The sequence below is a fragment of the Zophobas morio genome, unplaced genomic scaffold, assembly GCF_036711695.1.
Source record: "Zophobas morio isolate AGI-343-1 ecotype UQ-CSIRO unplaced genomic scaffold, CSIRO_AGI_Zmor_V1 ptg000009l, whole genome shotgun sequence".
NCBI classification, from domain to species: domain Eukaryota; kingdom Metazoa; phylum Arthropoda; class Insecta; order Coleoptera; family Tenebrionidae; genus Zophobas; species Zophobas morio.
The window spans coordinates 7,429,625-7,500,296 of NW_026972114.1; the positions used below are offsets into that span (position 1 = coordinate 7,429,625).

The window sequence follows — 70,672 nt, forward strand, 5'->3', positions numbered from 1 at the left end:
GTTGGTTTTTAGTTTTTAGTATTTAGTAAATTTATTATTAAGTTAAAGTAATGTATTAGCGTATCTATATCCACTATGGACAAAATTGTCCGATAAAAATAAAGTTTAATATTATAATTATGGGATCACTTAATCAGGATTCATCCTTTGTTTATCAAATTATGAATAAGGTTTCTGGATGATTATATTTAAGTGTTACATTATAACACTTCTTTATTATTCACACAAGGTTGCTAATAGTTCATTTACGGCAGTTAAATCAACCTAACGTTATCCTACTCTGGGAAAATGATCGTGGAAAGTGTGATAGAATTCATAATATCTGAAATGAGGTACGGAAGGATTAAATTTTTTCCTTTAGGCAGTTATCATCGTTGTCATCATTACATCATCGAGGCATTTTTCTCGCAACGTGGAAAATTATATCACCGAGAAGCATATTTCTCGCAACGCTGGATGAATTTTGTGTTTATTTATCATGTGTTTGTTTAGGACAGTGCACGATATAAACTCTCAAAGTTAATGATTTTAAGTAACGAGTCACTTGGATCAAGGCATCATTTAACATAATATTAATTCTTTGTTTGAATCGTTGATAAAGTGTGGCAGAATTTAACATAATGTAAATTCTTTGTTTGATTCGTTGATAAAGTGTGGCATAATTTAACATCATGTAAATTCTTTGTTTGAATCGTTGTTAAAATGTGGCATAATTTAACACCAGGTAAATTCTTTGTTCTGGCACCTGCCATGTTGAAAGAGTATTTTCAAATTGAGCACATGTTTGAACTGTAAAATCTCGTTGAACACATTAACAACATCGTGGGATTCGTGGGTCATGTGGATCGTGTATTTTATTCCTTTGACCATTATTTGCACAGTGCTACAGAATTGATCACATTCCTGGGAGACATATTTTTGACGCTTTTTTTTAACGACGCATTCATCCGACGCTATTTTGTACCTCCAGATGCCTGCTATGCTTTTTTTGTGTATTTGTTTGGGGGATTGTAAAACGATGGCCCACAATGCAGCCACATAACTTCTCTTTTAAAAATTAACCAATAACTCGAATGGACATAAAATATTAACCTCATCTAATTTTGTTAGTTTTGCAATTTTTCACCTCATACAATATTTCTCTATTACACAATTTTAGCCTGAGTAATTTTCTTTGCTGTATAATTTAAATTCACCGTAAATTTTCATGCTCTGCAGTTTCTAATCTCACGGTAATTTTTTTTGTCAGCAGAAATTTTATTTCACATCAGAACTTTTTGTTTTGTAAATATTTTGTTGATTAATGCTTCTGTCATATAATTGTCTGATGTCCAACCTTAATCTCAGATAAGAATTCTTTGCTGTTTAAAATTTCACAAGCGTGTATGGCGAATTTAAAGGCAGTTTAATGCTCTTTTTGAAACTTTAACACTTGTTCAGTTGTAGTTTAATATCACAGTCATAGAAAGTAAACATTTAAATGGAATTGAGGTAAAAAATACAGAAATACGTGACGGAAGCGGAGTGCGCGGTTCCTTGTCAAGCTGGTGGGATTTCCAACCAAGTTTGCGAGCTGTTTCCGCGCGGCACGTTTCTTGCTAATAGAGAGGTGCTGGGTACCATGTGCATGCCGATAGAATAATATCACCGTCGTGGGGGGCGAACAGCCACAACCAGGAGCCCCAAACTCAGCTCTTGCTACAACGTCCCCTATGGGTAATTTTTGCTGTGCTCTGCAATGAAATTGATATATCTACTTCGATCGTCAGACTCTTATAGCACTCAACATCAAACATTTGTATTGATTTAGAACGTTTCATTTGATTTAATTCAAAGTTAGACAAGTTTTCTTTTTGTAGCTGAGCATTAAGAGGTCTCTTTGACCGACACAACTTGGTTGTAGCGTTTTTTTTTTGTTTTTTTTTGTCGGTGGAGGAAAAAATGATTTTGTGTTTTATTTAGGGGTACTCTTCCAACCAAACACAATGTAGGGTTCCATTTTGTTAGACGATCACAACCAAGGTCAAATGTTTGAAATTTTAAATTTTTCGTAGGATTTCAATTTTTTTTCACATGTCAATTTAAGGCGGCATGTTTGGGTTATCACAATATTTTTAATTTTTTGTTAAAAAAAAAACAAAAAAAAACTAAGATTCCTGTAAGACCTCACTTTTTTGAATTATTTATTAGTACGTTGAAAAGTTGTTATCGAGTTTTTGGTAGAAATGAAAGAAATTAAATTATGTCAATATGTTTTACTGCAATCAATCGAAGCCGACAATTATACGTAAGATTAAAAAGAAGAAAAGGATAGACGACAGGTAGAAGATGTATTATTTTGCACATTTTCAATTCAATTTATTTAGAAAAACATCTTGGTGTTTGCACCATAATTTATTGTAAGCTGAATTTTACAGTACACATTTGTCAAATGGTATCTACTACAAGACAAGCGTTTATAGGATTATGGAAAGTCACAAAGAGGAGGCGGAGAAACCTGATACCTCCCACTGTACCGACAATACTTTTGAGTGCGATAGTACATATAGTGTAGTAGAAACTGTAGGTTGCTGTTTCTGTCTTGGTCCGACACATGTACGCAGGTATACGTTTCCATCCCTGAATTGCTAAGAAGTGTGGACAGTCTTTACTTGTGTATCAGACGAAGACAAAGACAGTTTATTTGGCATAAAAATGAGATATTTATGTAATCAAATGAAAAAAAGACATCCATACTTTTTCTTTTATGGTATTTCTCTCCGCAAGAGTTACTTCAACCTGCAATATATTGAGAAAGATTTACAAACGTGCAAAATTTAGTCGAAAAATTTGAAGACCAAATTCACTTCCTTCTAATTTGTGGAAAATATTTTAATAACATTTCTACGCTATCAATAATCACTTAAATTACCTTGGATTTACAAATAATTAACATTTATACAGTGCCGTTTGTGATTTCAAAATGCGAAATTGAGCATATTATATATATACTTTAACTACAAGAACTTAAAAATATACTGGTCTATATTCATTTGATCTATGTAAAAGCACACACTAAAATTATTTTCAATTACCACAGTGTATTATCATATCATACTCGTATTATGGTATTCAGAGAAAAAAATGTTTCCCCCCCTTAATCATCTATAAATAAATAAATAAATCGAGATCAATAACAAACAACGAAATGAAAATCTGGAAATTTTATATAAAAGTAATAATTAACAGAAATGAAGAAAATTTGAAAAAATTATGTGTGAAAAACTCAATGAAAACGTACGAATATTTCCATAGAGTACGAAACACACAGCGCCTTTTGGACCTTTAGAATGGACTTTCTTAGAGTGCTAAAACTGGCGCTTAGATGTCCCTCTTAAACGAAGTTCGTCTTTATACAGGTGATCCATACTACAGTGCGGTTTTAAAGTCAAACACCCAAAACTAAGTAAGTATATCATAAATATTTTTTTTCAAGTGGCATGTGGTCCTTTGAGAGATTATTTCATTTTACGATGATATCGAAGTTTAAAAAAATTATATATGCAAATAAAGAAACAAACACATTTATTGAATATAAAACTCATCTAACTATTTATTTTTTTTACCTACATGTCTGGTATTGACATTTCAAAGTTACAAGGCGTAACTACAATTAGTATGATTTGAGTACTTATCCATGAGTTTAAATTTCAAAGCTGTACTTCCAGCACGTCCAAAATTGAGAGGGCGGGGGCTGACTTACAGCCATATTGAACTTATATATACAAATTGATACAAAAATTCAGTTATGGACTTTGAAAAAATACAAACTGATAGACTCTTCTTCAGGAAATTGCTAACAGGGAATGAAGAGACTCCTCAAGAAAAGCATGTAGGTTTACTGCAAAATAAAAAATATGTAAATTAGCGTAACTAAACAAATAAAATTAAGCTTCATCACTAAAGAATGGTAAATTCAGTATTCTGCCGTCAGTGCTGTTTTGAAACTAGTTAAAACAATCCAGGCGACGCGTATTCTAATGTTAATTATCGTTAATTTCTCATCACAGAAGATGGAAAAGTTTGGGGCTTTGAAACGAGCTGATTTGAATGCAGTGTGAGCAGCACTCATATACCACGAGAAAACGAAACATTGTTAAGTTAAACCACAGAAGAATCAAAATATAGAATGATGAACGCTACTCATGGTACTTACCACTAGTTGAGTTTCGCAAACGAATCCATCCAGGTGCTTTCACTTCTTCTGCGACGTTTTATTTGTGCTTTTTTCTCAAAGCATTTCCACTCTAAAAGTTTTTGTACAAAAACGACGAAGTCTCAAGGACAGAATGTAAAAGGAAGTAACTTTATTGTAGGTCGAAACTAATGGGAACGAGTGGTAATACGCAGCATTTTTAAATTTCATGAGTCACTGGATGCATGAAACCTTTAAGAAAGTCGCGTAAAAGTCTATGTCCTTTCGGAGGAAAACATTCCGGCGACTTAAGAAAAGACGTCAATTTTGAAAAACTTGATGAAATTTCCTAAACACAGGATACTAAAGATTTCAGTAAACCCACATAAAAGTGTCTCTTTCCCGCTACGGTCCTGCATCTCCCGCAAACCGTCTCACTTAAATCCGACTTTTACGGTTATGTATCAGCTTCTCGGTAAAAGACACGGAATAAAGTCTGTTGCATATTTGCAGATGAGCGAACCGGGTGGGTCAACTTTGTGGATAATCTTATCTCTGCGGCTGAGCCCGGGCAGCCCAGTAATTGAATTAGTGGTAGTAGAGCAGCTGCTGACTCAGTCTCTTGGAATTATTCATGGCAAAGTCCTCAGTCTACGGTGGGACGGCTAACGAATTTATGCTTCCTTGTCTTTATATTCGCAACTTGTTTGCCTGGCCAATTGTCCAGGTGTGCTACGCTTCTGAACTTTGTAAACCATGAATAAATTGCACCGCAACGGAAAATATTAGAGGACATGTTTGGACGCAGACTTTATTACGACCGGGGCATTACTTATTCAGATGGTAATTTTTCAGCAGCTTGCTTTACGGTTCCAGGGTATGCGAAAAATAAGTCGTTCTAATAGCCAGAAGTTGAGTAAATAAACATCCAAAAAATGAGTGCAGTAAACATAAATTAATCGGACAGCATTTAGCAGTCAGTAAAAAGGAAAGAGACGGAGTATATAGGTTTTTTTATTCTCAGTGTAATTTCAGAAACAAATCTCAAAATTAGTTAACACGTCGTACTAACATTAATGCATAAACGTGTTTTAAAGTTTCAAACTTTTACGACTCCGCTGAGACAAAAACTAAATTTACTTGGGCAGGTAGATTTAATGCGACTCATTTGTGGCTGAAAATAAGAAAAAATGTTCCGTGGAAAGTAAAATATTTTCAGAATTTTGTTGCTACTTAGTGTACCTACTCCACAAAATGGAGAATACAAACAACTTTAAAGCGGATTTAATTATATCGTCTACCGAAGTTGCACTGCAGTAGAACAAACCATTGTGTGCAGTTTCAATATATAATCTACGAGTAGATACATCTTTAGCTTAATATTTCAGCGCATACTGAAATAGTTTCAGCAAGAGAAAGTTTAAATAGTTTGTATCATTCAGAGGCTCTCGCTTTATATACGTCCTGACAATCTCGTCTACATTATCCACATTCAACGGTTAATGTAATTACTGCCGTTTATCCAGATTGTTTCACAAGAATTTTAAAACTAGCTGCTGCTCATATAACAGAACTGTTGAAAAAAACACTATTTAATTAAACTAAAATTATAAAGGAATTTAGAGTTTAGTTTGTACAAATTAAGTCGGGGATTTGCAATAACTCTGAGTTATTGTAGCAGAAGTAAAACATAAATTTAATTAACGTATCACACGCAAGTGATGTCAAACAAATCTCGCAAACTAAGAGCCGTATGTTGTTTTTTAACCATTGTTGAAACCCTCGCTATTGACAAGAAAAGTTGTAATAGAAGATTTATGCTTTTATACAGTAATGTAGATTCCAGTAATAAACTGTTTATGCGACAAGTTTTCAACTAAACAAGTAGAGAATATTCTACAGAAAAAATGTAAACTAATTTTGATAAAAATCAAGGCGAATTCATAAACCACAAGTACAGAAGTATATTATTTCATAAAATGTAGATAACCTTTCTCTTCAAAAAGATGAGGGGACAGTCGGTCTAGTAATTTCGGAGATTGTTTGATACTCTGGGGGTCCAGAACAGAACTTTTGAAACACAACAACGCAAATTTTACAGTTAAGTTTTATAACGCAAATGGTACCAAAAATTAAACATCAAATCGAGTTTCCACATTTTTATATATTTTCGTTGATGAAAAGCGGTTGTATTTTATCATTCAGTAATTAGATTTAAGTGTTTTGTGTCAGAGTTCCGTTTTCACTGAATTAATAAAACGTATATTTGGAAAACCTAAATAAGTACTAAAGTAAGAAAAAAAACAACGGGAAAAATATATTCTCAGTACAACTTCGACTGTTTGTGTTTGCAACTGTGTGAATGTATGAGTATCACCATCTTGGTGGAAATATAAAAAAAAACCCTTAGTACATATAACTTTGAAATAATTGTAAATTGAGCGCTGGTACAACATCAACGACATCGGCAACAATATATTACTAGTATCAGAATAAAATTTATAATGTGCAATTAATGGATTCTTCCACTTTGTAAAAGCAGCGTTTAATTAATTGCATCAGGAGGGGGACCTTAATTGGGTTACTAGATCTGTGTTTTATATCTAGCAAATAATTAAAAATTAAATTAAAGTAGGAAGATTAAAATGATTTGTGAATCATTAAGACATTAATCTTTTTATACTCCCGGCAAGTCAAAATAGTCTTTAAATTTTTCATTAAGTAACAATTTTAGTTCGACAATATTTAAATCTCGTGAGAAACGAATAGCAGCCAGATAGTATCAAGAATGTAACTACCAGATAAATATGACGAGATCTCAGACAAACCGGAAACTGTAAATATAACAAGAAGTTTATACAAAAATATTATTTACGAGACGGAACTATTTCGCTTCAGCTATCGTACACCGCAGCAACACGAAATAATTTTGTATAGATTTTGTAATAAAATTAAAAAATGGCTTGTCTCCTCATAAATCGTGGCGCGTAATAAATTCCAATTTACAGATGGTCCTACCCTTCCGCTCCATACACTTTGACCGTTGCCTCGACAAGATGAATGAGACGATTTCGTTCGATTACATTTTTTAAAAGACGTATCGCAAGAAGTTACCAGCTTGGCTTTTGAACGATGACAATGGCCATAAGATGTGGCAACATTTAGCTAATCAATGTTCAGCGTTGTGAAAAATTAGCTTATTGTTTACTTTGCTGAACACCATCGCTCAACATTAATCATCCCGCTGCCATAAAGAAAACCTATTAAAATTTCAAGAGCTAATTTTTATTTATCGGCCAATCTCGGCGTAATTAAAAAGAAAGGCATTAAGCTGTTTAATTCCGGATTTTGCAAACGGGAAATGCGCACTGGAGGTCTTAAATCATGCAATATATTATGACATCGCAACGAGCCTTTATTTTTGGATAATAAGTAATGTACTACCATAAATATATCACATAATAATTGGTGAACTGAGATTAAAGTTTTACGAATTAAGAGGACTATGTGTACTAAATTCGCTGAATTAGCATTCCATGTAAAAAAGTTCACGATGCATACTGTTTTAACCGTTGAATAAAGGCTACTTGCCCAACAAGAGGTTAACGTCATGCTTTTTACCACTAGAAAAGGTCAATTCGCCATAAAACGATAAAACGATACGTTTATATCATGTTTCATACACCTAAGTTTTGTTTGTAATCTCGTTGAGAAGTGTCTAAAATAAAATTTTGACGTTTATCCGTTGCCTTTACCAGTATTGATCCAATTTTTAATAAAGAACGAGTAAAAGATATTTTCTGTATATTTCTTCCCTTCCTTTCTTTCACAGGCAATTTACATTGTCAACGTTTTCCTGTTATTGACTGGTTATTCAAACTACGTACACTACTTATTTTATATAGTCGCATTCTTTTGATAAAATTTTCTAAACAGCTTTAAGACTGTCGCTTCAGACTGGGGCGTACTTATACAAATTTTGTTGTATCACTCAACTAGATTGCACTATAAAAGTAGGTATTATAAATCCTTTAAAGTTATGTGTATTTTCGTTGAAAGGATGTATCACTTTGAAGGTAATAAACTAAATAATAATGTCATAAACTACTTGATCAATATTGCTTTAACCCACATAGAACAAACGCCTTTTGTTTTTTTCTGGTGTAAAACCTAGTGTGTCATTGACTTGACTTCAGTATATTGATTGAGCATTGACTAACATTTATCGTCTTGGAAAGAATAAACACGATGTAGGCTTGAATATTGTGTAAGAACAATAATTCTTTTAATCAATGTTTCTCTATTGAATAAATAAATAGCGGATAAAGTATAAAAAGGACTGTGATTTCTGTCGTTATCATATAATTGTATAATTGTATAATTGTAAAATTACTTACTTTATTGAAGACATTATGAATATCAATATGGAAACCAGATGTCCAAAACATAAACAAATGGTCATATTTTGAACGTCTGCTCAATTTAATATCCACTTTACCATCAATATATAGAATGTTGTAGCAAAATTTCTAACATTAATTTTGATTGCAATTTTTTTGGTAATCGTGTTCTGTTATAAATAATTGCTATTGTAAGGCTCTGTGTCATACATTTGATCTGGTTTGTGTTATCATTCGAAAGTACTGTATGTCAGTCACAATATGAAGGAATTGCTTTTATGATAGTTGTTCAGTTACGGTCAGTACGCAGACTTTTAATTGTGACCGAGGTCATAAGTATAGTAATCAGTAATCAGTAATCGCTCATTTATCACATATCTACAATTTTTGTTATTCGCCAGGTGTTTTTGCTGTGGGTCAAAGTACTTTGACGTCTAAATTTCCCCTGTTTCTCTGGCGTTGAATCCATCCGTGGCCCTCTTGTGAGTTCTTGTTAGTCACCCTGATAGGCTGCAGAAGTGTGAAACAAAGTGCCCTTATAATTCCCTTCCTATTATATATCGATATGTCTGTATGTTTAATTTGCAACTCGGATTCAAATAAATCCACCACTGTATTAACTGTCAAACTAGTCTATCCTCATTGTGACAGCAATATGTAATAATAATAATCAAATCGATGCAGGAAGAATTTTCGGCAACAATCAGTCAAATAAAAACGAATTTATAGGCTCACCTGTCTAATTTAAAGTCAAACATGAACACCAAGCAATCGGATAACTTTGATAATATCGTTAACGAGGTGGTTTAGAAGCAAAACCGTAAGCAAAATCTCATCAGGCGATGACATTGAAAAAATATGCCTTCTATTTTATAATAAACTCTATGGTCTGTTTGACTTGTTTATTCCAAAGATCTCTTCGTTTATATTTCAATTATAAGACACTTAAGCATTATCGTTCCAGGTCAAAATATTTAATTAGGGATGCCCACAATTATATAACGAAGGTTCAAAGCTTTATCACTATCGATGCCAAAAAATTCTGGGGTTATGTTCAGGCCAAAAAAAATATATCTGGAATTCCTGGAACAATGAAGTATTCTGATATGAGTGATATAGAACTGTCTAAACCGTCGGTTATCGTAAACATTTTTGGGGACTATTTTAACAGCGTATTTATCGACTGTAGCCCCGCATCTGTATTGCAATTATCAGAAAAGTCGATACACCCAGGGTCTCACATCATGGTTACATGTATTAAAATCGAAGATGTCAGGGTAAGCTTAAGACATTTCAAAAACTTGTGGCGACACAATATTAAGTAGTGGTTAGCGAAGAAAGATAACCTCCTCCGTAGTCTAGTGGTACGGGCACTCGCCCGGCAAGCGGTAAACGTGCGGTTCGATTCCCACCGGTGATGCAACATTTTTCTTCGCTTACCCTACAAACTCATTGACCAAGGGGATCGACAGTGTCCCATCTTTTATTTTACAGGATTGTGCCGAAGTTCTTGCTCAACCCCTCTGTTTATATACAACCTTGTATTAAAACATTCTGTCTTCCCTTCTAAATGGAAAAACGCCTACATCTCTCCCATCTTAAAAACAGGTAGACACAACGAGATCACGAATAATCTCCTTTTCTTCTTCGTCAAAGCATTCGAAACCATCTTATATAAGGATATTTATAACTATACGAAACATATAACATCACAACACCAACACGGCTTCGTACAAAAAAGATCGACAGTTTCGAATTTAGCCACACTTTTGCAATTTTTGAAATGTTATAGATAATCAAAGCCAATGTGACGTTGTATACACAAACTTTACAAAAGCTTTCGATCAAATTGATTACTTTGTACTTTTAGAAAAATGAAATAGATTGGGATTTTCTAGTTCGTTAATTAAACTTTTTACTTCGTACTTACGACAGTCAGATATAGAAATTTTACGTCAACGTTCTATATTCGATTTTCGGGTGTGCCTCAGGGTTCAAACCTAGGCGCGTTACTGTTTTTGTTTTTCATCAATGATCTGGCTGATGCAAAAGACCTAATTTATGCGGGTGATTTCAAGTTATATGCTGAAGTAAATTCCATCAATGACTGTATTTTTCTACAATCGTGACTCAGTATCCTACACACATGGTGTATACAAAATCGTTTAACATTAAATTACGATAAATGCAAAATTTTAGCCTATTACCGAAAACAATAAATTTATTAGTTTTGATTATAATATTGTTACGTGGGCCTAATAAATTCATACAAAAGAAAAATAACTTTACTTTTTGACAAGAGAGTACAGTTTCAGTTTCTACTTAATCATTGTTTTCTTGTTTTTCATGGATATCTGATAACGATATAAATTATTGCATCATTGAAAGAGTACAGAATTTCAAAGACTCGGGAGTTATATTTGATAGCAAGCACACATTTGTGAACCACATTACAGATGTAATCGAAAAAGCGTATAGAACATAAGGGTTCATATATCGAAATTGCACTCTTAAAAGATTTTGTTCTCTAGTTAGGACTAGGATTGAATATGGTAATCATATATGGTATCTTATTTACAATATTCATTGTCACAATTTGGAAGCTAGTCAAAGGAAATTTTTGAAGTTTTTGTCTATCTACAAGATGTAACTTATCCTGCTCGAGGTATTGACCATTTAAATTTACTGTCTAGATTGTATGTTAGTTCATTTGCCGTTCGAAGAAATATTATAATCACTCGTTTTTTATATAATTTGCTCAGTAACAAGATCGATTGTCCGGAGATTCTATACGCATTGAATTTTTATGCGCAAACATACGCCAACAAAATTTATTTTACATGTTAAACTATACTTAATACAAATGCTTATGTTAAGTCCCCGATAGCTTTAATGTGTAGACTGTATAATACGATAGCGTACAAATGTGACATACATTTCGACTTCGTAAAGACAATATGTCGGTATGTACAGGACTTATTGTAGGGATTAATATTCTTACGTTAATGTTTAAGTTTCATTTACTTTACTTTTGTTTTTTTAGTTATCTTTTTACTTCCCGACCTGTCATGACCCCTAGTGGTCGAAGAAATAGGTCCCTTGTTTCCGTTTGTCTGTCTGTCAGATAATCTCCGAAAGTACTGGGCCGATTATTGTCAAATTTTGCATTTATATTAGGTATATTATGTATATGGTAAAAGGCTAACCAAAATTTGTCTAATCATCCCCACCACTAATGTGATAACGTCACTTCAAAATTGTACATAGGAAATGGGTTTTAAATTGTATCAAATAACATAGTCTTACACATCTAGTTTATGACTTCGAATTGAGATTTTATCCGAAACGTCCAGCTTTTGGAAAACAAATCAAAATTAGGAAACAACATTTTGACATTTCATTTGGAATCTGTAAAACCGAATGCTTCGAAATCTTGCAGATGGTTTACAGTTATGATAAGCATGCTAAGTTTTTATTCAAGTTATATTTACTTGTCCCTTCCAAAAAATTGATTACGTCACCTGAAAAGTTTGCCGAATAAATCCTTTCTAAAATGGAGAAAATATGATGAGTCTGTAGTTGCAGTTTATCATTCCATTCATATTTTTTCGATTTGCATATACAGGGTGACTAAAAAAAATCATCAATGCGTGAATATATTTTATTTATTTAATCAGGAACTACAAAACCAAATGCTTTGAAAACTTGGAGATATTTTACAGTCATCGCAGGCATGGTAAACTTTTAGTCAAAATATATTTCCTGATCCCCCCTAAAAATTGATGACGTCACCCCAAAATTTTGCTGAATAAATCCTATCTTAAATGTGCAAAGTATGATGAAACAATAGTTGTGATTTATTTTCATTCATATTTTTTTGGATTCATGTATAATGAGTGACTCAAAAGATTAATAAATGCGTAAATTTATTTTAATGATTTAATCAGGAACTACAAAACCAAATGCTTTGAAGTCCTGGAGTTGTTTTAAAGTTATCATAGGCATGGCAAATTTTTGATCAAAATATATTTGCTCATCCCCCCAAAAAAATTGATCACCCCACCCCAAAATTTTAAATTTTAATCATCAGCTTAATTTTTTATTTTGTTGATCTGTTCCATATGACAATTGCTTGTAGGGAAATATGAACTTTTCAATTAAGCTCCACCGTCCCGTGTCACAACGAATAAAAAAATAACCACAGTTGAGGTGGGGTGGGTGGGTGGGGTTAATTCTTTCACTTTTTTTCCGTGATATACATTGTCTTCTTTCAGCAATAAAACACTTAACATAGCAAATGTGGAATTCGAGGTTAGACTTGTGTTTTAAGTATCGTATTGTTGACAGAGAACTCAATATATTAAGAAAAACAGGCCAATAATTAAGCCCCACCCACCCGCCCGGACCTTCGTGTGATAAATTTTTTCATTGGTTGTCCGATTGAGGGGCGGAGCTTAATGGCAAAATCCATATTTGCCAAAAAATAGTATATTATTATACTAGTTTAATAAGACGTCTTATTGTGGCACGCATGGGTTTGGAAATAAAGGAATAAGTGCCACAATGCGTCTTATTAAACGAATATAATGTACTATTTTTTCTACTTTGCATCTGATCGGAAACAAAAAATTAATAAAAATTCAAGGTTATAATTTAGGGCCTTTTAATTCGAAAGGTTAGTTGTAGCGTTGTGGCTAACTTCACAATGTCAAAGTTTGGCATCTAACCACAGAGATTTCTTAGTAACCTAGATATGGTGATCCTATGCAAAAGCGAACATACGTTCTTGGCCAACATGTACACTATGCGTTTTGCTTTCCATCTTCTTTTACAGCATGGGAACGCAGGAGTATGATTTTGTAGGTCTTTGTTTAAACCTAGCAATTTACGATTTTGCGCAGTAAACCCTTAAATTCTGCTAGCGCAAGTCGGTTCTTAATTCATACAATCGCCGGTGCTTGTGTGTTTGTTAGTTTGTTCTAAGAGATTTCTTAGGTTATAAGATTTATATCACGGTTATAAGTTTAAATTGCATAGAATTTCTACAAATGGGTTACAGAGTGTGTGTTGTATGCAAAGAAAGATCTAATAATTATTTTGTTTCGCAAAAATATTACAAAGATTTTTAATAATCCCGACATGAACAATCATTGCATTTCTCAGGGATTACTAGATAACAACAAAATACAATTGATGAAGGCAATAGCGCAAATGTATTTAAAAGTCCGCTTGCATCACGAAGCAAAACTGGTAAATTTTGCTTCAAAACAGGCGAGAATAAGAAGTAAATTAGTAAAATACATTTTATTTAATAATGAGTAACTAAGATTACATTAAATCACCAATATTTAATAATAATGTTAATAAATTTATACCACAGCTGTACGTCTTTTTTCTTTTTCGTTTTAAGCTCTCAACATTGTGCATGCAAATAAATACAATACGATTCTCTATTTATGTTAGAAACGTTCGTGGCAACAAAAACTTTTGACTATAAGAAAATTGTATTATGTCATTTTTCAAGAGTTTCGCCGGTGTGAATGATAAAGAAAAAGTACGAAAAAAGGGAAGTCGACAGTCAAATTTATTCCAACGATCTTGTCGGTGTAATATTTTAATATTAACATTACAAATCATTTTGGAGATTGCTTAGAAACTTTTCGTTTGCCACTTGTTAAAAAACTCGAGTTTTGATTCTCTTTTATACCATTTTAAATCAGTGCGCCAAATTATCAACCAATGTTAACAGTCGCTAGAATTAGAAGAAGATAACACTAGTATGTAGTGCACATTACAACGAGTAAGAGAAAGACAGACAACTGAAAGTATGTCGACACTATTTTCATACATGTTCTTCCACACTTTGCTGCCCATAGCCATATCTAGGTTACTAAGAAATCTCTGTCTAACCACCGAACACTAACAATCTAACCTAAGTTTGCCTCAAAAAATGGAAGAAGGGGGCCCCACTTCTTGCACGCCACCTGAAATACAGTTTAACAATTGATCCCATTATTAAACTGTTTTCGGTTTAATAATGAGGCCATTGTTAACGCAAAGTAGAAAAAAATCTTTTTTTTAAGAATGTGAAATCTTCTCGGGTGTCCCAACTGTCTTTTTTTTTTAAATGTAAAACCTAAGCAGTATTTGTTGGACTGTACTTCACAAGCGAGGGAAGTTCGGTGGAAACAAATTTCGACCAAATTTTTCGAAATAGTCTATTCTCTACAAGACGATCATGCCTCAAATATATAGACTTCGCAATTGACGAATAAAGCATTCATCACAATTAAGATAGGGGTGGGTGGGTGGGGCTTAATTTTGATTTTGTTGAACTGTGGCAATTGTTTCTACGGAAATACGAACTTTTCAATTAAGCTCCACCCTCCCGTGTGACAACGAATAAAAAAAATAACCACAATTGAGATTGGGTGGGTGGGTGGGGTTAATTCTTTGATTTTCTTTTCATGATATACATTGTCTTCTTTCAGCAATAAAACACTTAAAACATATCAAATGTTGAATTCGAGGTTAGACTTATGTTTTAAGTATCGTATTGTTGAAAGAAAACTCAATATATTAAGAAAAAGAAGCCCATGATTAAGCCCCACCGGCCCACCCGGATCTCTGTGTGATGAATTTTTCGTTTGTTGTCCAATCGAGGGGCGGAGCTTAATGGCAAAATCCATATTTGCCTAAAAAAATCATCTTAAATGTCTATTGTGCAAAGTATGATGAGTCTATAATTGTGATTTATCACTGCATAAATATTTTTTAGAGTTGGTTATACAGGGTGTGTGAAAAAAATTAATAGCTGAGTCAATTTATTTTATTGATTAAATCAAGAATTGCAAAACTAAATACTTTGAAATCTTGACGTTTTGAAGTTATTGTAAGCATGGTAACCTTTTAATGAAAATGTATCTGTTTATCAACCAAAAAAAATTGATTACGGCATCTCAACATTTTGCCGAATAAATTCTTTCGCAAATGTGCAAAATATGAACAGACTTTTAATCATTGCATTCATATTTGCTTAAACAGGTGACTCAAAAAAATGAATCAGTCAACTTATATTATTGATCAAATTAAGAACGAGCCACCCCATTTTCTGGAAAATGCGATAATACACTCCTCTTTATAACAATAAAATAATGATAAGGTAAGATTTATAGTAATAACATTCAGAATATTTTGTTCAATGGAGGCTTATAAATAATTTTAGTCATCTGCTTTGGGGCTCTAAACTCATTCAAATCAAACAAATGTCTACGTGACATTCTTCCGATGTAATGTATTTCCGTTGATAATGTGCTGTAAATAAATTTTTTGCACTCATAACCGTTTTTGATGACCTTGGCGCATTCAACAGCATGCGGGACGTCGAACATCGTGCACAGATGCGTTTTGCTATGACGTCGTTGTTTATAAATAAAGCTGGGCGGTCGAAATTTATTCATCCAGCCCACCCGTCTAAAGTGCAGCCGGTGCATCCTTGCTTTACTCCCTTCTCGCTTTCCAATTGTGGATCATTTTTAATAATTTACTCGCTGAAATGAGAAAAAAAAAAACATAATAGGCGTGCAGTGGTCATGTTTCCGACAGCGAGGGAAGTACTTTCTAAACTCTTTATACCAATTTTTGATTCCTGTAATTGGGTTTGTCCGGTTGGGATCAATAAATTTATTGATTTATTTATTTATAAAACAGTATATTTGGATGCTGTTGGTTGTATTCCATGGTTTCGTTTTGACTTACTTGTCATATCTTCCATTAGTTACTATATTCGCATCATCATCAGTTTTAGTAGAAAACGTAGCGCAAGTATAAAAGTAACAGTAAGCAGTTTATTCTACAGTTTCTTCTAAATTTTCTGGTTTCTAATTATTGTAATTCCAAAAAAAAACTGGTGCCCGAGATGTGTGTCCAGTCGAGAATGTGTGTTTATTCTGGACCACATTTCTCAAGTACTTACTGGCTGTAAGCTGGAGGCACAGAGCTTATTACCGAGGATCAAGGCGACAGTATTTCACACAAAAGACAAAGGCACTTAGTTTTAAAAGAAATTCACACTAAAAAATGGTGTAAACTTTGTTGCTACGCATTTAATCAGAATATAAATGTAGGAAACAAACGGAAAATAAGTGTACACGTTACGTTATGTTTCACTTTTGAATAGTAAGCTGTAGGGATTAGGCATACATTTATTAAATAAATTTAATTGTCTCTTGTGGTATTTACAATCCAGCTAATGTAAGCATCTATTCTTGTAAACCCTTTCGGATCTGAGCTTTCACAACCATTTTGACTCATCCAGCTGGAAATAGCCACGGCTACTGTAAAATCTCCTAGCCAGTCCAGTGCTTTTGTTACTAGTACACCACCAATATCTCCCTTACCAGAAAAAAAAGATTATTGCTATATCACTAAGAAATGCATAAAATGTTTCCTACATAACATGTTCCTTGATTTGTAGTTCCCACAGTACAAATCATGGTATCTTCTAATTGGGAGCCATAATACGCTTGACACTCGATTTGGTCAAAAACTGTCATTTCAACGTAACTGAGGTCATTTTCTAAAGTGGAATCCGCTAAAAATATATTAAGAGTTGAGAACACATATCGCACACCCAGATTAAAAAAATGTACCACTTCATACTTTATCTATGATTGTTAACTAAACCAGTGCCATACATTAACATACAGTAGCAATTCTTACCGTCACTAACTTGCCCCCACCCTGAAGCAGTTACAACCTTTCCGGGATAGAGGCGACCAATATAAGCCCATCCAATAGGTTGAACATAATCTAGCGCAAATAACACTCATTAAAGTATATATATCTGAAAACGGTTGCGTTGTATTTATACCTGTAAAAGTTAAAGGTTCTTCTATTTTGATAAGAGCAATGTCATGGGCAACTCCTAGTGTTGGATCAAAACGTGGCTCGTAAAAATACGTAGAAGAGGTAATAGTTACGCGGCCGTCATCGGATCCTTGCAACTGATTAGATCCTAATTGGATAGTAAGCTGAGTCGCCCTACAAAATAAAATATTACCCATTTGCGCAAAATAACTCAATCCTCATTACGCGTATACGCATTGAGCTGCAGTTAGAATCCATTGTTCGTTAATAATGGCTCCCCCACAAAAGAATCTTCCGTCTGTTGTGTTCTTGTAGATAGCGACCTGCCAGGGAAATTGACCTGGGGAGGCCACTTGTCCGCCGATAATTCTTGCATTTTTGATTGTTTTTTTGTCGAGGGTGACTCTTGGCAGCTGAATAAATGAAGCGTTTATGGATAGCGTAAAAAGGCACAAAAGCAGAATTGCGCTCTTCATATTATGAATATAACGGAAATATTTTATTAAGAGTTCTCTTTTTGTTGCCAGGTTTATAGCTAAAGTTTTAATCGTTCGTTTTAATCTAAGGTATTATCAGAAATACGTAATTGCTGAATCGGAGATGAGTAATTTTGTGATTAGAGTGATATTCGGTGCTTGACTTTATTGGGCAAGATTTATTCGTTCAGAGGATATCTAGTCGTGATAAGAAATCTAAAAAGTAGCTATTTTTATGACCCTGTTGAGTAATCTTTACGACCACGATTGTCAAAATTTGTTTTGCGTTGTAGGTTTAACCATTTGTTCTCTAAAAGTCACATATATTACGTAATATGATACATTTGTTAAACACTAATTCTACAAAAATGGTATTTATACTTATTTACACTTAAAATAGTACCAATGAAATAATCACCAAACAAATATTTTAATGAAATCGTATATTAAACTTTTTTAACGTGTACAATCCGAACATTTTAATGAATGGTCGTGGGAAAATATGCCAATTACAGTTGTCTATGCAATTATAGCTTTAATATAAATCACGTAACAATGAATTTTCTGTAAAAATTTGTAATATAAATCTAGGGAGCCTTTGTTACGTTTGAAATCCAGGGATGGTATACATCCGTTCTTGTGTATCCCGTTGGTTCAGCAGTTTCGCATCCATTTAGACTCATAAAACTCGCAATTCCCACATGAAGGGGTTCTCCCTTAATTCCAGGTTTAATAATAGGACTACCAGTGTCACCCTTTCACAAAAAAAAATTATAATAAAATTATATCATCCAATTCTCCTACTTACAAGACAAATACCCTCATTGTAGTTACCGACAGCACAAACCATGCCGCTTTTAACTTGACTGCCATAAGTTATCTGACACTCAGTGTTAGATATTATTACCAAATTTACGAAATTTAATTCATCAGTAAGTTCAGCATTGTCTGCAAGCAAAGTAGATTGCTAATATAAAACCAAGATTATGTATTTCTTGACATACCATCACTGGTTTGCCCCCATCCTGACGCCGTAACACCAATTCCATCAAATATTTGTCCCATGTTTGCCATGTTAATTTTTTGGACGTAATCTAAAACGTCAAGTTAAAATTTTTCTTTAAATATGTAAATATGTACCCGTGTAGGTGATTGGCATGTGAAACTTAATAAGTCCGATATCGTGTTCTAGAGTCTGTGGATTGTAGTCAGGATGTACTGTGTATAACGATGTAGACACTATTAGTCTATTTTCATCGCTTGTTTTTAGACTGTTTGATCCCAACTGAATTGTGAACTGAATCGCACTAAATTTTTCCACTTTAGTTTGATGTTCTAAAGTAAATGTTAAGTCTTACTTATACACGCACTGTGCAGCTGTTAGAACCCAGTCAGGAGCTACAAGTGCTCCACCACAGAAGTACTGCCCATCAGCAGTTGTTACATAAATTGCCGCCTGCCAGGGAAATTGTCCAGCTGGAGCTACTTCTCCACCAATGATTCGGGTTCCTTAAATAAAAATCAAAGAAAACGAACATATTAGCACGAACTATTGTATAGAGTAGTACCTTGGTTTTGAGGAAATGTGTTCACGAACACACATAGTGAGGTGCAAATTAGTAGTACTGCTACTATTTTTGACATTTTGATTACTGAGTAGTTAGCTGAAACTTATGGCTTTATAGTCTATTTTTTAAAGTATAGTTTGTAATAGTGATAATAATACAGATAATAAATTATTACCTGTGAAGCATAGAGTTCACTAAGACGTGTGATAAAGTAGTACTTGGAACCTTTTTGTTCTCAGGACGCGAACATTGGTAATGATACAGTTAATTTTTTGATTGCGTCAGTTTTAATTTGGGTTATAAATATAAATCCACTAATTTTCGTTTAGTAGTGCTTTTTATTTTGATATGATGATAAGTATTTTTTTGATGCACAAACTGTGCTGAAAATGTGAAGCTACCGGGGGCTAGCGAAACTGCTACTGCCGATTTCAAAGCCTATTCACAAATGTCATAAATAAGTAGTTGGTGTAAACTTTTCTAATTTTACTCTAACCTTTTACCAAAAATTGTTGGATCCTTATAAAAAAAAAATACAAATGCAACTCTTGAAACGAATAATCCCACACAAGTTTTTGGGTATTGCAAAGTTAGTTGTGAATACTTTGAAGCAGAAACTCATCAATGGATGTATCTGTGGTAATAATCTGTTAAATTTTTTGACATGTCAGTGTGTGTACTGCGTATGTCAACAACTATTTTATGAGGGTTTCAGGTCACTGAAAGGAAACAAAATTTTCAACACGATTATTTATAATCTATCTATAAACATTTTTTGTCTAATCTTGCCTTCATTCAAGAGTCGAAGAAGAGTTTGGAAACTGGATATTCTGTGGTCAAGTTTGATGAAGATTTACTCCACAAGCTCCTGAAACAACTGAAAATAAAATCAACAAAAGAAATAAAATATCTAGTTATCAGAAGGGTGTTCATTAAATTTGTTAGATAAAAGAGTAAATATATCAATAAATAAGCGACTGTTTCCAAAGAAAGGAAGATGTAAATTTACGAGATATGTATATACCGGCTGTCTGGAAAATAGCGGATTAACTCTCCATTTGCTCTCTTGCAATCAACTGGTGCGTCTGGGAAAAACGATAAGAAAAATTCCTTTTCACATTTTGGTGGAGTTATAATGATTTTAAAATTGGTTCTTTTGCTATGTTTAACAAATAAACAACACATTCATTATCACAATAACTAGTAATAAAACTTAGTTAATATTTCCCTGGACCATGACCATGTTTAATTAACATTTCACTTAGAATGGTTGTATTGTTTTTGTAATAATTTGATACAATTCCATTTGACAACAATGTTTACCTTATATAAAGCGAAGGTACAAATCAGTAAAAATCGAGTAATCAGTTAAAAATCTTTGACGTATCAAAAATTGTCAAAGTTTAAAATCTTCGCAGTTAATTTTAGATCCCCTGTGATGTTTTGTTGCTGGATGAACTTTAAAAAATCTTTTCAGCTTTCAGTGTTTTATTTTTTACGAATATGAAAAAGTCTTGAGTGCCGCAGTGTTTGATTACCCATGGTGTATTATTTTGGGTGCCCATGGAAATTTTTTTGTAAATTGTTTAAAAGAATTTTGGACTTTGATGTTCTATTTTTGGAACATTCTGAGCTCGCCTGTTTTTGAGAAAATATTGGAACCCCGTTTTTTTTTGAAAAATTTAAAACAATCTTGAGGTTCTAGATATTCCTATTTGGAAAGAATTTGAAAGTGTTTTGGTGCGTCTAGTGTCTTTTCTCATAATAATTTAATTAAATTTTTTGGGATACGTCATTTAAGTCATATTTCATTTGCCAAAATCAGTCTTATCTTAACAGGTACTAACATTAGACTGACTCACTCGCCCTCTCTTTTCTTAGAGGATATGTCATTTGCCAAAATAAGTTTTATCTTAGCTAATACTTGCTAAGGTAAGACTGATTGTGGCAAATCACATACCCTCTAAGAAAATAGAGGGCGGGGGGAGGGGCTACTTCTTGATAACGTAACACTGATTTTGGTAAATGACATACTCTTTAAAAAAATAACGGGTGGGTGGGTGGTGCTAGTATTCGCTAAGATAAGACTGACTGTGGCAAATGATATACCTTCTAAGAAAATAGAGGGCGGGTGATGGGCGGGGTTGGTACTTGATAAGATAAAACTGAACAATATTAAGAGTATGAATGATGAAGGGGTGGGTGGGCGGGGCTGATAAAACTAGAAAAAAGCTACATTTAGCTTACTTTTACAAAAAAATGATCAAAATTTGGAAACATTACGAGCTTACATATATACACACGGCAGGAATTTTCTTTCATCTTCTCTAGTGTTTAGTTGGTTATGCTTTAATGGAATTTTCTTTTATTGGTTTTGTTTTTGTTTGTGATTTATAAATGTCTTATTAAATGTTTTTTTTTGGTTTATTTATTAGTAAAGAATAACAGCTTGTTTTATTAATAATAATACACAACGACCAAAAAATGAAGAATTGTAACTACAGACAATCCTTATACAAGTTTGGAACATATCAAAAAGTTAATTAAAGCAAATACTGCAGTCTTTGGAGCTACCAATAGGTTTAGAAAATAAATTTTCAGTGTCATCAGAAGTATATTTGGACTGTGATAGCAAAAAATAAATACAAAGATTTGTTGCAAGAAAAACGATCTGAGCAAAAACAAATTTTTAAATAAAAAAATGCGAAAATTTGTACAACAATCGATAATTTGGTTATTTTTAATCTGTTATATTCCTTTAGAATAGCAAATAAATATAAATAAAATAATTTAAAGAATTGTTATTTTTAATTATTATCTCTCCATTTAACTCCAGCGATGATAGAATTTGACAAAGTATTTTTTTTAAACAATTGTCCATGTGTTGACATGTTGGTATGAGCCCTTAGTTATTTTGATGGTGTTAGGTTGGCAACGTAAAATGTCATATGTAAGCCATTTTGACGTGAAACCGCAACTTCTTTCGAATTTAAACAAAAAGCAAAATGAGTTCCCGAAAGCAAGGAGCTGTGGTTAGATTTTACAAACAAATGCAGACAGATAAACCGACCATGCTACTAAAAGAAATTTATAGTAAAGGTGGATAGATTTTTGATGAATTTTTTCAGGATCATTAACCAAACCACAAACATTCCTCTTAAAATCCTTTTTTTAGGTTCACTTGACAGTCGTTTTCAGAATTATCTATGAATTTAATAATTTTGATTTCGTAAAAATTTCTGAGAAAAAAGGACACTATAATAGTATATTACATAACAAGAGTGGCAAAGGGCCTATTACACACGACCTCGAAGTTTGCAGCCACAAGCGCAGCGAATGGCATAATTCGGGAGAGGCTTACCACTCGAGTTGTGTACTTTACTTTTTCTACGACCTCAGTTATAAATAAAAAAACTAAAAAATGGCTTATTAATTTGTTTAATAAACACAATTTACAGTTACCTAAAAACTAGAACAAAAACAATTACAAATTATGTTATAAGAAAAAAAACTTACTTTTGAAGCCATCTGACAGTCTTTTCAAGATAGTACGCAATTTCGGGTAGTTCTCAATATTCACATTATGCTTGATGTTTATGGTTGATCTTAGAATCGAATAAAACGCCCAAAGAGATGACGGTTTGTACTTCTGTTTGAAATTATCAAAATACGCGAGAAGCATATACCATCAGTTTCTGATCCCAAACTGGAAAAGACAAAGTAAATGTCGTCAACAGCACTAGAAAATTTTACCCCTGATATGTGGGCGAATAGTGTTCGTCACTGCGAAGAACTAATTAGAGAAGATTAACAAAAATTGATGGGAAATCCACCAACTGAAGACATTCCTCGAATAACAACAGCTTTCCGCAGAATCAGATTGGGAAGATGATTGGGGGTCTGAACATTTTGAATCTGATTCTGAAACTGAATAAACTGTTACGCATTAAATAAATTTCCGTTTCTCGGTTAGCTGTATTATGTTCAATTGAATTTTTCCGTATCATTATTGTCTTTTAGTATTGTCTTTTTGTATAAAATGTGCTTACATCTGTGAATCTTTTCTGACATTGACATTGACCGACATAACCTAAACCTGATCTAGAGAGATTTTATGTTGCAATCGTTCTAAAACGAAACGTTTTAGAACGATGTGGTACTGACAATTGTTAAAAAAAATAATAATAATAAACTGTAGGAGTAGTTTTAGTGCTAAGCTAACGAAACCCCTTAGTGGGAGTTTTTCATGATTCCGTCACTTATACGATTTTACTGTCATATTTTGCGACACCTATATTTGGTAACCTCAAATTCGGCAAAACTTCCTATCTATTTTTTTCCGTTTTAATAACTCTCTACTTAATGATTTTAGAAACTAAACTTAATAAATTTATGTCATCCTTTATTATTATTTTTCAATAACAACCTTTATTTAATACGCGTTACAATGTAAATAACGGTCTAGGGCGTTATTTTTGAAATTAATAGGTCCTAGGGCGTTATTTTTCAATATTCAGAAATTATAGTAAGAGTAATGATAAAAATGGAACAATAACGTACTTTATATAAATTTATTCTTTTTGCTTTATTTCAAAAGTACACTTAGTAAAGTGACCTGAAAAATTAACACCTTTGGAATCTGTAACACTTGAAAATTGACTTGACTTTTTGATGTCAACTGACTTGTTTACGCCAGAAACTAAACGAGTATTCTTCCGTTTGGAACATTCGCTATCATCCACGTATACTTCTGGCACTGTGGCGAAGCTGGTATATTGACGAGTATGTGCTCACCCATATCACAAGCATCGCTGCGCTTCATTTTTACAAGCTCATCCCTTCTACACGTTCCAAACACACCCATCACCAAAGCGACTTTAATCATCAGAAAAGATTCATCTGAAGCGTTTTTAAGAAACGTTAAGACCTGTTTCCGTGTTAGTACCTTTGATTTTTTTGGTTGGTAGCCTTTTGAGCGTTGCTTTAAATAGGCCTCCAATTGGGAAAACTTTTTAGCACTATTCACCACTTTTTTAACCATTAATTCTTTCCTTAACATAGGAAATTTAGTCCACAACGAATTCGGAAAAAAATCCGCAGTTAGCTCTTGAAAATAAGCAAGCAGAACGGTTTCATTTACGGTCTTCACTGAATTGTCGTTTGTCCATTGAATGAAGCGGGAATATTCTTTTTCGTAAACAGATTTCGATTTCACTGGAATTCTTCCTTCCACAGCTTTTGCAGCACTTGCCAAAACACGTTCCGGCAAGTTTTCGTCGTACATTTTGTAATATTGCACCTGTCACACAATTTTTCATTTAGTAAACAACGCCGTTGCTAGTGACCAAGGTAGGTCGATTTTTTCGTTAAATTACGGGAATAAGCTTTTTTTTGGAATTTTGTGTTTATTTATAAACTTTTGCTGGTAAGGATGACATAAAATGTTGAAGGCACCACGGGGGTTATGAACATAACACCCTCGGCCGACGTACTTTCCCTCGGGCGGGACGCCCTCGGGAGTACACTGTCGACCTCGTACGTTATTTATTTCATAACCCCCTAAATACCTTAATAACTATTTCAATTTATTAATTGTTTACAGTTTGATTATAAATCACGTTACAACGAATTTCCAGTAACAGTGTTTCGATAAAAATCTATAGAGGCCCTGTTACATTCAAAATCCAGTCACGATATATATCCGTCCTTGTGAATCCCGATGGTTCTGCAGTTTCGCATCCATTTATACTCACAAAACTCGCAATTCCCAAATGAATGGCGTTACCAAACCCATCAGGTTTAATACCAGGACTACCAGTGTCACCCTTTCACAAAATAAATACGACAAGATTATTTCCTTCAATATTTTTAAACTTACAATACAAATACCCTGATTGTAGTTACCGACAGCGCAAACCATACTGTCTTTAATCTGTGAACCATAGGTGGTTTGACACTCAGTGTTGGATATTAGTACCAGTGTTACGTGATTTAGTACATTAGAAAGTTCAGCAACATCTGCAAATAACAGAAACTGCTAATAAAATCACTTTGATTAAGGACGTGTTAATGTACCATCACTGGTTTGTCCCCACCCTGACACTGTCACAAGATCTGTAGCACCTACTTGTCCGATGCTTACCATGTCAATTTTTTGGATGTAATCTAAAATTTTTAAATCAAAAATCTTAATTAAATATGTAAATATCTACCGGTAAATGTGATGGGCATGTGAAACTGAATAAGCCCAACATCGTTTTCAAGAGTAAGTGGATTGTAATCTGGATGTATTGTGTATAAAGATGTAGACAGTACTACTTCATTTGGATCCGTTACTTTGAGGTCATATGCTCCTAAGCGAATTGTGAACTGTACTGCACTAGAGTTTTTCGCTTTAGTTTGATGTTTGCCTTGAAAATTAAATCTTACTTGTAGACGCACTGCCCAGCTGTTAGAACCCACTGAGCGCCTATAAGACATCCCCCACAAAAGTACGTCCCGTCAGCAGTTGTCACATAAATTGCTGCCTGCCATGTAAATTGTCCCGCTCGAGCTACTTCTCCACTAATGATCCGTGTTTCTTAAATAAAAAGAATAATATAGAAATGAACTTGTATATATAGTATTACCTCCGTTTTTGGGAAAAGTGTGTGCGAATACAAATAGTGAGGTGTAGACAAGTAGTACCGCTAATGTTTTCGACATTTTTTTTACTGTGTTGTTATTTCACACTTATTATTATTTATAGACTGTATATTGTGTTTATATAGATAATATTTTATAATATGGATAATAATTATCACTGCAGAAGCCTAGTGTTCGTTACTGTGTATAACTTAATTGTACTTGAAACATTTTTGTGATTAAAACGCAAACATTGGTACTGTATTCGTTAATTATTAACTGAGTGTGACAGTTTCAATTTGGGTCATAAAATATAAATCCACCAATTGTAGTTTAGTAGGGCTTTATATTTCGATGTAGTGATAAGTCCGGTTGCTGGTATTTATTTACTCAGTTATAAATTTAAGATTCGAGGATTAGCTCATTAAGTCATAAATATTTTGCAAAATATTACTACTTGGTTTCTAGTTGCTTACCAACAATTAGAGATTTCAATTCTTGGTAGCTACTATAAAACTCAAAGTGTAGTGGAAGTGGTCTGAACCAAAGTAGGTTAGGAATGTCTACAATTACTGACGAAAAACTACAAAATTAGCGAATGGTAGACTTTGTTACATATTATTGTGTTTATTTTCTCGTTTACTGCATGCCTTGTTCTTGAAGGTGTCCTCTATTTAAATCCATACTTCCTTGCTAGATATTTCGCGATCGAGGTTTTTCTCGAGAACCCATCGCGACTTCCGCTTCCAGGCTTTTCTTTAGCGAACGCCGTCCGGCTGTCGTCACCGACGATGAGTCACCTATCGTCGCCATGCATACTAGAAAGCCCTCCAGAAAACCCATAGGCGTATTTCGTAACAATATGGTCCTGTCCCGTAAATCAAATTATTTCAAAAGCACCACCATGAAGATGTCATGTATTTTGCAATCTAGTCTATTTTGTTGCGATTAGTATTTTTATTTTGTATTGTAATATTTTATCGTCAACATTTTAGGTCTACCCCTCTGCCACTTTAAAGCCTTCTTGTGAAACCATCGCTTGCATTTGATAGTTTAAATGTCGGGTCACTTCTCTATAAACATAATTATTATGGTTTGACTGGTACTTCCTTAAGTTAACTGTATAATTATTCATTAATTACTGATTGTCAACAAGTTATGGGTTGTAACAACAATTAATCAGTTCTTATAAATCTTATTTCTAGTATATTTCAAGGTTGTGTCTTGGACTTCTTGGTTTTATTTTCTACATACGAGATGTACGATCACTTAATCCAAGTTATATATTATGTATGCTCATAACAATCAGCTGTATTGTACTTTTCATCAACTTGACACAGATTATATTTTGAAAACTGCTTTGATCAGGATTGAAATAGTTTTGTTAATCATGTGTGGATAAATACACTTAGACATAGATAACTTAAGTGTAAGTGTACAGTTCTTGATATATCGTCTAAAGTGGGCCATAGTATAAATCTTAATATTAAATTGACAATGGCATCTTATCTCAATCTTCTTGTGTAAAATTGTCAGCTTGTGTTTAAACGATTAAATGACGGCGGAAGATGAGTGGATCGAGTTAGCCATGGAACACAAGTCTGGAAAAAGAAAGCTGACGCTAACCTGTGAGAAAATGACGTTTTATTCACAGAATTGAAAACATCCACTTTCTAAGCGAAGGAAAGAGAGCTATTTTTTGACGACCTAGAAGAATCAAGGTAGTCATATTACTTTTACTCTTATAAGTAAGCTATGTGTGCGCATAATGAATTACGCATAAACAATACTTACTTTAAATACAAAGAACTACAAAAATATACATTTAACACTAAAGATGGACACAATTGATCGATTTCGTAATCACAATTCTTTATAAATTCATACCATTGCATTTGTAGTCCATTTTGGTTTATACTTCATTCCATACATGTTATTATAGTTTTATTATTAAACACATTACAATGAATCTTCAATAACACGTCTATAGAGACCCAGTTACATTTAAAATCCATTCACGGTATACATCCGTCCTTGTAAATCCCGAAGGTTCTAAGGTTTCGCATCCATTTAAACTCGTAAAACTCGAAATTCCGGCATGAATGGCATTTCCAAACCCATCAGGTTTAACAATGGGGCCACCAATGTCACCCTTTTGCAAAAATTATCCGCCAAAAATTATATCATTTAATATTTTTATACTTACAAGACAAATACCCTGGTTATAGTTGCCGATAGCACAAAGCATACCATCTTTAATCTGACTACCATAAGTTGTTTGACACTCAGTGTTGGATATTATTACCAAAGTTACGAAATTTAGTTGATCAGAAAGTTCAGCAACGTCTGTAAATAATATAAACTTTTAATGTAGTAACTGCTCAGGTTGAGTACTTCTTGGAGTACCATCACTAGTTTGCCCCCACCCTGACGCTCCGACTAGATCTCCTACGTTCGTTTGACCCACATTTACCAAGTCAACTTTTTCGATATAATCTAAAATTGCGAAATTATAATTTTTAGTGAAAGATATAAGCGTCTACCGGTAAAAGTGATTGGCATGTGAAGTTGAATGAGCCCAACGTCGTGTTCAAGAGTAAGTGGATTGTAATCTGGATGTATCGTGTATAAAGATGTAGATAATAAGAGTTCGTTTTCGTCATTTACTGTGAGATCAAATACACCTAAACGAATGGTGAATTGAATCGCACTAAATTTTCGACTTTAGTTTGATGTTTAAAAAGAATATTAAATCTTACTTATACACGCATTGTGCAGCTGTTAGGATCCACTGAGAGCTTATAATAGTTCCTCCACAGAAGTACGTCCCGTCAGCAGTTGTCACATAAATTGCTGCTTGCCATGTAAATTGTCCCGCTCGGGCTACTTCTCCACCAATGATCCGTGTTTCTTAGAAAAATAAATAAACAGAAATAGATAAAAATGAACTGCTGTATCTAGTAGTACCTTTGTTTTTAGGGTGTGTATTTACGAGCACACATAGTGAGGTGCAAACCAGTAATACGGCTACTGTTTTTGACATTTTTTTAATTGACTAATAATAATTGTCACGTCGGAAACACTAGTACGTATAACAAGGTAGTACTCGAAAAAGTACTTTGTCAGTACGCAAACAGTGATAATGTTTTCGTTATTTGTTTGCTTGCGTCAGTTGCAATTTGGATGATTTATAATTGTAAAAGATAAACCCACAAGTTTTAGTTTAGTACAGTTTTTTATTGTGTTACAATGGGAAGTGCTATTTAAAGTTTATTGCTTTATGCTGAATTAATGAAATGATCGTGGGACTGAGAGGCAGTGCTGACATTTCTTTTCTCAATAATAAAGTTAAAAGTCGGAGATTAGATTATGAATGTCGTAAATATTTTGTAGAAGACTTCTAATTTTGGCGCCGTTATTTACTAAAAATTAATTATTGAAATATTTTGATTGACTAGTTGTATATATTCTCAATTTAAATTTTTTCTGAGTTTGTCATTGGTTATCTAGCTTATAAATAATACTAACATTGTTATATTAATTATACAACAACAACTGAAATGTATTTATTCTCTACTTTTACAACTTTAAATACTTAATCTCAAAAAATTATTAGGAGTATTACATATATTGTTAGGATGATCGGTGATTAAAATAGGTGTGGGTAAAACTCAACAATTTATTTCTTACTAAATCGAATTTACACAATTAATTACGCAGCAATTATATACAAAATAACTCGACTCAATTGCATAATAATCGTTCCCGAAGGTGGCCTCAATTTAAAGCCATACTCTTCCCATTTGGAAGTTCCGCAGTCGAGGTCTTTCTGGATTCCCAATCGTGATTTCCGCTTCTAGGCTTTTCTTTGGCGAACGCCGCCCGCTCGCCGTCATCGACGATGAGTTATCGTCGCCGTACATACTAGAACCTATAACTTGCATATTTATTTTCTTGAATTAGTTCTACAGAACATTTAAAATGTTAATAAATGAATCAAACAATTTCATTAATTAAATCAACTGCTTTTGTTTTAACTAAGTATAAAATTTACATCAAAATAATTTTAGATTTATATTGCTTTCGTTTTCATGACATTTTCTGTCAACAAAAAATTAATTCTTGATTTAAATCCAACATTTTCGTATTATTTTAAGTTAATTGGAATCAGTAGAGCGAAAAACATAATAAAGTAACTTGAAATGTATTAAGGTTTGAACATTCTTGAAATTAATAAGACCTCGGCAAAATGCCTTGACAGATTAAGCTCTCCACGAATTTTAAGACGTTCCTACATTCCTTGCTATTTAATAACTATTCTCTTCACTGCAGGACAAATTTTAAATCTACAAAATGGTGGAAAACAAACGACTCTTTAAAACAATTTGGCGAATATCTTTCCTTGCAAATTTATAGTCAAAATGTGCAGCGCGAAGCCGAAAGGTCGTTACATTGACGCATTGATTTTAGTTAAAGCTGCTGCAGCATTGTACCAATTTCTTGAAAGACCGGAAAAGTTCTTGACTGATGAAATTTTTCCGATTTTACACACCTATTTTTTTAACGCTTTAACTATTGTCAATTTAGTGAGAGGTATAGTCACATAGTTACAAGTTGACTGTTATTACTTGGAAACTTCCGGAGTACGATAATATTGGAAAGGTTTTTTGTCGTTAGTCGTCGATAAGTTAATTTGATCAAACTTGTCTTCCTGCCAGCGCAGTAAGTAGTTACTAATTTTTTAAACTTTGCCAAGATTTATATAACGACATTATTTCTTGTAGAGTGCGGCAACTTACACAAAAAAAAGATGATTAAAAAAGTATCCAGAAAATATTCCAACTGCAATTAAAACATGGAAAAAATCTTTACAATATCCTTCTGTAACAAGATTTTGTCTAATTAAATTTGCTTTCAGAAAAACATTTTACACATTTTTCTTAATACCAGTCTTGGTATCCAGATATAACTTTATTGTTTTATATTTCCCCATTTCCATCATTCTTCCGTCGAACAAAATCGATGAACACCTGAAGCAAAAAGTAAACCCGAAACAAATTATGGTCGTTTTGCTCCACTAACCATGTAAATTAAACAGAGGACAAGAACAAGATTCGCTGTGTTATTCGCACAGCGTGAAGCTCTCTAAAAAGTGCGTTAAAGAGATTTAAATAGCTATAACTCTTCTGACTTTATTTGAATCCTTTTATACCATTTTATAGGTTCGCACGTTCTCGTAACAATAAAGTTGGAAGTATACGATACTGACCTTGTGTAAAAGCTGATTTTAGCTTGCTTTTAATATTTCTTATGTTCAGTTTTCTACTAAAATGAAACAAAATGTTATAAAAGTTATTAGGTATTGTCGAAACTAATATAAGAAAGGATCGACCAAATAACTATCGAAACTGTCGCCAGGAGGATTTTTAAGCCCGATTATTGTTCAAGTTGTGGTTTGAGTTGCCGACAATGAGGTTGTTAAGACTGTTGAAGTTTCTGACTGGGGTGCAGTAATAGAGAGCTTCGGCGGAATACTTGCTAGTTGAGGCAAGGTTGTTAGATGCAAGCGGTGTGAAGCCGTTCATTGGTTCTTGCAAGAGAACGATCGAACTTATCTTTTATCTCTTTAATAGAAAAGTCTTAAAAAGATTTTACACATTTTTATAGGAAATTGTAATATAGATCGCAAAAAAGGCAGATATTTTCTAAGTAAAAAATTTTTTAGAAACTAAGAACAACAGTAAAACTAATGAATTTCTTGGATTAATTGCAAATATTATATTCTTGTAAGACACCGAAGAAATAAGCAACGTTATACAAGTGAAGTAACATCATAAATTAATAATAATATTATAAATTGTGAAATGATGGAGAGTTTTTCTTAGTTCTAATAAGTATTATTTAAATTGAATAGATTCTCATTTGGAAATTTTAAAATAGCAATTAACAGTATTAACGATTTAATCTTAAGCATTGATTCTCTTTGAAAGTTAACAGCGAAGTAATTGTCGTGAATTCGAAGATGGAAAGCGTCTTTTATGTTGATTTTGTGTTATGTTTGATGAGGTCTTGAGCTTCGATTTTGGAACGCTTATGCTCGGACACATATCTCAAAGCGAAGTGTGTATCGAACAACATTTTGTGTTTTTGACCTTATTTAACATGTGTTTTAGGTGTTCATGCTCTGCAGTTCCTGACCTTACCTAACATTTTATCTGCACACGTTTTTACTTGTTACCAGATATTTTTTGTTTTGTAAATCTTTGCTAGTTTTTTTCATGTAAATATTTTGTTGATTAATGCTTGCATCATATAAATTTTCTGACGTCCAACCTTAATCTCAAATAAGGATTATTTGCTGTTTAAAACTCCGCGAGAGTGTATGGAGAATTAAATGTTGTTAATTGCTCCTTTTTGGGAACTTTAACACTTGTTGGGTTGTAGTTTAATATTAGAGTCATAGAGATTGAACATGTAAATAGAACTGAGGTAAATAATGCAATGCAACACGTGGCGGAAGCGCAGTGGGCGGTTTCTTGTTGAACTGGTGGTCGCGCTATTTGAAAAAGGATGCAGGCCTTGAATAGAAGTCAAGAAAGGTCCAGATGACGTGACGCTGTCGAACCACGAATTTAAGACCTTAACGACCTGCTCGTACGGCAGGTGCTTGCGATAGAAAAGAATCACCGTTGTGGGTAGGAGGACAGCCACGACCAGGAGCCCCAAATCCTGCACCTGCTACAACGCCATCTACGGGTAATTTTGTTGTGCTCGAAAATGAAATTGATATTTCGATCGCCACACTCTTATAGCGACTCGGGTGCTGCCATCCATTTTACATATGTGTAGGGTTTTAAAGTATTTGTTCGGTTTTCTATATGTGTATGTCTGTCTCTTTCTTTCATGTTTTATATGTTTCGTTTGTGTTGTATTATATGTGGGTGAAAAAACCTTAGGGGGTTTTTGGTGCTGAGAAGCACTCGACTCGCACGCAGTTTATGCTCACTTGTATGAACGACGTTCACAGCCAAGGCCAAATTTTAAATTTTTGAATTTTCAAGTGTCAATTTAAGGCGGGAAGTTTGGGTTATCACTTGTCAAAATACATTTCTAAGAACTTGTTGTGGCAAACATATGCATGATCGAATCCATAAAGTTAAGGGGTCCGAGGGGATTACCCATTTTTTGTGAAAAACAGATATACCTCACCTGCGATAGCAGATGTGCTACCTGTGTTTGTGCTGCTCAGTTTTTTGGCCAAATTCTGGTGAGATCTACCCATTGAATTATTGAATTTTGTGGCAACTGCATTACAAGGTTGTTGGTGGGTGGTTTTCAGGGTTTGTTCATAGGGTTTTTCCCCCTGAGGGACTAATATTTGGTTTTGGCTGTAGTTATTGGTGGGATTCTGAAGTTATCATTACTCAAGTTTTTGCTTAATAGCGATAAGTTTCTTTGAACGCTGGTGCGGGAGGTGTCTAACTGCGCCGTGACACATTTATCTATTCGTCCGGGGGTTTTATATTCCTTTATATTTAGGGAGTTTTGGTTTATTTTCTTGTTTTTTTTGGCCCTCAGTGGGGGTCGAACTTGGGGGTTACTGTAGGCGATGAACTTTAATTTATTGTGAGAAGTGTTACAACTTTTACTTTATTAGGAGAAAGAGTGACAGTAACAGCACTTTCGATATGCCGATTAAGTGTGGGAAATGCTCTAAGCAGATAAGTAGACAGGAGGACTTCATCTCCTGCACTAAACACTGTGGTTCATCTTATCATGTTTTATGTGCTGGTTTTGATGATGATACTTTTCAGCATATAAAAAATAATTAGAGTAAACTAAGGTCATGGGGGTGTAAATTCTGTAGTGTGAATATACTTTCAAACATTAAGTCTAAGGCATTACCATTACCTACATCGATGACTGTGGATTCTATTGAAATGGAGGCCATAGTCACTAGAATTATAAGTTCGTATGTTCAAACGGTAAATAATCAATTATCTGAGGTTCAAGAGGTAGTTTCTAAATTGTATGATGAAAATACTAAATTACGCAGTGAAATTAGTGATCTAAATAAACCTGTATCTAGGCTGTCGAAGGAATCTACAGTAACTAATGAGGAGCAAAATAATAAATTATGTTATGCTGAATCACTTCGTGAAAATTCCAAAGATATTATTATTATAAAACCAAAAAATAAAGATCAAACTGTGAGTAAAACAAAATCTGATGTTATTGGTTCTATAAATCCGGTGAATTCCTCGGTTCAAATTCGCAATTCTGCTGACTATGTGGTAAAAGAGTCTAAGGTGCTACGTCCCAGAATTCGTATTTCAGGTATTTCCAAAGATGTCGGTGAAGATAATGTGATGTTTTATGTCACAAGAATAATCTGGATATATCTCAAGCCCTTATCGAAGTGGATTATCCGACTTACAAAAGAGCTCTTAGTATCGGCCATTGTCTTGTTGGCCTTGTCCTTGTTGTGCTGGTTTACATGTTGTTAAGGACTGTAATGCTGACATCTTAAAATGTGTAAATTGCTTGCCTTTGAAAGAAAAATCTAAAACTGATAATATTGTTGTTGAACACGCGGCCTGGGATTACAACCTGTGTACTGCTTATAAACAAGCCGTTGATAAAATCAAAATAGATGTTTTCGGGCGAGTGTTCTAGCAATCAAATACTGATGCTAAGGTTCTATCTTTATATTATCAAAATGTGCGCGGTCTAAATTCCAAAACTACTGAATTTCTTCATTCCTCTTATACTACAGATTTTGATTTCATAGCTCTTTCTGAGACATGGCTCCATAAAGGTGTTAATGATTGCGAATTGTGAATTTCTTAAAACTAATACTACTAGAGGGGGTGGTGTTATTCTAGCAGTAAAAAAATTCACTCATTTCTTCTGAAATTAATTTACTTCAATCTCCTTTTAAAGCTTTTCACTTTATTGATGTCTTGGCTGTTAAAGTTTCAGATGGAACATTCAATGTTATAATTTTTGTCATCTACATACCGGCATCTCTCTCCAATGATTATTTTCGTTCTGTTTTTGATGCTTTCTCTTCTTTTCAATTAATATTCAATTCTGATGTAATTATTGTAGGTGATTTAAATGTACCTGATTTTATATACATGGCTGATTCTAATTGCGTTTCTGGCAAAGCATTACCTTTGTTAGATTTCATGAATTTTATGAATTTGAAGCAATACAATAAAGTGTTAAATGTAAACAACAGAGTACTCGATTTAGTGCTGTCAAATAAAAAATGTTGTGTCGTGAAATGCCTAGACCCATTTGTAGAAGAGGATATTCATCATCATTCTCTGTGTATTTCTGTTCCATATAATATCTATGATAATGAGTCCATGATGGGACGTTGTGATACTACTTCCTATAATTTTGGTAAAGCGGATCTTGTATCTCTGTATCACCGAATTTCATTGGTCTTTTCTTGTTGATTGTTCTAACGTCAATGTTGCTTGTGATCTTTTCTATAATGTTTTATATGATCTGATGGATACTTTTGTTCCCAAATACAAGCAAAAAAAGTATAATTTTCCTGTGTGGTTCACGCCTCAAATCATTCGTGATATTACTAAAAAAATCATATAAGGAAAATATACATTAAATATGGCAATCCTTGTGATTTAGACGCTTTTAAACAGCTAAGACGATCAATTAAATTAGAGATATCGAAGGCATATAGGCAATTTATTCCTGATACTGAAAGTAATGTTCAGCTAAATCCTAAAAAATTTTTCAGTTCGTTACACATAAACGAGGTGGCACTAACTTACCTTCTAGCATGACTTATGGTGCGACTAATGTCTCAGGTGCACAGAATATAGTAGATGCCTTTGCTGGATATTTCCAATCAACGTATACCACAAGGGTTGATCATGAGAGGGTTGATAATATGCTAACTACTGTTGGTAACAGCATTGTAATGACTGAAGTTAGTTCTGAACATGTTATCAAAGCGATAACTAAACTGAAAACCAATCATGTCAAGGGCCCTGACGGGTTTCCCGCTTTCTTTATAGCAGATTGTGGTGGAGTATTATCCGAGCCTTTATCTATTATATTCAATTTGTGTATTCGTTCTGGGGTATTTCCGAATATTTGGAAGTTGTCAAAAATTATTCCTATTTACAAAAGTAAAGATCGTAATTATGCGGAGAATTATAGACCTGTATCGCTTATTAATCATTTTGTCAAAATATTTGAGTGTTTAATTTATGATCAGCTTTATTTTCAAGTCAGTAATTATATTTCACCTTACCAACATGGTTTTATGCATGGTAGATCTACTGTTACCAACCTTCTTTGCATTACACAGTTTATTGCTGATTCGATTGATGGCGGTTGTCAGACTGACGTAATTTACTTAGATCTTTCGAAGGCGTTTGACAAGTTGGATCATACCCTATTAGTCGACAAACTTTATAGTTTTGGTTGTTGTCCTAGACTTATTAAACTATTCACTTCCTATCCACATGAGAGAAAACAATACATACATGGATACAATTCTAATGAATTTTGTGTTGGTTCTGGAGTGCCACAGGGCTCGGTTTTGGGACCTCTTTTGTTTAATCTTTTTGTCAACGATATCGATCTTCGGTTAAATATTAATTATTTAATGTATGCGGATGACATAAAATTTTTTTGTAAAATTCGGGATCATAATGACTGCTTGCTTTTACGAAACAATCTTAATTCAGTTATTAGATGATGTTTTCATAACAGGCTAGTTATAAACCAGGACAAATGTGTAGTTATGACGTATAGCTTAAAGAAAGATCTCATTGACTTTGATTATGAGGTTAATGGTACAGTACTTCGGAGCCTGCTACTGTTTCAGACTTGAGTGTTATTTTTGACTGTAAGTTGTCATTTGTAGAACATGTAAATTACGTCAGAGCGCAAGCCTGTTCGACCTTGGGATTTATTATTCGAAACTCGAAGGATTTTTGTGAGAATCGTACTTTAATTCTTTTATTTAATGCATTTGTGAGGAGTAAACTCTTATATGGTTGCACCATTTGGTTTCCGTACTATGCCGTACACATTGCGAGTTTGGAACGTGTATTACGCAAATTTCTAAAATATCTTTCTTTTCGGGAGGATGGTACATACCCTATTATAGGTTTTCCTCAGGGTGATTTGTTACAACGAGATTCAGTAATGAGTTTGGTGGACAATGTTAAAAGAGCTCACGTTTTATTTGTATATAAGATATTAAATGGCTCTACTGATTGTCCATTTATACTTTCTAAATTGTGCTTTAATACCAACTCTTTTGCATCGCGTCACTATAACATATTTTACTTGCCAATCCTAGAACTAATGTATGTAAATTTTCACCTCTTATTAATATGTGCAGATATTCCAATAACGCCCAACGTTTAGTTGATTTCTTTTGTGCATCGCTTCATGCGGTGAAGTCTCTGGATTATAGAAGAATCTAAGTTAATAAACCATAACTTGTTGTACAATTGTGTTTTTAAATATTCTATAATTGGGGCTTGCCCTGTGGAATATTTTCTAATAATAATAATAATAAGAGAGTGAACATGTGCCTTGAACAGAATTCTGAACAATTTCAACATTTACTGCGATGTTTAACTGCGACATATTTGTTTCTTTTTGTCTTAATGAATTAGTTTTATTTTCTTAAAACGTGAAGCGTTTAGGCAACCAGTTATCAGTTATACACAGGTGTGTGGTCCATGTGTGATCTTTGTCATGCGTCCTTGGGCATTTAGTACGGATCTCCGTACAATTAAATCGGAGAGGCGGCACGTTTACATGACCTACTGCGACCCTATACTCATTTATAGAAACCCGGTCAACTCGAGGTTGTCTCTTTCTTTCATGTTTTATATGTTTCGTTTGTGTTGTACTATATGCGGATGAATAAACCCTAGGGGGGTTTTTGGTGTTGAGAAGCTCTCGACTCGCACGGAGTTTATGCTCACTTGTATGAACGACGCTCACAGCCAAGGCCAAATTTTGAATTTTTGAATTTTTCGCGGGCTTTTTGAACTTTATATCACTTGTCAAAATGCATTTCTAAGAACTTGTTGTGGCAAACATATGCATGATCGACTCCATAAAGTTAAGGGAGCCGAGGGGATTACCCATTTTTTGCGAGAAACAGATATACTTCGTATTGTCTACCTCTACTGAGAACTGAGATTGGCAACTGATTAGAGCCCATTTTCTTTTGCATCGTCAGCAAAGAAATCGCCCTTTACCGTGTATCCGACGTACCTAAAAATATTATTGATTAAATCGTTATTCATTATCATTAAAAAGAGCGTCATACTAAGCTCTTCAGTAAAAAATTATGGTCATACAGTGGGCTTTTTCAGTGTTAAGAAATGGCGAGTGGACAGGTACTTCATGTCGATATGACAAAGGTCTCACGTATTTCAGATTCGATGATAATAATAATGTTGTCAGCTGGGGAACGCAACTTCGTGAAGGCGTTTTGGTGGGGTTTTAAAAGCTGTTCTTTTTCTAAACACCATAAATGTTTCCGGTTTTTAATTTTTCTAAGAGTTTGGACATTGTACAAGTACGAGAAATTGACCGGTATGAGTATACATCGAATTTTGTTTTTGGGGTTTAAGATTGGAATAATGATAGTAGTCGTTAGTTCAGATATCGTTGAAAAGATTGAAAAGGAAAGCCTTCCCGGTGGGGGGATTGGTAGGTTTTTGACAAAAATCAAAAGTATGTATGTTATTCTCGACACCCAAGGAAAAAGAGGGTAAAAGATTATGTAGGTATGTATGTTATCTGGAATCTCGACAAGACTGAAATCGACTTGAGTGATGGAAAAGAGGTTTCTGTGGGATAAAAATGTAGATAAGCAGTTTACGTTATTTGAGGTGGTTTCGAATATTTGTGCGAAGAAGATATGTAATTTCTTTATTGTCATCGGTAATGGAGCCATGAAAAATTGTTGTTTACAATATTAAGTATAATAAATTAAAGTTTAACTCCATATTTCAATAGAAAGTTAAATGTCATTAGTTACTACTGACTTCCAGCGGGATCAATCCCTTTATTAGTAATTCCACTAAATCGTTTCCAAGAACTGTTCATGACTTTTTCTCAGACCTTCCTGCCATACATCTTAGAATGTTTTTAAAAACTTCTTTGACACCACCCAAATTTTTGTATGTATTTTTTTGTTTAGAGTAATCACTTGTACATAAAGACCAAAAACCCTCAATTCCTCGAGCTTGTTGGAACGTTTGGGCCACTCATCCTTACCTTCTGTTTAAAGTGCTGGATGGAAGGTTCTTCTTCCAGCCGATGAAGTATTTGTAGAACTGGACAACTCTTTCGGCATTCTATACAAATACATTTAAAGTAAAATCTTGGTGTATCTGTAAAAACTTATATTCTGTCGTACAAATAACTTATGACAGTTGGTACATTTTTATGTCAAATAGCTGTATTCTATATTTCCTCAATAAATAACATAACATTAAAATGTGTTTTATTTAAACGTAAAAAATCTGTCAGGTGTGGGATTCGAACCCACACTCCCTTCCGAGAATCAGAGCTTAAATCTAACGTCTTCTCGGCCAACCGGACTACAATTAAATATTTTATTTATAAATCTATATTTTCTTACTAAGACATGTGCCCACCGAATGATCGCTGTGTGCACGACGCTAGTTGAACCCGACGACAAGATGATGACAAACGTTCGATAAAAGTAATGGGGTCCTGGCTCACATTTATTGAGCTAGGAGCCCCACTATATCACTACTCCAGTTTTCTAAAAATAATTATATAGGAGTATATAATAATAATCATAGGATAAGACGAACTCATGTCGATTATTTTCTATAATTGGTTTAAGCGGTTGAACATGTTCAGCTAGTTTCGTTGTTCCAATTATAGTTTAGAAGATACATTTTTCTTATTTTTTTTTAATATTTGGGTTTTAAAAATTCAAGGGCAGGTGTTGTGAACTATCCTGTTTAATTATTGGGGTTGCTGCGACAACATGTGTGTGTGTAGTTGGGTAAAAAGCGAGTCCGAAGTTTTAGCTGAGTTGCATTTGCATTTCCGCGATTGCTAAGTATCGACGTAATCAAAATTAAGGAGTTCATTCCATTACTCCGCAACTATAGCCGGTCACATGACCATAGTTGTCACTATATAACTTTTGTCTCGCACCTGAAGGGAATTAGTAGTAGACAATGAGTAGTAGACGATTAGTGGACTAGCAACCGAATACTATAGGGAATAATTGTAACCGAATCCGTACCCACGACATTCTTCATCAATAACTTGGTATACGGCACGAACTGTTTAATTGCCAAACCCTACGCGCAACACAATATTTAGTTGAGAAGTATGAGACGTTCTAAGAGGGGACTAAAAGTGTCTTTCAGTGGTGAACAAGATAAAAATTGAGACGGAGATTTGTTAGAAGGTTGAGATACAGTGTTAGCTATATTGCAGATGTGGGAGGGAATGCGAAATTATGCGTGGTGCTACACATATTAGATATAATGATGCATAATTCGACGGCGAATTGGCGAAAAGGTTCTTCTAGTGTGGGATGATTCTCAATTAATTGGTCAACGATTTGTACAACCGAAAGATATATACGTATACGATTCTTAGACATTCTAGCAAACATTATAATTTTTGCACCAACAATTTTATCGATAGCAATAATATATTCGCTTAATTTGGTTCCTTCGAGTGAATTATTCATGATAGTGTTCTTTTTTTGGAAAGTAAATATAAGCTGTTGGATAACAAGCGGCATGTTTCTTGTACTCAAGAAAGATCATTTAGACTTGCTTTTAATCCCACGTAACTTGAGGGATTATGATCCAATTATATTATTCATATCAAATATATCCGTTGCGAGTAGAGATTGCAACGGAAGAAGTTATCATCTCTACGTGATAAAGTTTTTCATTTCGCAAAAAATTGGGGCGAATTGAGAGAGTCGCCATCTCAAAAAGTTGTTTTTTCGAGACGTATCTTCGTATCACTCATGCCAAACGTCTTTAATAAAGATCTTAGTGGAGTGTAGACAATATTTATGTCTTTGAGACTTATTCATTTTAAGTTATAGCACCGGATAACAGATTTGGAAGTAGAGAAGGGTGGAAGTAAATGAAGCGAAGTGATCAAAATTGTTATGACTCTCTATATTTTGTAGCTCTATGAGGATGTGGACAGATAGGTTAAGTAAATAAAGATGGACGGGTGTGTGCAGGCATTTTCAATACCTGATTAATAAATAGATCAGAGTTAATACACAACGATATTGGCGACGAGAGAGAAAAATGAATGCCGACCAGCTCAAACTACTTTTGGACACGCTACAAACACAGCAACAAGCCTTAATAACACAAATTATTACGCAATTGCAACCCGGAAGGCAACCAGATACTTCTGTAAATTTTTCCAGTATTGCACCATTTGAAAATTTCGATCCTCGATATGAAAAATTCTCGTGCTATCTGGAACGATTCGAAAATTATTACGAAATGAAAGGCGTTACAAATGAAGCGAAAATTGCCCAACTTTTATGTGTCTCCATCGGTTCAACCCATTACAACAGCCTAACAGCATTTCTTGGCCCTGAAAAGCCCATCAAAGAACTGGCGTACAACGACTTGGTTAAAGCATTCAAACAAATGCTAACTCCAAAAAAGAGTGCGATGTGTCGCAGCATTATTTTTTAAATATTTTCCAGAAAGAACGACAAACTGTGGCCGAATACGTTGCTTCACTACAGAGAGATCTTGCTGACTGCGAATTTACGGTGAAATGCGAATGTGACAAAGTAATATCCGTAGCGGGAGTGTTCCTAAGAGCTCAGTTCATCAGGGGTCTGCGTGATGATTGGTTACGTGAGCAACTCTTACAAGCTAATGTCAATACATTTGAAGAAATCCTCACACAAGCTACAGCTCTTGAAGCATCAAAAATTGAAAGTCAACAATTAACACAGCGCCATGACACCAGCCAGCAAAGCATTGACACAAATAAAATAACTAATACCAGAAACCATTTTCGAAATCGCTCTCACTCAAAAGGTAATTACAGATCACCGACTCCAGAACGAAGAAGTGACCAGTCACGACGCCGACTTGACTACCGAGCACTTGCAATTGAAAACTTGTGCATTAGATGTGGAAGAGATAACCACAAGGCAGATAAGTGCCGAATTGACAGAAAGAAATTAAAGTGCGAATCCTGTAAAAAAGTTGGCCACATCGCAAAAGTCTGCATCACAACGTTGATCTCAGCGTTACATAATAGTCCTACAGTACACACAGTTTCTCATGAACAAGCTACCAGTTCCAGTTATGGCATTAATAAAGTTGAAGCCCTTGTTCGACAAGGTGAAATTGTGGACTTGTATGAAATGGTCGCAGATTCAGATAAGTACATTATTACAGTCAGATTAAACGGGAAAGCGCAACGTTTTGAAGTCGATTCCGGAGCTAAATTTTCATTATTAGCAGAAGATGTTTTTAATCGTTTAGATTTGAAAGTGCCTATTGAGAAGTCACAAGTTGCTTTTCGAACGTATTCCGGCAATATAATCCAATCAAAAGGGAAAGTTCACCTTACAGTCTCATACCTAGGCAAAGAAATCCAGACCGAACTCCATCTTGTACCACAAGGTCATGATGCGCTTCTTGGCCGTCAATGGATAAGAGGATTAGGTATCGACTTACAACAACTTGATACAGCAAACAACACTCCAGTTTTCCAACTTCAGGCTGTAAGTTCGCTAGATGATATTCAAACGAAGTTTGCAAGCATTTTTCGAGAAAAAATAGGATGTGTTCCAGAATTTACTGTAAATCTCCACCTCAGAAAAAATATCAAACCTGTATTTACCAGAGAACGTGATGTGCCATATGCACTCAGAGAAAGAGTAGACAGAGAACTGGATTCTCTAGAAGCAGAGGGAATAATTTCCCCAGTAGCCGCTAGCGATTGGAGTTCACCACTGGTAGTAATTCCAAAACAAGATGGTGGCATCCGATTATGCGTTGATTACAAATGCGGAGTAAACGTGAAATTGATCCAGGCCAACCACCCAATACGACGCATTGACGATGTTCTTAACAGCCTTCGCAATTCCCGTTATTTTTGTAAACTGGATCTGTATAAAGCCTATCTACACCTCAGGGTTGATGAAGAAAGTAGCAAGATCCAGACAATTTCAACCCATCGAGGTACTTATCGAATGCATCGCCTGAGTTTTGGCATCAAAACGGCTCCATCCGAATTCAACAGAATATTATCTCAGATTCTCAAAGGACTGCCAAAGACTGAATCCTATTTTGACGACATAATTATACATGGAACAACAGTAGAAGAATGTACACAAAACTTAGATGCCTGTTTGCAAAGACTTTCGAGGTACGATCTTCACGTTAACAAGAATAAGTGCATATTTTTTGAAACGAAAATTGAATATCTTGGTCATATTATCGAATTTAACAAGGTAAGCAAGTCTCCAGCAAAAGTGCGCGCCATTCAAGAAATGCCACGACCTTCCAATGTCGATGAAATCAGAAAATTTCTAGGCCTTGTTACATACTATTCACGGTTTATCCCAGATTTTTCTACGAATTCCTATCCACTTCGATGCCTGTTAAGAAAAGGAGAACCTTGGAAATGGACAGCAAGCTGCGAATCAGCGTTTCTGAAATTAAAATCCGAACTTTGCAGCAACCGAGTACTCGTCCCGTTCGATCCTAATCAACCACTGATTTTGACAACTGATGCCAGTCCAACAGGGATAGCCGCAGTACTGAGTCATAGTACTGACGGGACTGAAAGGCCAATTTCGTACGCATCGCGCTCACTAACGACCTCAGAAAGAAACTACAGTCAGCTAGACCGAGAAGCACTTGCCATTATATTTGGAATAACTCATTTCTACAACTATTTGTTTGGCAAGCATTTTCTACTAATTACTGATAACGAACCATTATCACGGATACTCCATCCCCATAAAGCCCTCCCGCAAATGACTTCGTCACGATTACTTCGATACGCTTCCTTCCTCTCAGGTTTCGATTATGCCGTACAGTGTAAAAAAGGAAGAGAAAATCAAAATGTAGATTGCTTATCCCGGATTCCAGTTCAAAAAAAGGGGACGTCAAGTGATGAACTTATTGGCGAAGAAGTAAATCAAATATTTGCTCAACTAATTTTCCAGATTTCAAGTGAAAAAGTAACTTCTCTGACAATCAAGAATGAAACCGAAAAAGATCCAGAACTCAGAAAAATTCTTCACAAGCTCAGAAACCAGGCCGAAGATTCCGAATATACACTGCTGGATGGTATACTTTTCCGAAAAGACAGAGTCTTAATTCCAAGTTCACTACGTTCTCACATACTCAACGAACTTCACGAAACACACTTGGGAATCACAAAGACGAAACAGCTTGCACGACGTTATGTGTATTGGCCTAGCATTGACCGTGACATAGAAAGATTGGTGAAAGGATGCGAAAGTTGTGCACTAAACCAGTCAAATCCTCCGAAAGCACCACTTCATCCGTGAGACCCTCCAGAAGAAAATTGGGGAAGGATTCACATCGATTACGCAGGTCCATATCAAAATCACTATTTTTTAGTTATTATCGATGCTAAATCTAAATGGGCGGAGATCGAACCATGCTTAACAGCTCCGACTTCGTCATCAACAATAAAATTACTTCAAGAAACTTTTTCAAGGCACGGATTTCCAGACGTTATGGTCTCTGATAATGCTACAATCTTCACCAGCGAAGAATTTCAACAATTTTGCAAGAAATCAGGCATCTTCTGTAAATTTATCGCTCCAGGACACCCTGCTACAAACGGATTAGCAGAGAGAAACGTGCAAATACTCAAGAAACGATTAGCGGCAATGATCAACGAACCAGGATCAATCCGCATGAAAGTGCAAGAAATTCTTTTCAGGTACAGGGCAACGCCATTAAACAACCAGAAAACACCAGCGGAATTGTACCTCCATAGGAAAATGAGAATCCGTCGCGTTCTTTTCAAGAGGGGGAAAGAGTGCAAGTACGACTTTTCATAGCAAACAAGAATGTATGGCAATTTGGGGAAGTCAAAAAGAAATTAGGGAAATACCATTACCAGATTATGCTAGATTCGGGAAGAATGATAAAAAGACACGTCAACCAGTTGAAATCAACACTTGTGCAGAAGCCAGATAAGAGGGTGAGATTTGGTCCGACAGAATCTTTCGACATCCCAAGAATTCCAAAAGCGGCCGTGCGATGTCAACCTGACCCACAACCTTGTAATCTTCAAGAACATCCGCCAAATAATCCCGAATTGAATGATCAGCCAGCAGATCCAGAACGAACTAGACAAGAACTTCAACCCGACTATGACCAAGCACAGCAAAGGAGACCTCAGAGGTTAAGACGCAAACCCAATTGGACTTGTGATTACGACATGGAATGTTTCAATTAGGCGTTGTTTATCCGTTAAGTTGTTTTAATGTATTGGAATTCGCATAGTTTGTTTTCAAAGTTAGTATTTTGTCATTATCAACGTGTATGTGTTTTTAAGTTAAGTGGGAGAGACTGTTATGACTCTCTATATTTTGTAGCTCTATGAGGATGTGGACAGATAGGTTAAGTAAATAAAGATGGACGGGTGTGTGCAGGCATTTTCAATACCTGATTAATAAATAGATCAGAGTTAATACACAACAAAAATGTAGATGCTAAAACTTTCGGTCAAAATTACTTATTACATATTTTGTTATCAAGTTATTAAAAGTGTGTCGTGTTATTATTTGATGCAACATTCTACAAATTTATTAAAATAGCTATTACATTGATAATGGTGCTTACATTACCTTCGGTTTTGTTTCTTATCACTACTGCAATAATGTTCTGCACAATTTCGATTCTATTTCTAAATTCAGCTCTTTATTTCAAATCTTGGACGTGTTTCCGTCTTGTACTCTCTTAGTTTCAACTTACAGTTTAGGCACTCGGTAGCTATGAGATATAATTTTAGCTTCCTACATGAAATTATCGGCATACACTTCAATTCAATCACGAAATTTATCTATTATATACCACCAGTCAGCAAAACACATATTATGGTCAAACTGTTCCATTATGAACGTTTTATCAGTAACTCGTTTCTTTTTAAACAAATGGAGTTCCATTGCAGTGAATTTTTTATAATATCAATTAACTTTACATTCGTGTCAGTTATATTTCAACTTTAGTTATTTAGTGCACGATAACCGTGCCTAGAAGTTGTCAACAGGTAGAGATACCAGCGCATACAAAATACACCTTCTTTAGCTGTTTTTTGTTGTGGTTAATTATTATCAGCTCTTTAAAAATCCAGGAATCACAGTTTAAAATTGTTGCTACTTTGGTTCTAACAAGTTTAACGATATATATTTGGTGCTTTTGAGTGAACAATTTGTTGGCGAACATCTGTATTTAGACCGTGTGTTCGCGAACATCTGCGTTCAAAAGTTTATGCATTTAAGCCCTTCACAGAACACGTTTCTACGAAGAACAACCATCCAAAGACAAATTATATTCTTGATAGGGCGTGTGCACTCACAGCTCACGCAATGCTGGCCCTAAACATAAAAGCAACTTTTCCACAACTTTAACATATTGCTCTCGAGGAGCATACAACAAAGAGGTCGCATTATATTCGTTCGACTTAAACTCAACATCTCGGTCTTAATTGCGATGCAGGAGCAAGTTGAAGCGAGCAAATATTTTGCCAGGCCGGGCGTGTTTGTAAGTTCGCCGGGTATTTTTTGATCGAGTGCTGGCGTATTCCCGGAGGACGCGACTTTAAACACAAAATATTTCCCCGATATTTGTCGTTTTATATTTGCAGTTCAATCTTGCCTTCTTCCCAACAATTTGCGGTGGATTCCCAAAGTGTGGGATCAGGAGTATGTTATTGCCTTCGAGATATAGAGCAGGCCATGGCGAGCCGCAGCCGCCTATGTTTGAATTGGCTCGGCTTTGGGAATACGTGAGTTCGCAACTCTCTCATGTGCACAACATATTATACAGAGGTTGACTTTAATCTTCTGCTCCTTGACTTCATAGAAATATGATTTGGGTTGAGGGGGCGTGTTCGGAGCACTTATAATAGATTTATTCGCGGCCCGGAGACCTTTTATCGCCCCACTAAACAGCCCTTTCATTGGATAAAAAAAACAATCGCCGCTTGTTCCGCAAATGCTTGGATGCCATTTTTCAAAAGGAAAATAAAAAAGCAGAAATTGATGTTTGCTACAGTTTAAAGGAAGTCGGATGATCAATCAAGGCGAAGAGACAATCAATCATTGGGTTATGCGACGGTGGACACATTTTTAAAGAATCATCCGTGTCGGATCCGGTATTTAGAAAATGTCAGTGATTAAAACTTTTCAGAGGATTGATATTGATTTTTAACACTAGTGGTAGTAGTAATTATTAAGTAATTTTTCACGAGTCAACAGAATCTAAGCAACTAGCAGTCGAGTTGAGTATTTGAAATATACAAATTATTGTAAAGAAAATTTTACTAAATGTTGAAACCGCTCACAAACGAGATCATAAATTAACTTCTCGTGACTCTTGTATTCGAGAAATAAATCCTTGTTCGTGAATTCGCAATACAGCAACATGTGAAGTTGTTTTCTTGTCTTGCAAATCTTTGATATCGTTATGACAAAGCATAGTAATCTTATGAGAGTGGAGGATCCTTACTGCATCATGTCATATAAAGGCAGGAGCAAATGGTAGAACAACTTGGAGACGACTCTACAAATAAAAAAAAATAAGAGAAAGAAACTCCGTTCGTTGAGAAATGGTAATTTCAAACTACATAGATAACAAAATGTTATACAAATGTTATAAATGCTATTAAAATTATTTGAAACCTGTCTGAAAATAAATAAAACAAACAAGGCCTTTTTGGTCAGGAAAAATAAATAGTTATTCTTTTATTTTATTATTAGTTTTTATGGTATTAAAGGCGAGATTTAAAAATGTTGTTTATCGGCCATCTGTTGCATTTTCAATCATTATTGAAAAATATTTAATATTACGATTATCTATATTATAATGATATATGATGTTTAATCACAATAAATTTGTTTTTTATCATAAGTTTTATTTTTTAATAACATAGGGTACGAAACATTTAGGCCACTAGTTATACAGATGCGTTTGGTATTTGTCGTGCGTCCTTGGGCATTTGGTAAAATAAAAAGTGATAGGCGGCACACTTCCATGACCTTCTTCTACCCTATAATCATTTATAGAAATCCTGTACTTTTTCAAAGAATTGTTTAACAATGTTGATCTTTTTCTACCATTTTCTGTAAAACCGAATGCTTTGAAATTTTATAAACGTTTTAAGGTTATCCTAAGCACCACTGGAGATTAAAATGTACCTACATCTTTTCAAAATTTTGCTGAATAATTCAAATATAATTTTTGAACCCATGTGAATCCAACGATGTATGATGAGTAATACCATAAAGACCCAAAATTTTTTAAGGTGTCGATAAAAGTAGTTATTCTGACGTCAGTAAACCATTGTCTATAGTAATCATTGACATTCTTTGAAAATGTAAAAATTTGGTTAAGATGCCATTAGATTCTAGCGAATAATAATTGGTAAAATCACTATTCGTTCTTGTTACATAGTTAAAATTGTTCCAACTAAATTTTCTCTTTTATTAAGAACATCATAAGAACTGTACGCTGTAACAATAAATTGAAACAGTATAATATTATAAAATACACGCTAAACTCTTTAATTTTTGACGTTCGTTGTTTTATTTCGAATTTTCCTCTAACTCTATTACAAAATACATCGTTTATTTTAATGTTAATGATACGTGACTCTTTTACAATGAGACTTCGTTAGCTGCAAGCTGTATCAACTGAACCGTTTCGTTGTATTCAACGGCTTATCAAAGTTAGTTTTTATGCAGTCAGTTTAGTCGGAGTCTATTAGCGCAGAATTTTATCGCGTGGGCCCTATGCCAAAAAGCTCTTAGTAGAAAAACGCAAGGGCGCGAGCAACCACTCGGGGTGAATTTTAACTTTTTGTTTTACGACAATAACGCTTAATATGAGTCGCACCCAAGTAAAAGCACAATGTTGAGCCGCAAATAAAAGCGACTAGAAAAATCTTGAAATTTTGCCAAATCAGCGCTGAAAAAGGACTAAAACTAACTGAGTCGGCGTGTACAAACGCAATAGTTTAAATGAAAATGATTGTTAAAATCTATCAAATGTGCTGAATAAAGAAATCAAAGTGGGATTTTATACCACGGCAATGGGCAATGCATGCAAGAAAACACTTAGATTTATTTTGAGATCCATTGGGAGTCTTTTTATCTGATGCTGACTGCAATCTGTAAATATTGCCTACAACCTTGGAAAAAAACTACTAGGAGCGTGATCGATTTAATTTGGTTTGGTTATTTGCTGCAATAAACCGAAGTTTTCCCAAACTCGCATCACATAAAGTGTTGAACTAATGAGAATTTGCAGATATAATAAATATTTACTAATATTCGCAAGTTCTAGCGCTACCGAAAATTTCGAAGTTCATTTTTCTAGTGAATTTAAAAATTTTGATTTTATTTTTATAAGACAGGAAACTTTTATACTTTTATACTTTCATCAGTTCATAGAATGAGTTTTTAAAGTAAAGTAGATCTAGTAACTGTGCCCGGAATTGGAAATAAACGAACTTAACTTAAGTATGTGCTACACAAGGACAGTACGAAAGTAGTAACTTTTTTAACATAAGAGTGGTACCAATGAAGAAACTGTAAAAAAATCAGTCTAATGACAAACATACAAGATTGTCATAATAACAACAAGAAATACTTGTTGCTACACACGTAAGATTCAGTCACATTAACAGTAATCGTCAATAAACTGGGAAGAGGTTATGAACTAATGTAATAACTGCTGTTTGCAACAATATTAAAAAGTTATAATAAAATATGTTGTTAAACTGAAGTTGAGAGTTTAGTTTAACAAAGCAATAGATATAATTGCGAACAAGTCAATAAAGTTTCTAATTTAATTTTGCAGGCTCATTCATGATTTAACAACAATTCAGAAATTTCTATTCTGGCACATGTACTATTGTAACTAACAGGATATTTATTACATCCAACAGTATTATGTAATGTACTGCTATTAATTAAACTCCAATACCAGTTCTTTAATTATATATTGATTTTACCATCTAAATTTCTCTCTCCAGTTCTCGTTAACTGTGTCTCCTTAATTAGTAGTAAATATTCCTGATACAGTTCATTTGTACTTAATGAATTAACATTCTCAAGGACATTTCATTGTCTACTCAGTATTATAAAGCAAAAAATTGTTATCAGCGTTTTCCAAAAATGATAAAATTTGATTTAGCGTATTTAATTTTTTTTATGATAACGTATACAAGTTAAAATAAAAATATGTGTGGACTGTTAAATTATTCAATTCAGTTTTTCCATAACAAGATTTTATCAGGGACACGTGTATCAATTAGAACAGGTGCAGTATACTTCAAACAACTACAGTATTGTATACTCAAAATTTCGGGATAATGAGGTGAGAATTGTATCATTCAACACATACATGGTTTATTCGGCAAATTTTTAAAGGGCATTTGGTGAGTTAATGTTGAGACATATAAAATTTGGCAACAATCGGTCCAGTAGTTTTGGAGAATATGTGTCTAATAAAAGATGGCGGACTGACGACAAACGGCAGATAGAGAGACGAACGGAAAGAGAAGACCTATTGTTTCGTACTCTAGGGTTAATGAAATGTCTAGAAAAAACTTTATCAGTGACATAGTTTTCATTTCTTAATTAAATATGCAAATCATAAACATTCAAACTTGTCAAAAATCCAAAGGAATATTTATTATTGCAATATACCCTTTAATGATTTTAATAAACTCATTTATAAAAAATGTTTAAAAAAGGCAGTGTATGAGGTACTCACGGGAAAAATTTTTGAATAATTAGTTTTCTTGTTATGATTCAATACACATTCAGTATTTAAAAAAGGGCATGAATGACGAATATACTGCTTCTATAATTAGTACATTTGAATGAAACTGCTGGTAGTTCATTTTATGCCACCTTCCCCTAATCAAATTATTTTGCTTTTCCAAACGGCTTCATTAAAATTTTTATTGTTCTATTTAAACCCTCGTCCAAATGCGCTGTTAAACACTACATAAAGACTGAGGTAGATAACACCCTTCGTATTTGTTCCTAGTACAACGCCAATTTAATTAAATTTTATAATTGCTTTATCTGATTTATAATCTAAAATGTAGACAAGATATTAACAATACGCTTTAAAGCTTGATCCAGAGCTTTATTGGAAAATGTTTAACGACAATTAATTAACTCCAGTCAGCATTATCTGGGTTACCTCCCTAAAATTTACTACCCGTGTTTTTAAGCAGATAGCTTTACCATTACTTTAGGATTTTAAAAAACATATAAATGTTTAAATCTGGCCAGTAGCTTTAAGCAAGGGGCATTCGTCAAATGCTGCTTTAAATCCCTAATCCTACCAAGACGGTCTGTTCAAAAACAACTTCCAAAATCTTAAATTAAAAATTTCAAAGAAATGTGACTGTCAAGGAAACCGTTCGCTGAGCCGAACCTTTTACCTAGGGGTGTTTCAAGATCAAAAGTTAATCGGGGATAACGGTCCTTGCTTGTTTTAGAGACGACCAGCTTCCGTCATGCTGTAACACCCATGGTAAATTGTTCGACACAACCCGCCGCTTCCAATCAATTATACGGAAAATGTGATTTAAAACTTCGGCATCATAAACGTTATAAAATTTCAGACTCATAAATGGTGTCGATTTTGAGACCCGTTTCGATGTGTGTAGAACGACCATCGCCCCAATAAGTGCTCCGTTTAGTCAATTTCACGTTACGAAACACGCCTCCCTAAATACCATACTTGACAGCGTCCAGAACTGCAACTATATGACTGCGAGGGAATTTAACAAGGTTAGCGTGCGATCGATAAAAATCGTCGCTTAGTAAGTTTTGGCGCTCGACGATCAACGTGTTTTCTCATTGTCTTATTTAAGTTGTGTTCCTTCCGTTCCTTTAACTACATAGATTCGTTGAGTTTCTTATGCATGGAAAGTTAGTTAAGAAATTTAAGAATTTCTGCTCTTCTTACAGAAAAAAATCCTTCTATTTAGTATACGTAAGCATGAGAAAACATCTTTTGTTTTTATTATGTTTTGTGCTTAGTGTAAAGAAACATCTATGATACATAATTTATAAGAAAAAACATTTGTTAAATATTCTTTCATTGGACCGTGCTCTTATTTCGAGTACTAAATGAGTTCTAAATTGAAAAAAAGGAATTTGGAGTCGTTTTCCTATTGCTTATAAAATTAGTAAATATGTACAGGGTGTTTATTTTATCTGTTTACACCCAAATATTTCTGCACAGGCAACCCATTTTACGTATCATAAACAGCTTTGATTCATTTATATTTTTAAATAATAATTAATGAACGCATAGATAGCAATGATCAGAATCAAAATTATGACAAATTATTTCTGTCGGCCGAAAATTTTCGATTTTCGTTTGCTTTAAAATGTTTTCGAATTGTGAAAAAACAGACGTGCCATTAATATTGAGAAAGTGTGACAACAATTTTGATGCTGCTCTTCGTCTCTACGCCAGGCAATATCCCAATAGAAAAAGTCCCTCAAATCAAGTGTTTTGAAAACTTGAAAAAAATTTACGACAATTTGGGCAATTAAAAAAAAAAGTTAGAAACTGAACTGTAACAACTCCGGATAATGAAGCTGCTGTAATTGAAATTGCAGCAGAAAATCCCCACGTGAGTCAAAGACAGATTGCAAGACAAATGGAGATAAGTTTGGGTTCGGTTTTCAATATCTTAAAGGCAAACCGATTTCACCCATTTCCATGTGACAATTGTCTAACATTTAATAGAACACGATTTTATCCGACGGTTAGTGTTTTACGAATTCATGAGGGCTTACTTACGATTTTTACTTCCCGAGCGTAAGCAAGTCCGTCGGCCGACTCTCTACTTTTACATTTTCTCCACCTTTCATCTCACCCTTAGAAGACGAAAAAATAGGTATCCCGTTTCCGTCTATCTGTCCGTCTGTCCGTCTGTCGGTCTGTCCGTCCAGACAGATAGTCTCCGAAACTACTGGACCGATTGTTGTGAAATTTTGTATTTTTATTAGAAATATCATGTAGATGGTACAACGCTGATCAAAATTTATCTAAGCATCCCCACCACTAATGTGATGACGTCATTTCAAAATTGTACACAGTAAGTGGGTTTTAAATTGTATAAAGTAACATAGTTCTACACATGTAGTTTATGACTCCGAATTGAGTTTTTACCCGAAACGTCCAAATTGAAAAAAAAAATCAAAATTATGAAACAACATTTTGCAATTTAATTGCGAATTTGAAAAACCGAAGGCTTTGAAATCTTGCAGATGATTTACAGTTATGATATACAGGGTGTTATTGAAATACATGGAAACAAAAAATCTGGTGAATGTAGGGAACGTCAAATGAACGTTTGTTGTTTTAGTAAAATTTTGAAAAGAAAATTTAACCCCTATCCAAACATTCATTCCTCCACTGATAAATAATGGTTTCACGAAAAAATGTGAAACCTAGTAACTGAAAACTGCCGAGGTGTAACTACTGTTGCTATTAATTTATTGCTAGCAACAAATAAACAATGACAATAATTAATGAACTGACAATTAAAACTTCAAAATCATAATTTAATCAACCATAAAATGAAACAAAACGTAAGGTATGCAACTAGAGCAAGTTTTCAAAATGTCCACCACCATTTCGTATACACGCTTCCGCACGTCTAATCAATGATTGTTGCCTTGTTCATGTAGAGTTCTCCACACCACAAAAGGTGAAACTCCGACTCGGTAAGACGATCGTCTAATGCTTATACCTGGATCGTTTTCAACGACATTCAAAATTTCTTCTTCGGCATCAAGTGTCCGTTCTGTCCTTTCACGACCACGATCACTAAAACGAGGTTGAAATTTCCCATTTTCTCGTAGACGCTGAACAACGTTAGCAAATGTTTTATGATTTGGCAATCTTCGTTCGGGAAATGCTTCTTGGTATAAACGTCGAGCTTCCAAGGAGTTTCTTAAGGCTTGTCCATACATCAGAACCATGTCAGTCATTTCAGAATTAGAAAAATTCATTTTGCTCTTCCAAAAAATTGCAAAAACGTCAAAAAATGATGGGCTAATGAATGTATTGTCATGTTAACAAGCAACAATTTTACCTACTTTAAATTACTATAGTGATCAAATTTACCTTTAACATTTTTGGAATCAGTAGCGCACACGCAAATTTTAACAGATTTTCAATCAATTTTATCTCGAAAACTAAAGGATTTTTATTAGATCAATATTTGATGCATAAATTCTCTACATCATGACCAATTATCTTAAAAAAAGTTTCCATCTATTTCAAAAATACCCTGTATATATATAATCAATAAACCTCTTGTACCTTTCGGTGTCGAGGTAACAAAAATTTCAATAATTCTTAAGAAATTTCAACTAATTAACAATTCAGAAATACTAATTACAGTGTTGAAACGTATTATTTTATATCCCTGATAAAACTTTTCCACTCTGTTCTGTCCCTGCACCGTACTGATGCTTGTTGCCAGGATGTGTTATTCCTTACCAGAATCCTACTTATGGTACCGTTCCAATCTGCTCTGGGTCTCCCTACACGCCTCTTTCCTGTTCCTCTTGCTTCCCAGATTTTCTTTACCTGCCTATTTTCACCCATCCTGTTCAGATGCCCAAACCAGCGTAGTTGGGACTGTTCAATAATTCTAATAGCACTATTAACATTTAGCTCCTGTCTTATTGTTTCATTCCTAATCTTGTCTAGTCGAGTTTTTCCTGCGATTCTTCTTAGGAATTTCATTTCTGCCGCCTGTATCTTACTTTTTTGCTTTTCACTTAAGATCCAGGTTTCACTGCCGTAGAGGAGAGTAGGCAAGTATATGAACTTATAAACAGCGAGTTTTGTTTTTCGACTGACTTCTCTCTTGTTAATGAAACCATTCTTAAGACTCATGTAGACTCCCGCTGCTGCCGATATTCTCGCATTAATTTCTCTATCCAGTTTTCCATTTGAATCAATTATGGTACCCAAGTATTTAAATTCTGTTACCTGCTGGATTCTCGAGCTCCCTAAACGTATGTTTATTTGCTTATTTTCTCTAGCCACAACCATGGCTTTGGTTTTGTCTTTATTAATTGCCATTTTCGATTTTTCTAAGACCTCATTCCATTTGTTTAAGGAGTTTTGGAGTTGCTTTTCTGAACTAGCTATTAAGGTGATGTCATCTGCAAAAGTACAATTTCCGATTTGCTGTCTTTGTAGATGTTTATACCCGACTGTGGTTTTGTTGGTTTCTTCTTCGTATTTGCAGATGATTTCGTTCATGAAGATGATGAATAGTAGTGGGCTTAGCACTCCTCCTTGTCTAACACCCTTTGTAGTTGCAAATCTAGTTGATTTCATATTGTGGGCCCTAAATATATTCCAATTGTTTCTGTATAACGATTTTATGGCTTCTAATAAGTTGTTGTCGGTGTTATGTTTTTCTAGAGCCCTCCATATAAGATTTCTTGGGACTTTGTCAAATGCCTTTTGTAGGTCAATAAAGCATAGGTAAAGTTCTTTGTCATACTTCCTATATTTCTCCATGTATTGTCCGATCGTGAATATATGATCTTGAACGCTGTGGCCCGGCCTAAAACCGCTTTGTGCATCGTTCAGTAAATCTTCTACTGTTGATCTCAGCCTTATTTCCAAAATTCTTTCGTATATTTTTGCTGCCACGCTTAATAATGAAATCCCTCTATAATTTCCGCATTCTTTATAATTTCCTTTCTTATGTACTGGTATGATCGCTGCAGTTGACCAATCTTCGGGGACTGTCCTTGATCTCCATGCTCTTTGTAGTTTCTTGTGTAGATATTTAGTGCCAGTTCTGCCCATATATTTGATCATCTCTGGTTTGATCATGTCAATACCTGCTGCTTTGCCGTTTTTCAATGATTTAATTGCCGATGTTACTTCGTCTATGTGGATGTCGTTTTCTGTGATCTCAGCTCTAGGTTCTGATACCGTTGTGCCATCGTTGTTTGATGCTTCCTGATTATTTTCTGTTCTTTCGAGCAATTCGGTGAAGTACTCCTTCCATCTGTTGAGAATTTCCGTGGGGTTGTTGAGAATCTGTCCTTCTTTGTTAATGATTTGACTCATTGATTTGTTTTCTTCTTATCTCAATCGCTTTAGGTTCGCATAGAAAAGTTTTTGGTTACTTTTTCTGTTCTCCTCCATTTTTTCCCCAAATTCTTCCCACTCGTTTGCTTTTTCTTTTTTAATTGTGATTTTGGCAATGATTCTGTACGTTTTATATTCCTCATATGCTTCTATAGTCCCTAATTGGTGGTACTTTTTCCAAGCATCTTTCTTTTTCTTTACTGCTTCTTGTGTTTTTTTGTTCCACTAGTGGGTCTTTTTCTTCCTTCCCCCTGTTCTCACGGTTCCGCAAACTGACTGTGCCGCTTTATGTAGTATCCCTTTGTAGCAGCCCCACATTTGTTCTAGGTCGTAATCACTATCTCTATTTTCCAAATCTATTATCATTGTGTTTATCTGCCTCTGGTACTCTCGTCTTACTTCTACTTCAGCTAGTTTATATACTTTCGTGCTTTTCTTTGCTTTCTTGGAAGTTCTAATCATTCTTGGCTCTTCCTGGATTCCTAACTTCGCTATTACTAGGTAGTGGTCCGAACCGAGTTCAGCATTTCTATTTACTTTTACATCTTTTATTAATTTTCTGTGCTTTTTTTCTATTAGTACATAATCGATGATTGATTTTTCGTTCCTACTTTTAACTTCTCTTGTATATTTGTGTTCATCTTTGTGTTCGAAAAAAGAGTTTGATATTATGAAACTGTTGTTTATAGCAAATTCAATTAGTCTCTCACCGTTTGTATTCTTTGTTACTTCCCCAAATCTGCCCAGCGAGCCTTCTGTTCCTTCTGTAATATTTCCAACTCTTCCATTTAGGTCGCCCAATATTATGACAGGATATTTTGCCTCGTCGCAGACACTTTGGACGTCTTCCCAAAATGAATCTTTTTCGTGTTTCGGATCATTCTCGTTAGGACCATATAAAATAATAAGACTGTATTTTCGATCTTTGTTTATTTCCAGTGTTAATGACATAATTCTATCAGATATTCCAGACCAATCTAAAACATTTTTGTTTCTAAATTGTTTTTGATTATACAACTCACCCCCGCTTGTGCTCTTAAGTTTTCTTCCACCCCTGAGTATAGTATGACTTCTTCACCGAGTGTGAGTTCACCTTTCCCCTTTTGTTTTGTTTCGGTCAGCGCAATGAGTGTGACATTCGCCTTGCGAAATTCGTCCACCAGTTCTTATTCTTTCTCAGATAGAGTTCTAATATTCCAGGTTCCTACTCTTATATACGTTTTCTTGCTATTCCCTGAATTAATCATTGCCAGATTCTTTGCCAAGTTCGTCGTCATTTTCTCCGTTTTCTTAGATGCTTTCGGTTTTATGTCTTGGTATTCCTCTTTATTATTTTCTCCGTTTTGCCATCCCAGTCCCATATCTGCTTGTCTACGATCAGTTTCTGATATCCTACTTTGACATTTTTTCCTTGGTCTCTTTCGTTTTTTGCCAGCTTCCTTAGGTTGGCTTTTACTCTATTTTCTTCTTTGGTTAAATCATTATCAATAAACACCTTGGTTCCTTTGAGCTTGGATTTGGCTTGCATAATGTTTTGCTTATCCTCCCAGCTTCCCAGTTTCGCAACAATTATATCCTTTCCTAGTGTTGTTTTTATCTTGGTTGCTTCTATGATTTTAGCTTGGACTTGAATTGTACTTTGTAGGAATTCAGCTACTCCTTGTTTTAGTGGATCGTTCTGCATATCTGCGCCCTTGATTACTATATTGTTTTTCTTTTCCAATTTTTCTACCCTCATAAGTCTGGTTTCTAAGAGCTCGATACGTGTTATCATTTTCCGGTTTTCCTCTTTCAATTGTTTTATTTCGGAAATGTAAGTTGTTTGGTCTTTCCTTATTTGTTCAACTATCCCAATCAGTTGATTTAGTAATTTCGTGTTTCCCTCGATTCCCGCCATATCTACTTTACTTGCTTCCTTTTTTGCTTGTTGTTTGGGTGATGTTTTGTGTGCTTTTTTAGACTTCTTGGAGAGCACCTTATGAAATTCGTCTTCCCTTTTCCGTTTACCGTCGTCTGTTAGTGACCCTTCAGTATCCGACATTGGTTATTTTCGACAAACCTTCTCGAGCGGAAAGGCCTTCCCGCCACTTCAACAGTTCGGAGCAGTACGACCTTATCTCGGAGGGTTTTTTCTTCCTGCTTACTCTTCTTGGTTTTTCTTCAGTACTTCTTGTGTACTTTACTTCACACTTTGACTTCACTTACTTGAATTTTATTACCGTTATTACTCGATTAATCGACTTAATAACGGGATCGATGTTGATTTCATGTTATGATAAGCATGATAAATTTTTATTCAAAATATATTTACCTGGCCCCTCCAAAAAATTGATGACGTCACCTCAATTTTTTTTTTATAAATCGTTTTCGTTGTAGTCTGATCCATCAATAAATTTAGTATTAATTTTTTCATTTTTGTCATTATTTGGCATGACAGCTTTGTCATTTTTCTTTCCATGTTTGTTATGATTACTTATTAAAAAAAATTAAATTGGACGAAGACAGATAAAATGAACACCCTGTATACATGCCCTAGCTGTTGATTGCGACAATATTCTAACACACTTGAATAATGAACACAGACAGTTATTCATTCTGCAAATAAATTCAGTTTTACAAAAATCTCTCTATCATCCCAATAAAATTTTTAATTCCTATAAGTAATTTACTGAACTTAGGTTAATCAAATCAAAAACTACAATCTAGTGGTATCTAAAGCTGACAAAGGCAATTATGTCATAACACCTAATAAATATGACTACATTTCTAAATAATGGCACTTTTAATAAATTCATTCGGGATCCTACGTCCATTTTTCGCTCCACCTTAGAAGATACGTCCAACACTCTCAATTACTTTAAAGTAGATACATAAATCTCACTTCATTTCCCTGACTCCTTCCATTCCCTGCTTGTATAGTTTTCCTAAAATCCATAAACTTGATTGTCCCATTAAATCAGTAGATTCTTTCCTATACTCCCCTTGTTACCATCTTACAAAACAGTTGAATGTAACTTTAAGAAGAGTAATCCACTATGGTAACAAATATGCCAGCAAGAACAATTTCGACCTAGTTGAAAAATTAGAATAAGTATACATCTCTGGAGATTCATTCCTAGTCTCTTTTGACCTTCTAATCTCTTTCTTTTTGTTTCTCCTTCTGATTCTCTTAAATTAATCAGTAATCTTATATTCGAATCGTCCCTACCTCTTGCACACATCCACTTTAGTTAAATTAGCTTTAAAACAACATTTATTAATTTTCAATAATTCTTTTTACGAACAAGATGTTGGTAGCTATGGGATCAACCTTGTTTTCTTTTTTAACAGAAATTTTCATGAATAGGATAGAAACAAAAATTTTTTCCAATTCTTTTTTTGATAATAAAATTAAATTTTCTATTCTATTTCAAGGTTTTCGCAATGATCTCAAATCTTTGTTCGAGTTCATCAGTTCGGTCCATCCCTCAAATCAAATTCACTTACGAAACTGTACAGAATGGTTCTATCCTTCTGGATATATTCCTTCTAATCAATCCTTTTTTTTTATTTACAAAAAACCAACCACCATTGACACCATTATACCTTGGTCTTCTTTTCATCCCTGAAATCATAAGTTGGCAATTTTTAATTCTCTGTTCCATAGATTACTCCATATTTACCTAAACCATTAGGCATTTGAAAGAGAACTAGCCAACTTTCGACAAATAGCGGTTAATAACTCAATATCCCCTTCGTTTAATCACAACAATTTTTCACAAAGCCCTCCATAGATATAAACTATGCCTTAACTTCATTCCTCATCCGAGTTCTACTCTACTTCCTTTTTTACCATCCCTTTTCTTCTTCGTCTCCTCCTGTATATCCATTGCCAACATTCTCAAGACACTAGATTACAACGTCTCTTTCAATTCTGGTTGCACATTATACAAGCATACTCTTTCGCGTCACTTTGTCCTTTTCTTCGAGTTATTCTCTTTAGTTTTACCTTTGGTGAATGGTCATGTAATTTCATTTTTATTTATGGAGCTAATGAAGGTCACTTTTTATGTAGTTTCTTTAGTATTTTGAGCTTGGAATTTTTCTTCTAGATGGCTCTTAAGTGTTGTCGAAGTTAAAATTTCGCTTCTCTCAGCTTTCTTTTTTTATCTCTATTTGTTTTTTGGTAAAGCTTGGAACGCTCGAAATTATTTCCAAAACCATTGTATCTGTTTTGGAAGCTGGAGACAGAGAATACGAGTATGTTGATTTTCGAGCCTTTGGAGAAGAATACGGGGTCTTATGGTGGACTGTTGCAAAAGTCTGCAATTAAAACATTTGTTAATGTCCCGACGAGTCGCCTATTGCACAAAATCGAGCATTTTGGAGTCAGAGGTGGATTACTTAAGTGGATAGAAGGCTTTTTATCGTTTCGAACATTTAGAGTAAAAATTGATAGTATTAGTAATTCACACAAAGTCCTAAGTGGGGGTTTCACAAGGTACAGTTTTAGGTCCTTTATTATTCATAGTTTATATCACCAAACTTATCGTTGAACTTTCCAGTCTTTTCACACTGTTCACTGACGACTTAAAATTGTATAACACCTCGAAGAATAATAATGTTTTAAAGGCGGATTTAGTAACACTTTATGCATGGACGCAAAAATGCCGTATGTCTTTCAATATGAAAAAATGTTGTGTACTTCATCTAGGCAGCAACAATCTCAAAATGCAATATAATTTTGGTGGCCACGTTTTGTAGTGTGTATCGTTGCAAATTAACTTGGGCGTCACCATTACAGAAGATTTGTCTAGCATCCAATCTTTGTTAGGGACAAACAACTGGAGTCCGTTCAACGTCGCATTACCCGTATTTCTTTTGGTTCTCATCGTCCTAGTTATGAAGAAGATAATTAAATTACCTACAATTGAACACCGTAAAGTTAGAGGAGATGTCATCACGGCCTTTAAAATATTATCACAACTCGATTCATCTATTCGTTATCTTTTTCAACATCTGTTGATCTAAGAACACGATGGCATCGACGGAAACTACGTAAATGTGCTTTCAAAACAAGAATAAGGCAATTGTTCCTACCGGAACGGGTTTTCGGTATTTGAAACTCCATATCTCTAAGGATAATCGAAAGTCCTTCTTTAATCAGTTTCAAGATAGCATTAGATACCTGGTTCGCCGGTCATAACAAATGATAATACATAGCTTGTATATAGGGTGCCGCATCCAAGTCTGGATATAGGGAATTAACATGGAAATTGGTTTTTATTTTATAATATCTTCCCAGATCACTTTAAAGCTAGTATTGGGTGATGCCTTTGTGGAGGTCGAAGAGCGCTATCGGCCGGTATTTTTTTCAAATCGTTGCATCGCGCTCATTCACTGTAGAAAGGTTTTAAAAATCGTATTTTGAAATTCGCGCCCGAGCCGATTTGTCGCGAAATGTTCCGTCGCACTGTTGAAGTTTGGCGATCGCGTCTTTGGATTAATCATGCAAAATCCAAATGTCAAAGTGAAATTAGAAATTATTCTCAGAAATCAACGAACCACTCAAACTGAATTATTTTAACCAGTGTGATGATTATTGTAGGACAAATTAACGGAATAAATGCACAAATTGATCCATTCATTCGTCATAGTGCGCGACCCCGTCAAACGAGCCATCTCGAACTACACTCAGGCCGTATCCAAAAAGCCCGAGATGAAGACTTCGAGCAGCTGGTCTTCCTCAAAACCCCATCGGCAGCATTGTGACATGTCCTGGGAGCCCGTCAAGCTAGGAATTTATTCGCGCTGCCTCACTCAGTAACCACTGAACGACTCAAATTGAATTATTTATATACTATAAAGACTGCTGTCAGCAGCTGTACAGGAAGTAAGCCGATCTTCAAAACTCCTACGCGTGTTGATCAGCATTTGAGTTGAAATCTGAAGACAATATTGCTGGATTGCTTGTTTCAGCGCGTCTTTGTTTGTATAGCTGGTATTGTTTGAATACAGATAGTCGTGAAGAAATGTACAAAGAAAAAATTCCCAGGGGTTTAGATCCGGCGAATGCACAGGCCAATGGGGCGGTGCAAACTTTCCATTCCAACATTGCGGGAAAATACTGGTTCAAATAAACAACATTTATGTGAGCTGTGTGGCTGGAAATTTGGTCCTGCATGTACAAGACCTGGTGCAGATGCTGCACCTTTCGAGTCCCAGGAAGTATTTGCTGAGCTATCATATTGTCCTACTTCTGAGCATTCAATCCAGATTCGATGAAAAAAGGTGCAATGACATGATGTCCTAGAAGCCCCAGTCACATACTGACAGTTGCACCCCATTGATAAAGATGGTCATGGACCACGTGAGTGTTGTGTATTGCTCAAATTTGATCGTTCTGATGATTATAACTTCCTTAAGACCAAATGATCATTCGTCAGTAAAACAAATGTTCCTCAAAAACTGTCCATCAGCCTAGATTCTCTCAAGCGTTCCTTCGTAAAACTACATACGTGAGAAGTAGCCCTCAGGCTTCAATTTTTTGTCATGATGCTTTTTGAAACTCTTCTATCCCATCTGTTTAAGTTCCCTAGAAAACGTCGTGCCCACCTGATTTTAGTTACTTTTTATCGCCTTTGAAAATAAATGTAACTTTGTTTTGTGAAATCTTATTTTTATTTTTGTTGTTGTTAACACAATAAACAAACAAAACAGTAATACAAAAGTTTCTGAATCCCAAAACATATTCGTAATAGAGAAAAGTATTTTAAAATGTTGATGAGGGAATGTTCTACATTTCTCTCTCAAAAATTTCTTGTAACGAACATGCTTCCAGGCGGCAAAAATCCCATCCCTGCTTAACGAATGCAAAATCAATTGACTTCCAATCTTTAGTGATTCGAAAAAAAGTGTGAAATTTACCCAAATTACCTAGTAATTAAATTAACCGTTGAAGAACAAGCAGGACCTCGCTTTCTCATCTAATCGCAGTAGAGCATAGCATAACCTAATAAAATATTTTGTGCAGTTTGTGCATTTATTCTGTTTAAATTGACCTACAATAATCGTCATATTGGATAAAATAATTCAATTTGAGTCATTCATTGATTACTGAGTGAGGCAGCGCGAGTACATTCCTAGCTTGACGGGCTCCCAGGACATGTCACAATGCTGCCGATGGGGTTTTGAGGAAGACCAGCTGCTCGAAATCTTCATCTCGAGCTTTTTGGATACGGTCTGAGTGTAGTTCGAGATGGCTCGTTTGACGGGCTCGTGCGCTATGACGAATGAATGGATCAATTTGTGCATTTACTCCGTTTAATTTGTCCTACAATAATCATCACACTGGATAAAATAATTCAGTTTAAGTCGTTCGTTGATTTCTGAGAATAATTTCTAATTTCACTTTGACATTTGGATTTTGCATGATTAATCCAAAGACGCGATCGTTGATCTTCGAACTTCGGGAAGTTTCGCGACAAATCGGCTCTGGCGCGAATTTCAAAATTCGATTTTTAAAACCTTTTCACAGTGAATGAGCGCGATGCAACGATTTGAACCTTCACTAAGGCATCACTCAATAATAGCTTTAAAGTGATCTGGGGATATATTATAAAATAAAAACCAATTCCCATGTTAATTCCCTATATCCAGACTTGGATGCGGCAGCCTGTATACATTATGTTTGTAACGACTGTCCCTTGGGCGTAACAGGCTCTAGCCTTTGCCCTATTTCATTTTTAAATAAATAAAATAAAATGTTGAATAAAAAATTATAGAATTAAAGTGTCAGTGCAATGTACTTATTCAAAAGAACCGTACAATCTACATTAATACCTATTCAAGTTACAAAGAATCTCTTTGTTAATTTTAGTCTTCAATTCTGTGCTTGCTTAAATTTCGCATGTTGCACTAAAGAGCAGCTACTTACTTATTGCACTTCAGCATTTGGCAAGTTCTGTAGCGACTCATATTAACATTTTTATTTCTCGACAGATTTCAGCATACAAAAGTCGCTGAATATATGTTTGCTCGAAAGAGACACAGAATACGATTCAATAAATCTTCCCATTGTTGCAGCGGATAATTACATACGTTCTCGCCGCTAGAAAGCTTCTTTAAAACATAAGACGTGCGATTTTCCAGTCTGCTTCCTCCTAAATGGTAGCTTTCTTGTCGATTTCTGTGACCAAAGCAATAAAAAACTTTCACTCAAAGAACTTATTTACTTGAAGTCTCTCCTTTGAAAAATTTTTTTCTCTAAAGATATCACTTTCATATCTGAACACAGCAATAATATTTGTCAGGGTCTTCATAAAAGTGGTATTTGGAAACGGCTTAATGCCCCCGGACTTTATTTCGTAGTTATTGCTTCGCCTTGACCGGCTTTTCGCACGAAGACCACCTCCGGCTCAATTGTTTCGTTCCGTCCAGGGGCGGCGATCTGTCAATTATATCTTTTCGTGATGTCAGCCCGTAATTCCCATTGATCAAAAACAAAAGCATTCAGTTTTGGTTATTTGTTTACAAGCGCGAAGTCTCCTGATTGACAGGTTGAAAATTAAATTCTTTGAGGAATTAGTCAAAGGGATGTTTTATTTTGTTTTGAAATTGCAGGCACTAATCTTTGTTCGACAAGGATACTGTTTTGAATGCCTTGTGCATTGTAAAGTTTCCAGCAACCATGATTTACGTGTTTCTAGAATAATAAATGAGTTGTTGATGTATTGCTTCTGTCTGAAAGAAATAACTAAAATCGATTTTATCATTAAAGTTTTACTAGAGAGTAATAAATAACACAAATCGGTCAGAATATGTCTTAGGAAACACAACACAACAGAAACTATGGCTCCAATTTTCTATGTAAATATTTAAGAAATGGCTTTTCCTAATAATGCTAGCTTATACAAAGAAAACAATACCGACACACTTACAAAAATACAAGCAAATACAAAAAATGGTTGTTAGAAGGTAACAGCCTATAATTTTGTCAGATTTTAATTAATAAATATTGCTCTAATACCGATAATTGAAACAATAACTAGAATCAAATAATTAAAGTAATTCTAAAATAGACATATATAAGAATTTCCTATCCTTGAATTCCTTTGTCGACTAACTTACAAAGGTTGGTGGTTTTCAAAACTACAGTATTTTTCACAGTAAGAAATTTCTGTGAACGAGAACTCTTCTGTTCTAAGCGAAAGCGATAACCAAGGAAAAAGTAATTATATTGTAGTTTCAGCTGTCAGATTATTGACTAGTCGGTGTCAATAGTCAAAGTACAAAGTAAAACGGTAACTCTTACGGCTACTACAAACTTTCATTAGGAATCTCTTCAAGACTAAAAACGTAAAGTGTGTACGAAATAAAATACTATTCGATACACATCCGGTAGGTAGTTATTTAGAAATTTCACATTTAGTTCCTGGATTATCTCGTCCGTAATATCCAATTTGTACTCTTTTAAGTCATCTGCTGGACTCATAACCAACAAAAATATTGAAAGTAGAATGAAACCGGGGTAGATTTTAATGTCATATGAAAAGTAAATTATGAAGGCAATATGAGGAGGGATCGTAGCTGAAAAGATAATGAAAGGTTTTTCTATCGCTGATACCCAGGCAGAACAAGTTGAAAGGAAATAATAATGTGTCTGATAACAAAAAGGATTATGACTGGAAATGAAGTGAAAGGAGTAATAAAATAACTTTGGAAGAAGCTATATCTAGTTATGGTTATAAATTTGACGACTGTAAAAGTTTTTGAAGAGCTAAACAAATGAACTTGAAATGAAATTAGCTTCAACTACTTATATATTTAGCAAAACTATAAATGGAAATGGAGCGAGCGAGAATATTAGCTTAAGTCCTTAAATATAAACAAAATTCTTTAAATGAAAGTGTTTGAGGATTAAATTTGAACTGATCGTAGTACAGTGTCACTTGATACACACTTTGAGGTACAGTATATAAGAATTTTTGCAAATATTTGACAACTGAAATGATTACTTATGGTTTCTTTATTTTCTTACTGAAACATTTTGAACTGAGTTTTAAAATTTTGAATTTAATCAAAATTTTGCAGATTACGTCACTCAGAAAATAGATATTTACATAAAAGTCAGGAAAATGTCTCATTACTGAAGAGGAGCTATGTTGAAATACGAGGCACTTTGTGCCGAGTATTTTAAAGCTCCGAGTCAAATAAGACATTTTACTGACGAGTTTTGTATTAAATTTTTCCGGAAATCGCAATAAATCGCTAAAAATCGAGATTTTCCAACAAGTTTTTTAATTAATTGCGCAAAAATCTAGTTTGTCAATTTCTTGAAAACGATGGTTACAAACAAAACAATTATAAAATTTTGTGCGTACGTCAGAGCTGTGTGTTTATTTCATTAATTAATTATGAATACAAGCGAAAACACTGGTGAGGATGTTCCTTTTGACCTAAGCAAAGCAGCCGCTGCTGCTACAGAAGAATTGTTACCGTCGAAATCTAAGGAGCGGTATGAAAAGCAGTTCCAAATCTTTGAAGATTGGCGCAGGCTTAAAAATGTTACTTCGCTAACGGAAGACGTATTTCTGGCTTATTTTGCGGAAAAATCAAGTTCTTATAAGGCTTCAAGCCTCTGGAGCACTTACTCTATGTTGAAAGCCGTGCTTTTGTTGAAGGAAAATTTGGATATCAGCAAGTTTTGTAAGGTAACTGCTTACCTAAAACGAAAATCGACTGGTTACCAACCAAAAAAATCGAAATGTTTGTCTCGGGACCAGATAGATAAATTTCTGCTTGAAGCTCCCGACAAGGAATTTTTATTAATGAAAGTAAGTTATTACAATGATTACATATTTAAGTTTTATTAAATTTGGTAATTTCAGGTGGCGCTTATTTTTGGGGTGTCTGGAGCCTGTCGATGCGACGAATTATCAAGGATGTTAGTTGACGACATTGAAGATCAAAATAACGTGCTAATAGTACACATTCCTGATTCTAAAACAAAAAAACCTCAACGCTTTGTAGTTGTTGATGAAAGAAATCTTGCTACATACAGACGTTATTTGGAATTACGTCCGCCTAGTACTCCACACAAGCGCTTATTTTTAAATTACAAGAAAGGGAAATGTACGGTCCAACCAGTGGGCTTGCATTCATTTGGTAAATTTCCTTCTCAAATTGCTACCTACCTTGGTCTACCAACACCTCTGGAATACACAGGACATTGTATGCGGCGCAGTTCCGCGACTTTACTAGTAGACGCAGGAGGAGATATTACCCACTTAAAAAGGCATGGAGGATGGCAAAGCAGTTCAGTAGCAGAAGGATACATAGAAGAGTCCATCGAAAATAAATTAGATATAGCTAATAAAATACAAGCTGGTCCGAAAAAAAGACCCTTCACTAATATCGAGACGTGTCCCTCTACAAGTAGTGATTCATCTGAAATCTGTTGCACCGAAATCTCGACTGAAATTTTTGATAAAAAGGTTAAACTTGATCATAAATCTCTGTCTGGAATTAACATTGCAAATATATCGAATTCTACAATTAATGTTAATATCTGTAAATAGTGTAATTTACGAAATTTTGAATACATTTTTCTTGTTTAAATAACTAATTATTTTGCGTCATTTTTGTAGTTTTTACAGTACTAGTCAGGGAAATCCAATTTTCCTGCGCCTAATGTCGCAAGGAAATGCTGTTTCAATGACGATTTCCGGAAAATGTTGTTTACTAGATTACAATTGTAACGTAGTCAACACAATTATGATTTTTAGTGTGATGTAAAAGAATGTTAATGTTGTGTGATACTTAATACTTAACAATTAGAAATGAGTTCGTTACTTATTTTAAATCCACTTAAATATAAGTTTTATGTAAAATCACAACTACCTAAATAAGGGAGTGTGGTTTATAATATATATTGTCACAATTCCCTTTACCTTGCACTGTAGGAATACGTAATTAAGTAGTAATGTATTACAGAAAATTACATAAATGTACAAATTTTCACCATTCCCTCTTGTTTTATACCATGTCATTTTCGTTTTTCTTGTTACTTCCTTTTTCTTAATTAAGTTTTCGCTCAATTAATAAAACATGTTCATACCCTTCTTCATTCTCTCGTTTATGTTAATTTGTTGGCTATTTCAGTGTTTCGTTTTCTTCTGAAAGAACCGTTACTTCTTTTGATTGATTTTGATGCCATAAATAACTAAAAACTCTCTCATATGGATGTTATGTCTGTCAACAAACTGGAGAATCCTTTCTGGACTAATAAAATTGCACGAAATGTTTATAGACTCAAGTCGTGAAGGAGTTACGAAAGGAGAGCACAAAAAAGTTATTGAGGTATGGAGTCACATTTATCTGATTAAATGTTTTTTAGCTTCAGAACTTCCCAGAAATGATATAACGTTAACCAAAATTTGTCTAATTATCCTCATTAGAAAAATTTTGATTAGTGTTTTATCATCCACGCGAGACTCCTAAAATGTATCTAAAGTTTGACAAGTACTTTTGGAGATTATATGTCCAATAAAATCTGACAAATCCCACTTCTTTGAAAAAATAAAAATAATATTTTACCAAACTTATTTTTTTTTTGTGATAACCTCTATAAATGACAAAAGATGTCTACGAGGACACCTAAATTATCCTGCCACAACCTACTTGTGTCTTACGTACGCAAGAAGTCAATTATACCTATGAAATACGCGGCAAATATTCCACAAAGCAAATTATTAAAAAAACATTGTAAAATAATTGTGTCAAAAATTCATATATAATAATAAAATAATATAATATATATATTTATTTATTTCCCACGGGCATCAGCACCCAATTACAGGAAATGATAAAAATAAGAAAGTACAAATGCATATATAAAATAAATGAACGAAATGAATATAATAAGAATATATAAAAAAAAATGTTAACTAAAGTTTTCCCTATAAACTAAACTATCCAACAATAAACGTTTATTGTTTTCGAAGTAATTAATTAAAGTTTTGTAAATGCGATCGAACTTATGGTTGCTGATATCACATAGGCTACAAATTAAATTAAAGTTTCTGCACATGAGAATTATAGGTAATCTGCTGGTCATAATATTAGTTCTATAAGATTCATAATAAAAAGTAAGGCTATTTCTATTGTGTAACCTAGGTACAGAAAACATAATATTATAAAGAAATCGGACATAAAAGATAGAGCTCCTAGTGCTAAGTAGATTACAGTTAAACCTATTCAGTAAGGTTTATGGTCAGATCCTTGAGGAGGATAGACACCATCAATGGTAAATGACACATATTTTAAAAATTTGCGTTGAATAGACTCTAATGCATCTGAATATATGGAATAATTTGGGTACCATATTATAGATGCGTACTGTAACCTGGAGAGCACAAGAAAATCATATAGGGATAGCAACGCCTGGGTATTATTACATTCAGACCAACTCCTATAGATAAACCCATATATTTTATAAGCATGTGCAACAGATTCAGTAATGTGATTTCCGAAAGTAAACTTATTGTCAAACATTACGCTTTAACTGTATCTAATTTGGTTATATTATGAGTTCCCGCAATTGAGTAATTATAAACAATATTGAAATCTTTTCTACTGTAAGTCAGCTTAAAACACATATTCTTATTTAACAAAAATCGATTAGATGCACACCATGAAGATAAAGCGTTTATATTTTCTTACAAAATGTCGCAGTCTTCAGGCACACTTATTGAGTGGAATATCTTAAGATCGTCCGCGAAAAGTAGTTTATGACGTTTATAAGATAAGGAGTCTATTACATCATTAATGTGTAACAAAAATAGTAGAGGCCCCAGGTTGGACCCTTGTGGTACTCCGGAGGTAGGGCAAAACGGCCTAGAAACAAAGTTTCGACATTGTACAAAGATTTTTCTATTGAATAAGTAGGATGTAAAGAGTAGTAGCAGCGAGTTTGAGAATCCAAATGAATTTAGTTTCTCCAGCAGTATATGATGGTCAAAGTCTTTTTGAAATCTATGTAAATCACATCTACTTGTATATTTTGGTCCAAAGCTTCTGTAACATGCTGCCTGAAGCACGATAGATTGGTTACACTGGATCTCTTCTCAACGAAGCC

General features: G+C 34.4%; 8 protein-coding genes across 10 annotated transcripts; 3 read left to right on the forward strand and 5 right to left on the reverse strand.

Moving 5' to 3' along the window:
- Positions 1-16,654: 16,654 nt before the first annotated feature.
- LOC135125635 (brachyurin-like) lies at positions 16,655-17,963 on the reverse strand. Its single transcript, XM_064051284.1, has 5 exons — positions 17,668-17,963; positions 17,447-17,616; positions 17,296-17,385; positions 17,028-17,167; positions 16,655-16,968 (listed from the first exon to the last, which is right to left on the reverse strand). The coding sequence occupies exons 1-5, from the start codon at positions 17,916-17,918 to the stop codon at positions 16,792-16,794; spliced, it is 828 nt and encodes a 275-aa protein (XP_063907354.1). The 5' UTR covers positions 17,919-17,963; the 3' UTR covers positions 16,655-16,791.
- Positions 17,964-18,384: 421 nt separating this feature from the next.
- Positions 18,385-19,729, reverse strand: LOC135125636 (brachyurin-like). 2 transcript variants are annotated; one of them, XM_064051285.1, is made up of 7 exons: positions 19,662-19,729; positions 19,487-19,582; positions 19,277-19,427; positions 19,059-19,225; positions 18,923-19,012; positions 18,727-18,866; positions 18,385-18,673 (listed from the first exon to the last, which is right to left on the reverse strand). In XM_064051285.1, exons 2-7 carry the CDS (start codon positions 19,560-19,562, stop codon positions 18,506-18,508), a joined length of 792 nt encoding a protein of 263 aa, XP_063907355.1. In that variant the 5' UTR covers positions 19,563-19,582; positions 19,662-19,729; the 3' UTR covers positions 18,385-18,505. The 2 variants fall into 2 exon arrangements, with proteins under 2 accessions (XP_063907355.1, XP_063907356.1); XM_064051286.1 differs by having other exon boundaries at positions 19,487-19,588; positions 19,662-19,708.
- A 5,183-nt stretch (positions 19,730-24,912) lies between these two features.
- On the reverse strand, positions 24,913-26,242 carry LOC135125637 (brachyurin-like). The gene is made up of 6 exons (XM_064051287.1): positions 26,116-26,242; positions 25,916-26,066; positions 25,699-25,865; positions 25,562-25,651; positions 25,365-25,504; positions 24,913-25,311 (listed from the first exon to the last, which is right to left on the reverse strand). Exons 1-6 carry the CDS (start codon positions 26,189-26,191, stop codon positions 25,144-25,146), a joined length of 792 nt encoding a protein of 263 aa, XP_063907357.1. The 5' UTR covers positions 26,192-26,242; the 3' UTR covers positions 24,913-25,143.
- Positions 26,243-28,039: 1,797 nt separating this feature from the next.
- LOC135125638 (brachyurin-like) lies at positions 28,040-29,245 on the reverse strand. 2 transcript variants are annotated; one of them, XM_064051288.1, is made up of 6 exons: positions 29,078-29,245; positions 28,870-29,020; positions 28,654-28,820; positions 28,517-28,606; positions 28,317-28,456; positions 28,040-28,262 (listed from the first exon to the last, which is right to left on the reverse strand). In XM_064051288.1, exons 1-6 carry the CDS (start codon positions 29,151-29,153, stop codon positions 28,095-28,097), a joined length of 792 nt encoding a protein of 263 aa, XP_063907358.1. In that variant the 5' UTR covers positions 29,154-29,245; the 3' UTR covers positions 28,040-28,094. The 2 variants fall into 2 exon arrangements, with proteins under 2 accessions (XP_063907358.1, XP_063907359.1); XM_064051289.1 differs by having other exon boundaries at positions 28,870-29,014; positions 29,075-29,245.
- A 12,206-nt stretch (positions 29,246-41,451) lies between these two features.
- On the forward strand, positions 41,452-44,702 carry LOC135125703 (uncharacterized protein K02A2.6-like). The gene is made up of 2 exons (XM_064051359.1): positions 41,452-41,787; positions 41,865-44,702. The coding sequence occupies exons 1-2, from the start codon at positions 41,452-41,454 to the stop codon at positions 44,700-44,702; spliced, it is 3,174 nt and encodes a 1,057-aa protein (XP_063907429.1).
- A 192-nt stretch (positions 44,703-44,894) lies between these two features.
- Positions 44,895-45,625, forward strand: LOC135125704 (uncharacterized protein K02A2.6-like). Its single transcript, XM_064051360.1, has 2 exons — positions 44,895-45,110; positions 45,161-45,625. Exons 1-2 carry the CDS (start codon positions 44,895-44,897, stop codon positions 45,623-45,625), a joined length of 681 nt encoding a protein of 226 aa, XP_063907430.1.
- An 11,156-nt stretch (positions 45,626-56,781) lies between these two features.
- On the reverse strand, positions 56,782-57,507 carry LOC135125705 (craniofacial development protein 2-like). The gene has a single exon (XM_064051362.1). It carries the CDS (start codon positions 57,505-57,507, stop codon positions 56,782-56,784), a length of 726 nt encoding a protein of 241 aa, XP_063907432.1.
- Positions 57,508-66,654: 9,147 nt separating this feature from the next.
- LOC135125640 (uncharacterized) lies at positions 66,655-68,130 on the forward strand. Its single transcript, XM_064051290.1, has 2 exons — positions 66,655-67,370; positions 67,425-68,130. Exons 1-2 carry the CDS (start codon positions 66,951-66,953, stop codon positions 68,112-68,114), a joined length of 1,110 nt encoding a protein of 369 aa, XP_063907360.1. The 5' UTR covers positions 66,655-66,950; the 3' UTR covers positions 68,115-68,130.
- Positions 68,131-70,672: the final 2,542 nt, after the last annotated feature.

Excerpts from the sequence above, each read along its gene's own strand:
- LOC135125638 (XM_064051288.1), bottom strand. The coding sequence starts at position 29,153 with ATGTCAAAAACAGTAGCCGTATTACTGGTTTGCACCTCACTATGTGTG. Across the intron at positions 28,821-28,869 it reads GCTGCACAATGCGTGTATAA|TGCGATTCAATTCACCATTC; the intron begins GTAAGATTTAAT and ends TCGAAAATTTAG. Across the intron at positions 28,263-28,316 it reads ATAACCAGGGTATTTGTCTT|GGTGACATTGGTGGCCCCAT; the intron begins GTAAGTATAAAA and ends TTTTTGCAAAAG.
- LOC135125640 (XM_064051290.1), top strand. The coding sequence starts at position 66,951 with ATGAATACAAGCGAAAACACTGGTGAGGATGTTCCTTTTGACCTAAGC. Across the intron at positions 67,371-67,424 it reads AGGAATTTTTATTAATGAAA|GTGGCGCTTATTTTTGGGGT; the intron begins GTAAGTTATTAC and ends TGGTAATTTCAG.
- LOC135125703 (XM_064051359.1), top strand. The coding sequence starts at position 41,452 with ATGAATGCCGACCAGCTCAAACTACTTTTGGACACGCTACAAACACAG. Across the intron at positions 41,788-41,864 it reads AACTGGCGTACAACGACTTG|AAAGAACGACAAACTGTGGC; the intron begins GTTAAAGCATTC and ends AATATTTTCCAG.
- LOC135125636 (XM_064051285.1), bottom strand. The coding sequence starts at position 19,562 with ATGTCAAAAATAGTAGCAGTACTACTAATTTGCACCTCACTATGTGTG. Across the intron at positions 19,013-19,058 it reads CATGCCAATCACCTACACGG|ATTACGTCCAAAAAATTAAC; the intron begins GTACATATTTAC and ends TTGACGTTTTAG. Across the intron at positions 18,674-18,726 it reads ACAATGAGGGTATTTGTCTT|GGTGACACTGGTAGTCCTAT; the intron begins GTAAGTAGGAGA and ends TTTTTGTGAAAG.
- LOC135125705 (XM_064051362.1), bottom strand. The coding sequence starts at position 57,507 with ATGTCATTAACACTGGAAATAAACAAAGATCGAAAATACAGTCTTATT.
- LOC135125704 (XM_064051360.1), top strand. The coding sequence starts at position 44,895 with ATGGTCTCTGATAATGCTACAATCTTCACCAGCGAAGAATTTCAACAA. Across the intron at positions 45,111-45,160 it reads AAATTCTTTTCAGGTACAGG|GAAAATGAGAATCCGTCGCG; the intron begins GCAACGCCATTA and ends GTACCTCCATAG.
- LOC135125635 (XM_064051284.1), bottom strand. The coding sequence starts at position 17,918 with ATGAAGAGCGCAATTCTGCTTTTGTGCCTTTTTACGCTATCCATAAAC. Across the intron at positions 17,617-17,667 it reads GCAGCTCAATGCGTATACGC|GGCGACTCAGCTTACTATCC; the intron begins GTAATGAGGATT and ends TTTATTTTGTAG. Across the intron at positions 17,386-17,446 it reads AGAACCTTTAACTTTTACAG|ATTATGTTCAACCTATTGGA; the intron begins GTATAAATACAA and ends TATTTGCGCTAG.
- LOC135125637 (XM_064051287.1), bottom strand. The coding sequence starts at position 26,191 with ATGTCGAAAACATTAGCGGTACTACTTGTCTACACCTCACTATTTGTA. Across the intron at positions 25,652-25,698 it reads CATGCCCATCACATTTACCG|ATTACATCCAAAAAATTGAC; the intron begins GTAGATATTTAC and ends TAAAAATTTTAG. Across the intron at positions 25,312-25,364 it reads ACAATCAGGGTATTTGTATT|GGTGACACTGGTAGTCCTGG; the intron begins GTAAGTTTAAAA and ends ATTTTGTGAAAG.